The sequence below is a fragment of the Mercenaria mercenaria genome, chromosome 7 (genome assembly GCF_021730395.1).
Source record: "Mercenaria mercenaria strain notata chromosome 7, MADL_Memer_1, whole genome shotgun sequence".
NCBI lineage: Eukaryota > Metazoa > Mollusca > Bivalvia > Venerida > Veneridae > Mercenaria > Mercenaria mercenaria.
Window position 1 is genome coordinate 5,187,385 of NC_069367.1, and position 71,918 is coordinate 5,259,302.

General features: G+C 35.1%; 6 protein-coding genes and 1 non-coding gene across 7 annotated transcripts; 4 read left to right on the top strand and 3 right to left on the bottom strand.

Annotated features, from left to right (window-relative positions):
* Positions 1-3,563: 3,563 nt before the first annotated feature.
* On the bottom strand, positions 3,564-7,334 carry LOC123555094 (transcription factor Sox-14-like). The gene is made up of 2 exons (XM_045345659.2): positions 6,713-7,334; positions 3,564-6,296 (listed from the first exon to the last, which is right to left on the bottom strand). The coding sequence occupies exons 1-2, from the start codon at positions 6,973-6,975 to the stop codon at positions 5,744-5,746; spliced, it is 816 nt and encodes a 271-aa protein (XP_045201594.1). The 5' UTR covers positions 6,976-7,334; the 3' UTR covers positions 3,564-5,743.
* A 25,263-nt stretch (positions 7,335-32,597) lies between these two features.
* On the top strand, positions 32,598-33,990 carry LOC123555665 (uncharacterized). The gene has a single exon (XM_045346258.2). The coding sequence runs from the start codon at positions 32,684-32,686 to the stop codon at positions 33,950-33,952; it is 1,269 nt and encodes a 422-aa protein (XP_045202193.2). The 5' UTR covers positions 32,598-32,683; the 3' UTR covers positions 33,953-33,990.
* A 2,200-nt stretch (positions 33,991-36,190) lies between these two features.
* On the bottom strand, positions 36,191-36,267 carry Trnat-ugu (transfer RNA threonine (anticodon UGU)). Its single transcript has one exon. It is a non-coding gene; the product is annotated as a tRNA-Thr (tRNA).
* A 2,263-nt stretch (positions 36,268-38,530) lies between these two features.
* On the top strand, positions 38,531-40,255 carry LOC123555092 (uncharacterized). The gene has a single exon (XM_053547415.1). The coding sequence runs from the start codon at positions 38,656-38,658 to the stop codon at positions 39,979-39,981; it is 1,326 nt and encodes a 441-aa protein (XP_053403390.1). The 5' UTR covers positions 38,531-38,655; the 3' UTR covers positions 39,982-40,255.
* Positions 40,256-50,128: 9,873 nt separating this feature from the next.
* On the bottom strand, positions 50,129-51,325 carry LOC123555091 (uncharacterized). The gene has a single exon (XM_045345656.2). The coding sequence runs from the start codon at positions 51,323-51,325 to the stop codon at positions 50,129-50,131; it is 1,197 nt and encodes a 398-aa protein (XP_045201591.2).
* Positions 51,326-53,200: 1,875 nt separating this feature from the next.
* On the top strand, positions 53,201-55,015 carry LOC123555664 (uncharacterized). The gene has a single exon (XM_045346257.2). The coding sequence runs from the start codon at positions 53,521-53,523 to the stop codon at positions 54,736-54,738; it is 1,218 nt and encodes a 405-aa protein (XP_045202192.2). The 5' UTR covers positions 53,201-53,520; the 3' UTR covers positions 54,739-55,015.
* Positions 55,016-59,115: 4,100 nt separating this feature from the next.
* On the top strand, positions 59,116-60,315 carry LOC123556100 (uncharacterized). The gene has a single exon (XM_045346698.2). It carries the CDS (start codon positions 59,116-59,118, stop codon positions 60,313-60,315), a length of 1,200 nt encoding a protein of 399 aa, XP_045202633.2.
* Positions 60,316-71,918: the final 11,603 nt, after the last annotated feature.

A 71,918-nucleotide genomic window follows, 5' to 3' on the forward strand; every position in this document is an offset into this window, starting at 1 on the left:
AAATGCAGTATGTTTGTTTTCTCATGGTGCGGTTCAAATGTATTTCTATATCAGTTTTTAAGATTTATATCTGATGAAAATGGAGATAGTGAATAATGAATTGTAAACTTTGTTCGCATTGACTAGAGTAACTGTTTTGTGTACAAAACAAGTTGTATAATACCTAGACATTTTATAGAAGGATGAGTCGTTCACACACCAATACATAACTGTTTTATACAAAGAAAACATCACTGTTTCTTCACCCTTCAGCAACTTGTTACAAATTTTTGACTTGGTTTTTATTTATTTATTTTTTTTTGTATATTCATGCAATGGATCATCTACAGGACAAGTTCTGGGGGTGACAAGGTCTTGAACTCTTATTTGTGTTTAAGGGGAAGTAATGATATGGGTAAAAGTTAAGCAATGGTCCTTCAAATGTTCATCGATACTCTGCTGTCAGTTACAAGTGTTAAATATATATTTTGATATATCAAAAGTTATAGTACTTTTTCTTAATTCTTTCATGATGCTATGTGGTATTTCACGGTAAAATGATAATTTTATCGGCAAACATTTTCTTAAGAATTTATTATTTTAGAAAATTTATTGATAGGGACATATCGCGGACGACACATTATTGACTGATAAGAAATTTCATGAGTCATTTAACGATTCAAATATGTTGTTACCCTTTAAAAGAGTTATCATTATGAACATATAATTTCATTTTTGCTCACCAGATAGCAAAACGTGAGGTATTTTCACATGAAGCCCACAATATCAGAAGAAGAACGTTAACTAGAAATTATTGTAAACATGTTTATCGGATAATTGTCTTATTACACTGTTTCTAAAATTTGGGGTGGCGGAGAAATATATCAGAACATAGCAACATAAGTGGAGTGTTGACCATTGAATTATAAAAAAAAATGTGACCATACACAAACTCGAATACTGTACATAATAGTTTTTTGAGGGTGACGATTTACATTTTTACAGACTGATGCCTAGGTTAACGACTCCTAAATTATAAACTCTTAACTACAGTTACATGATGTATAAATCATTAGAAACGGTTTCGTAAATGTCGCGCCACGGTGTTAACTGCTAAAATATTGTCAACTTTTCTGATATTTAATGTTACATTTCCAAACACTGTATCGGAAATATCTTGACGCGGTGTTACCGCTTGATAATACCGCGTTGAGTCAATTTATTCCTGTGGTAGTGTCCAGCAAACCTTAAATTATTCTATGGAATTGCAAATCGACACTTACCTGCTAAGAATATGTATAAGTGTCTAAACATCTATAGTTTTCATTATGTTTATGGATTATATATACACGCAATTACTGCAAGAATTATTTTCGAAAGCAAATATGTTTGTCTCCTTTAATAAATGATCCACAACTTACAATTACTCATATACAGACGGTGTATATCCATGTTTGTTTGCAGTAAATTAAAAGCATATTTTGATTTTATCGCAGAGAACTACTGTTTCATTTTTTCTATTTCCTAAACATAATCTGTTAATTATTTTTTATAGATTCATGTGTGACGTGGTGTCTATCTGTATGGAAACTTGGTGGTGCCCATTTCGTTATGTGCATATCATATACTATATTTTACTACTTACGGCGATATTAAGAGTAATTTATTACGTAAAGCATAATTACTGTTTTTACTTCACCGTTTGATCTGATAAAAGGTTTTTTTCCCATATGTGCTTCTGCTAATATTTTGCCTTTTATTTTTTGACTAAAGATTATTTTAAGTAGATTTAGATTCTGATACACAGCTTCGTTCTAGTCCTGAGGCTGGGTGCGCACCATAAACCAGTTTAAGCTCCCCCAGTGGTGTTTTTGCCACTGACCGTCCCAAGGCGGGGCCCCACTGTGTTCCTTTATTTGTGTGTTTTGTCCTTGTGTGTTTGCTTTGTATATGAGTGTGTGTGCTGTGAGTTTCGTTTTGGGGAGGCTGCGTTTTTGGAACGTGGCATTTGGAACGTGGCATTACCTATACTGATATGCAGTTTAAATAAAAGTCAATAATGTTTTATTTGTCTTTCGTCATTTCTGAACATTGAATGACTATGTGCATGTTATATATAAATATATATACATGTAGTGTTTATTTATTATGAATGTACATCGATGACATTTGAATAAATAAATAAAATAATACCATTGATTTTGCGATTGAATCTTTATCATATAAAAAAAGAAACAGCATGTTAAATCTGTCATGTGAAAGGATTTGACAAATTTTGTTCGAGAATTCATTCCACATTAACATTGTCAATCTATTGTGGCATTCCCATGTCGATGTATTATTATATATGGCAAATCCACCGAGTTTAATATATTATTTATGTATTAATTCAAGTTAGTTCCGCTTCCGTATTTTTTAAAGTTATTTAAAGCGGCATGACTGCGTAATATTAATAAAAAAAAGTTCGCAAACTGAAACGTGTATGAATAAATAAAAGCATCATTGAGAATTCGAGAAATACTCAAGTTAAAAATACTGCTGTAAATTATAATGTTACATTTTGTATTGTGTCGGTCAAATTGTTCTGTTGTATACAGTTACGTGCGGAATTTAAAATTCACAAAACAATTTTCCTCATAGACTCGCATGCGTCGCCAGCTTTCATTAAATATATAGCTATATCTCTGACTACTGAACTCAAAATGCCACAAAATAACTCAGATTTAAAAGCATGCATGCGAGTCAATTTTGACAATATCTTTGTCTTAATTTTTAAACGGTATTCCTGTAGATTTATATTAAATGTTCGAAGTTTAGAAAATACTTTCATTGGACAATAATTAAAAACGAAAGAACATACTCGGCACTTTTAAAAGTATACGGCACTTGAATAGCATTTTTGCACGTGCATTGCATACATGTAGACTAGGGATCGTGCATATCCAACAGACAAGCAGACAATGACAACTTCTTGTGTGTTTTTTATATCTTTTTTTATTTGTTTTAGCAAATTGAGAAATTAACAAAAAGTTATCGTTAAAACAAATATCAATAAACATTTAAGATGCATCTGAAATAATTCTATATCTTTCAATTTCAATTTCTAACAATTTTTACATTCCTAGACACACGTTGCACATTACACATTTAAGGTAGTGTGTCTACATACACAAATACAAACAGAATACATTTAATACACGCATTTTCGTATTTTCACATCTCCAAAAATGACTAATTTAGGTTGTATTTAAATGCAGAATAAAGGAAAATATTTCAAATAGCGTGCTGGTATATTTTCAAACAAATATTAAGAAGATAAAACTGAAGGAATAAAATGAAACTTTTCGACAATATGTGATACCAGCTCTTTAAATTTACAAAATGGTTTTGTCATGTTAAAAGAAATTAAGCCAGCCATCGCACATAGGGGCCTCCGCGACCGAGTGGTTAAGGTTGCTGACTTCAAATCACTTGTCCCTTCACCGCTGTGGATTCGACACCTTGCGAGGGGTGTAGAATTTCTTTCATGTGAGGAAATTATCCATATTCGGTGGATCTACCCAGGTGCCATTCCGTGTCTGAAATCATGCAGGGAGGGGGCACCTGTGTAGTTCCACCACCGCGTAAAGCTAGAAAGTTGTCATATAATCATGTCGGTGTGGCTTTTAAACCCAACAACAAATACAGACATCGCATAAAACATTGCTTCTCTGAGACTGAAAACCACTTTAACTGTCATAAGTAATCAATACCATGTCAAAATGACATGATTAAAAGAATATTGTATATGAAATGATGTTTCGGGTGTAGAGGCTTGGCAATATAAAAAAAAACAACAAGGAAACGTGAACGCTAGGTTCGGTAGGTGGTTTTGATGAATAGATTATCTGATATATTACCAGATGGCACATTAATTTCCTTACACCACCTAAACATAAACATGCATTGTATAAAACCAATAAAATAAACACCTACATATGAGGTCAAAGTGTTTACGCGCTTTTACAGTTGGGATGGTTAAAATTTCATTGTTTATTCCATTTTATTTATTTCTTCTTCGTTTCGTGGTGTTGGACAATTTTTTTTCACTGGTAACAGGTTAAAAAATAATTTTGATGGATTTTATGCAATTGTTTGATCTAAGGATTATCATTGCACTTCCGATTTGTCGTACCATTTAACAAGACTGCATGTGGTCTATTTTGCACCTATGAACTCGTATTGTTAATTCTATACTTCCACTTGAGTTTTGCACTGAGCAAAAATTTACTTCAGTAAGGTATATGGGACTATTTTTTCCGTTTCAACTGAAAAAAAAATAACGTTTGATTTATGTGACAGAAACCAATTTTCTTTTATATTTCGTGTCCTTTCAATGGTTTCAGCCAACGTTTAACCTTTTTTTTAAGTTCTGTACCTATGAAAAGTATATTTGATACTCCTCGCTGTGAAATTACCAGATGTTAATTCACTCTTAATATTTTCCATTAGTTCGCTGATAAACATGTAATATAATAAACTCAAATCCCTTCCTACACTAACTATCTGTTTATATTTAAAAAAAAAAAAGAGTTTGCACGCTCTGTTAAACAAATGTTTAATTTTATTGGCCTTAACAAAAACACATGAAAAAATGAGTAAATCAATACAGATTCCGAGACATTTCCTGTCCTTCGTTTGAATTATAGAAATATTGATACCAGTGTAATGAACACATTTGGTCGACAAAAACTGTAATGTTAACTAAGTCTTGTATAAACAAAAACTTACCGGTACATTACTGCTTTGAAAAAAAAAAAACGAGAAAAAAAGAACCCCAAAAGAAAACTGCATTACCGATAAAGTAAACACACTGCACAATTTAAATTGATAAAAATTAAATAAGCATTTTTTTCTTTGATATACGATGAAAATTGATTTAAAGTATTTCTAAAGATGTTTTTCATTCTTCAGGTAAGCAAAAACTAATAATTGTCAAGGAAGTACAAATATGTTCCGTGTTTCTGCAGCACAAAATATTGCGTTCGTGGAATCGTTTTGATGTTGTCCCAGTAAAACTCTGTATGTATTTAATGCTATTTTTTGACGTTATGACTGTCCAAGCGTTGTATTTAAATACGGAATACGATTCTTCTTTCCCCAATTGTGATATCACGGAAGACCAACTTCCTTTAACTTTGATGTTTTAGATAAATGCTTCAAACTGCCATGTATCTTGCAGTATACATGTAAATGAATATTTTTTTTTTTTTCACAAAAATATTACGATATTCTTTTTAGACTAGATCTAAATCTTTCTGTGAATGTGTCCTTCCTAATAATTAGAAAAAAATGAAATCATATTCTGGTATTATATGCACTTTAAAACATTTCGAATCATTATATGTTTAAATGAGTTAAATAATATATCCGCCCTATAAAAAGGAGTGTTGATTTTAACAAACTCATATAACGTGTACAAAAGTAAATAATTTCGACATTTATAAACATAATAGATCTCAAATAAAATCAGTTAAATGCGGTCTTTATATTTATGCACCAAATTCTGAATTTATGTAAAATATAACAGATAAACAACACATTTAATATCTTTGACAAATATATAAAACTGTTAAGCACATTTGAAAGTGTTACGTCATCACGCCCATAAAAGCACATCAAAAAGCACATTACTGGAGATCTTAAAAGTAATCTCGTTTTTACTAAATAACATAAAGTACAACAAGATCTGGTACAATGACACTAAAAGAGGATGGTTTGAGCACTATAATACGGCCGGATGCCGGTAATGATCTTCCGGTTTGACCAGAACATACGCTAGAGGTCGATGAACGTCACTGCTAGAAGGAAGATAAGATGGGGGGCAGCATGGCACAATATATTGACCCGGATGTCCTGTATGCGCAGGCGCGGGAAGTGAACCCAAAGCCGCGCTTTGAGCCTGAAGATATTGTGAGTATAACGATGACGTCATTTGTGACGACATATGTTCTGATAAAGATGTCCGCATTGGTAAACTAGAACTGTCAAGTTTGCTGCTATTTTCCAAATGTGAGAGTAATGGATGAGATGATAAACTGGTTGGGATACTGGTTGGTGGTTGAAATGCTCTCATTTTTTCATTAAGAAGTGCCTGATTCATCGCACTCTCCGCCTGGCTGGCAGAGAAAGCTGGGTATGCTGGTGGCAGTCCATTAAATGGGTTGAAACCGGGAACCAGAGGCATTGGAAAAGCATATTTGTCTTTCTTCATTAGTGATTTTGGTTTCCGGCGTGGTCTGTATTTGTAATCGGGATGCTCTTTCATATGCAATGCCCTGTAAAAATGATATTTATATTGCATTAAAATCTCATTGTTGAGTAAATATTATAATAAAGTATATACGCTGTACTTCAGTTACTCATGCAGATTTTAATTTGATTAATTTTCAATACTTGTTAAATAATAACACAACAGGATTAAAGATAACACGTGCAAAATTTGTAATCAAATAATACAAATGTATCTAATAATTGAAAACGAATTTTTTTGTGAAACTTCAAAAATGTTATCTCATACGTTTCAAATTGAAATTCTGATTTTCATTGAACTGAATTGATTTGCATGTATTTAATTATGCAAAAAGCGGTACAAATTGCTTTGCAGGAGTTGATTTACTATTTTCCACAAAGGACATCTGTTTTTCATATGCATACAAATTATTAATGTCTGAAAGATAAAAATGATTCGAACCTGAGTCGTTTAGCCTCGTCGATAAATGGCCGCTTTTCTTCCTCAGTTAAAAGCTTCCAGTCAGCACCAAGGCGTTTACTGATTTCAGAATTGTGCATCTTGGGGTTTTCTTGCGCCATCTTACGTCTCTGGCCCCTTGACCACACCATGAAAGCGTTCATTGGGCGCTTGACGTGGTCACCACAATGTTTAGCCATGTCCGAATCTCTGTCCGAAAGGCTACTTCCTGGAGATAAATCATCCTGCATGTCCATTGAAGTCATCGTGGTTATTTTATAAGCAAATTAATGTTTAAATATTTTTTCTTAAACTAGAGAACACAACTTACACATCAGAATCCATCCGCGCTATTTTGTGCCACCTGTTCCAAATAGTTTATATCTTTATTCAAATAAACAAAATTCTAAACATGCAAGTATCGCCAGAATGTTTCAATATGATTCCGCAAATAATTCTTTATTAGACTTAATGTGTATTCCTTTCCTCAACGATATTTTATTCCAGCTAAAGTTAACCCTTTTTGTTTCGATTCTGCCTCACAAGTGATAGAATAACACTCCGATACCCTTATTAAACCACGTGTAGACCTTTTCATAAAAACATTCTTCCTCAGTTGACAAAACCAATATAATAAGTGTAATACTTTATATTCATTAGACATTAAATCGGAAGCTTGAAACCTCTATGTGTCATTCAAACACACCAGAAGCCAACAAATGACCGTTTATCGACACCCGATACATGCCAACTACTTTATTGGCCCAATAACTAATCTTTAACTCCGCGGTTATTGGTTAACGGAATAGATAGGCGAGTTTAACTCCGCCTGCTTGCGATAATCGAAAATACAGATTTTCCAATGCGCTCAAATTGACACTAAAGCAATTTCGAAGGCGATAGTTTGTTATTTTATTGTTAAAAGGAAATAATTTGGGGCTATTTCGGCTATATTTTATGATGGACAGTACTTAAACGACAAAAAGGAAACTGTACTGTTTTATAAAATGATTTTTCAAGCGGTTATAGACGTATACTTTACTATAATTAAGGTGCTATTTTTCTTTTAAAATCTCCATAGTTAAAAAAAGGAAATAATTTAAATAATCAAAATTTGCTTAAAAGTTGTTATTATAATAATTTCATAAGTGTAAAACTGTTTCAGCAAAACACAACCATTGAAAAGACCAGGAATAATTTAGAATAAAAAATATGAATAATTTTATTATAAATAATTTTAATGGTAAAACCGTTCAGCACAAACAAAACCATTCGCTCCGTATTTGCATGAAAAACTTACGTAAAGTCATTGTATATTATAATATATGGGACATTTAGATCAAATGAACAAATAAAAGCCGCTGTGTCTGTTAAATTCTTTTCAGCCACGTGCTGCTGTTGGTTAAATCGCTGCTCACATTATCTGATCATTTACTCGTGCACAAGACCTTGCAATAGTAACTAATTTGGAAGCTGATGATAAATAAATAGATAAATAAATAAATAACGGCGAATTCTTTACATTTTAGTATAAATATTACAATGAGTGATTAGATAACTCGACGGCTAATTTTTCGGTGCTGGGTTTGTAATTACTGATTTACTAGTATTTAACAAATGAAAATCATAATGAGAAGGAAAAACTAATTCTATAATTAATAATAAATATCATTTTTTTCCGCAGAAAACACTCCTGGACGGGCACCCAGTGGTGAGTTCTATCCCTATACTATGTTGTGGACGAAAGTGCCTGATAGGTGGCATGTTACAATTCCAAATGCTTCCACTGGTTTGTTAAAATACCAAGTGCAAAGCTGGACTAAAAGTGTCGTCCGAAAAAAATGTAACAAATTTTGTTCAGTAGAGCAGGGACTCGAACTCGCAACCAAAGTTTTTTTTTTTTTTTTTTAGTTTTTAGTCCGATATCTTGCCTCTGAGTCCGCGATATGAAAATGGTTGGTTACATTATTTCTTGAAAAGGTCATGTCAAATTACATTAACCTAGTTAAAAAAAAAGCTGATGTGGTTTTTACAAGCTGACGTCCCATTTAAATGCAACATGTTGCTGAAGATCTATTGATGATTATTTTTCATAAAGGTTTCATTTGGAGACAATACTTATGATCTATAAATCATGTTCTGATAACATCTTCTATTTTAATTTAAATATTTGTGTCATTGTAAACAACAGTGATTTTCCAAGCTGTGTCCATTTTCCAGTTGACATGTTAAAATTGATATGGAATCGATTAACTTTCGTCATTTGATAAAACTAAGATTAAAGGAACTTGCTTCAGAAACTAGGGTTAAAGTTTAAAATCATTTGAAAAACGCTGTAGTATTTCTGATAAAATCATCAATCTTTCAGTCGATAATTTGTGTAGTACGGTTTCTGTTGCAGCTAAAGGTTTGTTTTAATTAATTAATTTTCAAAAGCGTGACCGACGATTCTGAGAGTTTTCTATGTATTTTAAGATGCACGCACAGTTTTCTAAACTGGTACTTTCCAAATATCATTGAATCACCTTTTCAGATTTCCGTTACAAATCTCTTCGTATTTAGACCCAAAGTTATTCTGTATTTTCTCTGGTTTCTCTATTATTTTGGAATAATCCAGTTCATTCAATTTCAACTTTTCTGCAATGGAATTTTGCTTAAGGCAGTGTTAGAGGGCGTGAGCAGTGTAACATACTCATTACCTCTCCCCAAAAGGCTCAGTCAGACCGAGTCTGCTATTGATTTCGCTTTGTTGCATTAAATACTCCCAAAGACTCTTTACTGTGAGAGTTATTTTTTTTTATTTACAGTTACTTACAAAATGCTTTATAAATTTCAACAAAAATGGCATAAAACAAATGGTTGTAGTGATTCAAACATTCAATTCATTTTCTCCACGCTCTGCTCTGCTACTTAACAAATTTTTTTTTATCGACAACGCCTTGTTTAAATTTCTTTTTTTTAACGATTCACTGTATTTTGGTTTCTTTTTTTTTATTCAACCTGTCCTGCAGTTTATTTGTATCCAGGCACATTTAAGATTATATGACAGGTACCCGTGCTAATTTATTTTGTTCACTTTTTAATATACCCTTTGATTTTGGACAGTTGTCATCAAAGAAACTTATGAAATGTGGTACTACAGTGGTATTAGCACTAAAGCGGTTTATTTTTAAAGTTTATTTCTTCATTCACGAGAAGGGTGTTTATGTCCCGCTTGGAAAATTTCCTCGACTCAAAGCACTCGGTCTCCGTTATATACCAGTGCCAGTTTGTGCAGATGGCACATTTTATGATCTATAAAATATACGTTGAAAATTTGGCAAGAAAAAATGTCTATTACTAAACCTTACTTTTCACTTACTCCTCCATCAACCGTCACAGGCACTGTTACCATGACAACAATGTAAACAGACAGAAGGCCGCGAATTCCTGATATCGGTAAACTATGGTAAACGGGTTTTAATCAAAGCTTTCAAATGACACTAGCCCGGACTTTCTGTTTTAAGGTCAAAGTTCACACACCTACGTGCCATTACTTTATATAATATGACATTATTTTTGAGACCAAAGCAATTTAAAATGGTTTCAGATTATTCATAACCCTACCTTTCTCCGTTTTCAACATGTAAGCGGGAAGCGTAGTTTATATGTCGTTATGTAATAAAACCATCAATTTACAACTAAAAATGTTTGCACAAAAAAAGTTGTTATATGAAATTCGAATGAAAATGTAGGCGACTTCTAGTGTGTTGAACATTGTTTTTATTTTGTGTTTAACGCCGTTTTGAACAATATTTCAGTAATGTAACGACCGGTAGTTAACGTTCCTGGATTCTGTACCAGTACAAACCTGTTCTTCGCAAGTAACTGCCAACTTCTCCACATGAATCAGAGGTAGAGGACGGAATAAATCAGACACAATGTCTTGTATCCAATCGTGATTTAAAACATACGCACCGCCACGGGATCAAACTTACGGCCTAGCAATCTGCGCTCTCCCTATGTAGCTAAGGGGGCTGACTTTCAGTAAGTTAAAAACATATAATAACGCGTTGGCCCGCCCGCTTATTTCAATAGGGAGAGCGCAGATCTATGGACCTCGGGGTCGTGATTTCGAGCCCTGGGCGAGGCGTATGTTCTCCGTGACGATTTGATAAAAGGCATTGCATCTGAAATCATTCGTCCTCCACCTCTGATTCATGTGGGGAAGTTGGCAGTTACTTGCGGAGAACAGGTTTGTACTGGTAAAGAATTCAGGAACACTGGTTAGGTTAACTGTCCGCCATTACATAACTGAAATACTGTTGAAAAACGGTGTTATTAACCCTACCCCACCCACCCCAATAAAAAAAGCACTTAAGTAATCGACAATATCGATAACTATCGTGATCAGAGGGCATCAGCGGGATCGTCTACACTTAACAAATATTCTAAGGCAAAACTTGAGAATTAACCAATAAGTTAACTAAACCAAAAAAAATAATGTAATTGTGTGAAATTTGGCCTACGTTTAGAATAATATGTAGTTAATAACATATTAAAATTCAATAAAATTAGACAAAACTATTAAATGTTTTGATCCAATTTACTACCTTTACTCAATAATTTTAATAGACCACAAAGATACACTTTTAATCATTTAACATCAATAGAAATTATCCAAAAAAAAGAAAGAATGAAAACATGATAAAAATAAATACTTCTTGTCCATTCATATCTCAGAAACAAATTTTCCTTTGGTTTAATATTTGACTATGTGATAGTGAAATACAATACTCCCCACGTCTGCTTTCTTATAACGAATATGTCATAATTTGGTAAAGAAAACGTATGTTTATGTGTAATTTTCTGCCTTTTCCAACTACGGGTTGAAATTTAAAAATGAATTAAACAATTCTGCTTAAGTCTATATTGTAGAAAAATTGCTAAATATTATTCACAACATTTTTTATCTAAATTTTTGAGAAATTACATAATGTTGATCCTAAGCAAAATGAAAGATCTTGCCAAATTACTGAGCGGTGAGTTAGAAAGTTTATTAAGTGTAGAAGAAAGTAGTGCACGGAATCTCAATTAAGGTTTGCTTGATCATTTTTAACTGGTTGGATGTTCGAGCAGCTCTAAAAGTGAGTGGTAAGGTGTTCGAGTCCAAACGTGAAACGAAGCGAACACTTAAAACATCTTAATCTATCAACTAGTCTACCACACTCCTGAAGGGAAAGGCAATTTAGTCCTCATTTTAAGATGTCTGCTACGATTTCTTAAATCATTTAAAGAAGTGATTTTTTTTTCAAAATCGGCTTAAAAATGAGACAGTTATGAGCATTTAAATATACGATCAAAGTGACGACCATTTTGTTTCTATGGCAACAAAAACAAAATGGCGGATTTGTTAAACTTCTAGAGGTTATAACACACTAAATAGCTGTTGTTCTTTATTCTATATAAAACTGACCTATTTCCAATGGCCGCTGCACACATCAGGACCCATTTTAAATGTCTGTAACCTATATTTTCTTGAAGAATATTGTTAGTGCATGCTAAATAAAAATCAAAAGAAAAGTGAGGGTCATGTTTGACGCAAGAAAAATAATTTCAGTCAAACACACAAACTGCAAAATCAGCTAAAAATGAGACCCCAAATTATACTGGAGGTGTATTATCTAAGTTTCCATGAAAAGTTTTGTCATGTTGCTATTTCATTATGAAAATGCTACCTTCATGTCAAGCATACATCTGTCATGTGATTTTAGCAAAATAAAATGCAAAGAAAATAAGGAAAATAGCTCTACAGAGCAAAAAAAAAGAGGACTATTTGTATCCGCCATTATGCTACTATCATTTTTTTTTTCGCGCCATTTTTCTATTTAGTGTCTGTATGCCTAGATACATATTTGGATTGTATTTACTTATTTTGTAAAATAACTTCTCTACTTTTTCCATCTATTATGAAAGAAACTACCATGTTTTACATCCTATACCCAAGAAACATAATTTATGATATTAACCTATTTAAAAGGTTGTTTGCTAAATAAAGAACTCAGTGTGTAAATGACGTCATAAACACACTAAAATGTCAGCCTCTGTGGTCAGCCATTTTCTTAATTTCAAACTGCCATATCTTTTTCCATAGTGGTCCGATTTTTAAAATTCTTTCAGCGTTATGAAAGGCTTGATGATAGCTTTCATATACAATATTGTCAGGCTTTCCCTTCCCTAAACTACAAAAAAAAAGAACCTAAGAACCAACACTTTATCTTTGTTCGGCACTATATAATAAAAATATGTGAGTGTGTATTTAAACACTTTACTCAGAAATTTGATATAAACGCTGTAACAATCACTTTGTTTGTTATGGAGGATAGGAAAGAATTAAACCTTATTCGAAACTTTATGCTAGGTAATATGCTGTCCCTTTCTTTGTGTCACATTCTTAATATTCATAAACCACGTGGGACTTCACGTTTTTCTCGCGTCAATAGGCATTTCAATAAATAATGTTTCCGCACAATACAGCATAGTTGAAACTCATTAGTCTTAAGTGTTGCTATTGTTTATGATTTTAGTGTTGGTATAATCAAGATTTGTATACAAGCTCTTAAAGACTCAATGCTCCGTATTCAAAGAATTTCTGGGTGTATTGTTTTCTAAAAGAGCCTAATGTGCCTTTAATATTGCGAAGTTCTTTATACAGTTTTCGCGAATAACATATAAAGTTTCGAATTACTTCTCATTTATTTTTTATCTTTGATTGATCTTTGTGGTAGAAAGATGCTAAATAATAGTAATTCTAATGGACATAATTGTGCATAATCGTAGCGTATTTAACGGCTGAGTTTACCGATTGTCACGTTGTTTAAATATAATAATGCACCGGTGAAGCATTAAATGTATCCATCACCATAAATCTGGTGATAATTCACATCCCTCATAATCATATTGTTTTGACAAGAATATTCCCCTCATTTAATCACAGATGCTCTACGACAATGCCTATAGAACACTGTTTTCCAGATATACGAGGCCGTGCTAACAGTCAGATTTTATCCTTGGGTTTCAGTTGATAAGCACTCTTGAAATTTTATCTGTGAAGTGGCTAGGTTGCCTTCAAATACCGTCATTTAGCCCCAATTGCTTCTGAATCCAGCCTTGCCAACAATGAATTCTTTTCTTTTAAAAACCACAGGTCTATATATATATATATATATACACTGGCGCCTACATAAAAATACGTATGAGGCCTTCCTCTACAATTCACGCTGTAGAAGTCCCAACATCATCTTTGTGTTATTGGTGAGGCAATAAAAAAAGAACAGCATCAAAGCGGTTAGATGTGAGTTGTGTATATTTGATGTTGTTGGTTCTGATGCAGCGTTATTTCAGATCCTTCCATCTCTTACAAACACATCAGATAAGCAAGGACAGAAAATATCTACTTGACCAAATGGCCGTCTTGAAAATCTTCCGTAATTACTTTTATAGTATAATATTTACGGTTTTTTCCCGTATGCGTTTCAGCGTTCACCGTGAAATAAAATCTGTGAAAAGATCCTTTGGAAGCATAGAACGCACAAAAGCAACATAACAGTGGACTCCGTCTGACTGAGCCGGTGTTTAGGTCATGTCATTAAGTCATGTGTGCGCACTGAGCTATATTAACATCCGCCAAATGCCGAATTGCCTTACGATACGGTGGTCGTTGGTTCGAGACCCACTGGGGTCACGACCATTGCCTTCTCATATGATATCAGTTCTGGTTTCTCCAAGAAGAGGTCTCGGAAGTACTTTTGAGAACTGCCTAATCAGCTGAATAGTTATGTATCTGAGTCAACTATGCACCAATACATGTATCACTGGCATCTATGTACAGAGTGATTTTCGGTAATTCAAGGGCCATAATTCTGAAGTGTCTGGGCCGATTTAGCTAGTTATCGAACTTGGCCCAGGACTTATTGGCAAACACATTTTGTTAAAGTTTGGTGAAGATCGGATGAGAAATGTTCGACTTAGAGTGCTGACAGGTGTGTATAGAGCGATTTTCGGTCATTCAAGGACCGTAATTCCAAAGTGCCTGGGCCAATATGGCTAGTAATTGAACTTGGCCGATGACTTATTGGCAAACACATTTTGTTCAAGTTTGGTGAAGATCGGATAGGAACTGTTCGGCATAGAGCGGGGACAAGATTTTTGACTGGCAGACACACACACACTGACACACAGACAGGAGAAAATGAATATGTCTCCCACACCACTGTGTGGTGTGAGACATAATAAAGTTGTTGCTTAACGCGAATACATAATCACACGAAAAGTATCATTACAGCTCCAATATCTTAAAGTTTGATATGCTTGAATCTCATAAAAATAATTCCAGATTTACGTGCGTATACACAATCAAAGAAAATTGCAGTTTCTATGTGTCAATAACATATCATTCACACTGTAACCAAAGTAATTTATTTCACAGATTTTAATTTAAATTACATTATAAAATATCTATTTTTTTTCTCGATTTGTTATAAATGAGTATTAAAGCAGGTTCGAAATATGATAAATTGGGATATCTGATAATATTTGCATTAAGATGTTTTGTAAGATTCTGTCATTAAAATTTAATCTTTGCTATCTATATGTCATTTTTACATAATTCATAATAAAAAGATAGTCCACATCGAACTGAATACTGCATTTGTTAATGACATAAGCGTTCAAATTTCTCGCGCGAGAAAAGAACGTCACTCTGTTGTGTAGTGTCATGGTCAAAATCTCATTATCAGACCAAGCGGTAATTACAGTAAGTGGAGAAAAAACATATGCAGATGCCATGAAAGTACAGATATACCTAGATCTAGTTGTTATCACAATTAATAAACGTTTTAAATGTGAAATTAGGGGAGGGGCGAGGGGTGAACTTAGGCTGGGGAAATGGGTTTCTGCCATTTTTTATCAGTATTTCAGTCATGTTACGGCGATAAGTTAATCTAACCAACGTTCTTGGATTCTGTTCCAGTAAATACCTGGTCTCCGGGAGTATTTTTTTCTTCACATTAACCAGAAATGGAGGAATAATTTCAATTCTTTAACATGGCTCAATTTGGTCGTCAAAGAAGGTCATGCTTCGGTATTGTTGAACTGTTGAAGAGCGGACCGGTAAGAGAGCATTATGACGTCAAATTTCCACATGACGCCTGCTTCGTTAATTCTCCGAAAAATGAAGCCTTGCGTAATATTTATCAAAATCAATGAACATCAAAAATGAAATCAATCAAGGACTTCTTGTGGTTTGTTGTTTAATTTATAACAGTTAATAGTTCAGATGCATAGATATTCAAACAATCCGGCTTCAGTTCCCGCGCATCTTTACCCTGAAGCGAAATTTTCCAGGAGATCTTGATTATTTGATAAACAAAATCACAGATATATACACATAGTAAACAATAGACAATATGAACACAACAAACACGTAAACAAACACAGTATGACACCGCCTTTTTACACAACAAACACAGTAGGGCACCGCCTTTTTACACAACAAACACAGTAGGGCACCGTCTATTCAACACAACAAGCGTAAACGAACACAGTAGTGCACCGCCTTTTTACACAGCAAACACGTAAACGAACACAATAGTGCACCGCCTTTTTACACAGCAAACACGTAAACGACCACAGAAGTGCACCGCCTTTTTACACTGCAAACACGTAAACGACCACAATAGTGCACCGCCTTTTTACACTGCAAACACGTAAACGACCACAATAGTGCACCGCCTTTTTACACTGCAAACACGTAAACGAACACAATAGTGCACCGCCTTTTTACACTGCAAACACATAAACGGACACAGTAGTGCACCGCCTATTTACGCAACATACACGTAAACGGACACAGTAGGACACCGCCTTTTTACGCAACAAACGCGTAAACGAACACAGTAGGGCACCGCCTTTTTACACAACAAACGCGTGAACGAACACACTAGGGCACCGCCTTTTTACACTGCAAACACGTAAACGAACACAATAGTGCACCGCCTTTTTACACTGCAAACACGTAAACGAACACAATAGTGCACCTCCTTTTTACACTGCAAACACATAAACGGACACAGTAGTGCACCGCCTATTTACGCAACATACACGTAAACGGACACAGTAGGACACGCCTTTTACGCAACAAACACGTAAACGAACACAGTAGGGCACCGCCTTTTTACACAAACAAACGCGTGAACGAACACACTAGGGCACCGCCTTTTACACTGCAAACACGTAAACGAACACACTAGGGCACCGCCTTTTTACACTGCAAACACGTAAACGAACACAATAGTGCACCGCCTTTTTACACTGCAAACACGTAAACGAACACAATAGTGCACCTCCTTTTTACACTGCAAACACATAAACGGACACAGTAGTGCACCGCCTATTTACGCAACATACACGTAAACGGACACAGTAGGACACCGCCTTTTTACGCAACAAACACGTAAACGAACACAGTAGGGCACCGCCTTTTTACACAACAAACGCGTGAACGAACACACTAGGGCACCGCCTTTTTACACTGCAAACACGTAAACGAACACACTAGGGCACCGCCTTTTTACACTGCAAACACGTAAACGAACACACTAGTGCACCGCCTTTTTACACTGCAAACACGTAAACGAACACAATAGTGCACCGCCTTTTTACACTGCAAACACATAAACGGACACAGTAGTGCACCGCCTATTTACGCAACATACACGTAAACGGACACAGTAGTGCACCGCCTATTTACGCAACATACACATAAACGGACACAGTAGGACACCGCCTTTTTACACAACAAACACGTAAACGAACACAATAGTGCACCGCCTTTTTACCTTGCAAACACAAAAATGGACACAGTAGTGCACCGCCTTTTTACCTTGCAAACACAAAAATGGACACAGTAGGGCACCGCCTTTTTACGCAACAAACACGTAAACGGACACAGTAGGGCACCGCCTTTTGACACAACAAATACATAAACGAACACAGTAGGGCCCCGCCTCCGAAGGGTCAATGACAAAAATAATCATAGACAACACGGAGCTGAATATATATTGTGTGTTTGTCGTTAAATACAACACACTGAATCATTCAATGAAGGATCAATTAACCCAAACTCCAAATGAGTGTAACTTCCCCGTATCGGTATTGCAGATTAACAAGATTCCTGCATGAAGGTTAGATCTTACCCCTTTCACACCAGACCATACATTTCTTTTTTCAGAATGAAGCTGTATTGGGGAAGCTCATTTCAGCAATAGCGGTAGTTAAGCAACCATGCAGCATATATATTATATCAGAGTTAATTATACAAAAACTGCATGCTTACTGCAGTCTAAAAATACGTAATTGGTGTTTCAGTTAAAGAAAATGAAGTACATTGTATACTAATAAGAAGCTTTCCCGGTATTTTTCCTGTCACAGTTAACTATTCCCGACAGAACCTTATTTTGTATTCAGTTTTTCTATGCAGCGAAATTCCTATCAATACAAGGGGTGTGCAATAAGTTCTTTTACTAGTCTTACTATTTTCACGTCATTCCTTCAAAGTTTACCCCTACGCTAAAACACACTTTCAGATTCTTGCACACCATGACCCAAATGCTGCAAACTAGTCTCCCCTTGGAATACTGTTGACATTAAAAATAGCGGGACAAAAATCACATCTTGTGTCGTAGCATTTACCTGCGAGCATTTCTCCAGCAAGGGAAATAGGAAAAAGATCAAAGAGACTAAGGTCAGAAGAATAAGGTAGGTGCTAAACTCCATTTTCTTGTTCTAAGAAAGACTGTACAATTTGACTTCTATGGGCGGACACATTGACAAAAATAAGATGTATGCCTTTCAAAACTTTATTTTGGCGTTTACTTTGACAGCAGTTTATTTTTGTAGAAATTGTCTTTGATAGTTTTACCCTCTTGGCAAGGAATTTTAAAACGGCGTCACTAGAGTTGAAATGACACATAAAACCTTCTCGTTCCCTTTTTGTCCTTTTTTAAAATGACCGACCTTGTCTGACTTTTACTTAGTCATGTTTGTTGTTGATGTGTCGCTGTGTATCAAAATAAACAATGAATAAAAGCTTTATCCCAAGTAAGCAAAATTTCTTGAACACATTTTTCAGCAGTATTTTTGTTGCACAATCTAAACGCTTAGACCTTTGGTCTGGCGTCTACAAGCGGGGACCCATCTAGCAAAAACATTCTTTAATTTCAAAAGGTCAGTCAGAGTATGATAGTTGGTTCCTTTTGAAATGATTATGTATGTGCTGTTTGGGCAAAAAATTAGCCCGCCCGCTTAACTAAGTAGGGAGAACGCAGATCTACGGATCGCGGGGTCGTGAGTTCGATCCCCGGGCGAGACCTATGTTCTTCGTGACGAATTGATAAAAGACATTGTGTCTGAAATCATTCGTTCTTCACCTCTGATTCATGTGGGGAAGTTGGCAGTTACTTGCGGAAACCTGGTTTGTACTGGTAGAATCCAGGAAAACTGCCCGTTGTTACATAATTGAAATACTGTTGAAAAACGGCGTTAAACCCAAAACAAATAAAACAACAAACAAGCAACAACAAGATAATGTCTTGTTGAGAAAGAATTAGGTATATCGTACTTAAAATCAAAGAATAAAATATTACTTTCGGATAGCTCGAGCCAGATGTAATTAGCAGAGTCTGCATCGATGTTCTTCATATCATCTTTGAACGGAGCAGCACGAGTGGGCATATTTCATTCAGGTTAAGATAAGCTGTACCTCATCATAGCAGTCATTAATCTTGTCTCGCTGTTTATAATTTTATTTTCCTTTAACTACTTTGAATTGTAGCAAGTTATTTTTACCCGAAGAAACCCTATACTGATGTTTAAGATTGCAAACTCCAATTACTACCAAATTATCTAAATACGCCATTTATCTTTTGTTGGATGACTACCAACAGTATTAAAATGTCAAAGTATCTGATGGAAATTTGAAAAATGGAGGCTGATTCAAATCTCCATTTCACACTTTACGAATTTTCATAATACCAACTTTGTTAATTTGAAAAGAAACTTGTATAATGAAGAGCGGCCCCATGTGTAATGCTTTTAACATTTCATAAAAGGCAAAGAAAAAGATATTATCGCTCTTAATTTGAAGCTATCATACCTCGGTTTCAAGTTCACTACCATCTAGGGTTTATAATAATACGACGGTATCATCATTTTAATGCAGCAATTACGCGATAAATCTCAATAAAACATGGGAAGTATTAAAACTGAAACCGCGCTGTTCGATGGCATGGAACAATATATTATATTATTTTACTGATATGTACTGTCATTTGCCAGCGAAAAATCTTAAATCTGCATTTTTGTCACATTAATGGCATTTCAATGTTGAAAGTTAAGGAAAATCCGTACGCAGTGTACTTTTAGTTGTGAAACTGTAAAAATGTGTCCAATACATACATGCAGCTTCAATCATGGAGATATTTGCAGTCCACGTTTGTCCAGCGTCTTCATGGTCTTGAATAAACAATAAAATCATTAAAAAGATCCTTTTAAGCATAGAATGCAACCAAGCAAAATAATAGCAGACCCGGTCTGACTGAGTCTGTTCATGAGAGGTAATGGAAGATACAACACCTCTCACGTCCCCTAGCACCGGCTTAAAGCAAATATCCGGATTCATTTTTTTTTACATTTTGTCGTAAAAACTGCTGGCATTGATTACGTTTGTTTGATATGAGAGCGTCATAATGACGTTGCACCGCTTTAGTGGTAGTGACGTTGCCTTAGAAACGATAAACACAAAATTTAATAATGTTCATGTCACGAAGTCTGTTATTTACGTTTTCACATTTAAGATGTTTCTTGGAAGACCTAGATCCTTTGCTCTAATTTGTCGCTTCTTTACAACCAATTTTTCTGTTAGAACACATATATTTAACTGTTTTAAAACAGGGTATTACTATCACCAATGTATTTAGTGCTGGTAATTGTTTCGAAGATATTGCTACATATCATGCTGATGATACGGCTAGCGGAGTTCCCGCTCGTGTCACTTGTAAAATCTTTGCTTGGGTTGGACTCAATGACCCACATGACTCTTGATCCATGCACTCATACTATCGAGATCATCGTGATGTCTCGGCATATTAGAATAAAATCTGGAAAGTAGATCCCTCGGAAGCACCGAGAACAAAGCAAACAGTGAAAATTGCAGACTCGGTTTTATTGAGTCTGTTCATGAGCAGTAATAGAAAATGCAACACTGCCCACGCCCCCTAGCATCGGCTTAAGCAGAATTCAATCTTCAAATCTAAATGAGTGGAAATCAATGATCCCGAAGGACCAGAAAATATAACAACACTGAGATGAAGTCGGGGCGACGTTTTACGGCCGCCACACAGCACTTAACACCCGCTGTTGTGAAGTAAATAAAATCTGGAAAGTAGATCCCTCGGAAGCACCGAGAACAAAGCAAACAGTGAAAATTGCAGACTCGGTTTTATTGAGTCTGTTCATGAGCAGTAATGGAAAATGCAACACTGACCACGCCCCCTAGCACCGGCTTAAGCAGAATTCAATCTTCAAATCTAAATGAGTGGAAATCAATGATCCCGAAGGACCAGAAAATATAACAACACTGAGGACTATACGACTGTATCATCAGCAAACAACCCCACTTTAGACTTTGTTTGCTTGGATGAATCATTTATAAAATGTTTAAAAAAAATGGATTATTGGCCAAAGGACAGACCCCTTGGGTACTCGTAATGTGACCAGGCCTGTGTAAAATGTCTTCCCAAAATCACGCTCTGCATCCGATTGCTTAGAAATGCCTTTATGAAGGTTATTGTTTATCCTATGATTTCATATTAGTAGAGTTTGAGGCGTTAAATTTGATGACTTACCTTGGCCCAATGTGTGTCGTTCATGAACAACTTCCGATGGTGTCCTCAACAAACATGAATCTCTGAGTCTGTCTCTTCCAAACACTTGGATCTGAAACATGTTAATCATCAAGTATAATGTGTCTATGCCAGAAACGTTATTGGAAGAAAGGATATCTCCCAATACGTGACGTTAGAGATATTGGCCGGTAATTGACGGTCTAGCTTTTATAACCGTTTAAGGACCCTGTCTGTGTCAAATAATTGCTGGAATACTTCTGTTTTAGCCGGGGTATGTATCCCTGTCAGCTGATGCAGAGCAAATAGTTATAGTATGTCTGGCCCACGCAAAAGTTTCAGATCCCATACCTAGCAATGACCAGACACGTCTGCCCGAGTTCTTCAGGTTACGGGCACTGTTCTGTGGGAGGTGGTGGGTGTGTGTGTGGGGGGGGGGGGGGGGGTGCAGCTGCATAACTTTATCGGTAAAGTCCTGCATTGCTATTTGAATAAACACACATCTAAATTGCTCTATATAGTAATGGAACAGAGTCAATTGATATGCATTAAACCATGCTGCCTATATAATAATTGTCTGCTTGCTTTCTTCAGTTTCGTACCCGCCATGTGTTTTTGTTTGTTACTGGTTGTCATTACGTTTTGTTTACTGGGTGTGATGCATGAGCACAAAAATTCAGACAGCTGCGTCTTTCCCCGTTACTCGTGTAAGTGACATAGTTATTTATATGTTGAAGGGTTGTCGGTCGGCGATAAAAATATATCAGATATTAGTCGACATTGTGAAAGCGATCTATATCACTGGCAAAGGCATAAAATGCTACAGGTTTTGCTTGAAATTAACATAAAAGCAGTGACACATTAGATTTTATTTTAAATGCTTATTTCAGCCGTAAACTCTGTAACAGATTTTTTTGTGAATAAACCATACTGATTTTGATCTGCAATATGTTTTGCTAAAATCCATGAATGCGATTTGACATTAATAAGAAAGCCCCACATCCGTTTGCATAATAACGTTTTCAAAAAACATATATGAAAAAAGCAATAAATATTTGTTACTTAGTAGATATATCAGTATGCAATACAATGATCTTAATAACGCAGTCACGAACAACAGTATCTACAACAACAGTGTCCCCAACAACGTTGTCGCTAACAAGTGTCCTCAACAGCAGTTTCCTCAACAGTTGTTGTCTTTAACAAAATAGAAAACATGGAAACTCCACAGGTCGCTCAACACGACAAAAATGAAAATGTTGCAGGCTCGGTTTGATTGAGACTGTTCATGGACGGTAGTGGAAATGCATGCTGCCGTCAACGCCCTCTAGCCCCTGGTTGAGCAGAACTCACCATTTACACATGCTACAAGTACAAAAATAATTTACAGACATCCGCAGATGTGTTCATACGGCGGTGCACATGGAAACCTTCGATGGTACACTTGCATGTTATGTTATGAAAAGCGGCGCATGATACTGTCCCCAGCCGACAGTGTCCCCGACAACGTTGTCCCAATAACGTTGTCGCCAACAATGTTGTCCCCAACAATAGTATCCTCAGCAGTTGTCGTCCCCAAACATTTTCACCAATAATATAATATATATCTTTTGATAACTAGGAGTATTTCAAAGAGCCGTTACTATTCTGTTTCATTATAATATAAATATATTAAATACATTTTCCGATATTGATTAAAAGTTCGAATACTGGATAAGTACATTGCAATTAAGTTAAATGAATAACTTTCCCGTGATATATCCAATAGAGCTAAACATACGGATAGTAATTACTATAAATTGGTAATAATAATATAACATTTTACGCTATGATGGTTTTACCCAAATAATAAAATTATAAAATGTTTATTGAATGCTTTGTCGCATTAATGTTACGGCTTTATTACATATAATTGAGACCTTATTGGAATATCTTAATTTGAACGTTCACGTCTGTCTGGTTATATATCCATTTATTGTATATAGGTAGTGAGCTGTATCCAGGGATAGACCATTTTTTGTTATTCTCAAAGCCACAATGGTTAAGGAATTTAGAACATTTCAGAAGTTGGTATTTACTGAAAACTGCAATTTTGTTTGGGTATAGACTGTCAAAACGTCGCTTTGAAGAAAGAAAAATCAACATTAAAGCAATAGTCGTGTTTTTTGATACAGTATTAAGTCAAAAGGGGCTTGAAGAATCGATTTTTACGTCTGAAAACAAAGTCTGTACTAAAGAACAAAAACTCACCCCAACATTCCTTCAGGTGAGCTTATTAACTCAGTCACAATATCACAGCTTTTCAACACACTAATAATAAATTAAGCATATTTAAAACTGGCCTTTTTTTAAACTGGCTGTTTTTCAATGATCAGCTATTATTGCGTCACTTTTAGTTATGAAAGTAGCTCTGTATGCAAACTTAATTTATATATTTTGTAAAGTGAAAGGCAACAGATGAAAATTGTATACTGTAAAATCATTTAATTTCGTGGGCATGAAATTTCGTGGTTTTGGTCAAAACGGCAATTTCGTGGGGATATGAATTCATGGATTTCAACTTTTGAACATAAAATGAATGGGAATTTTACTTGTTCGTTGGGATTAAATTTCGTGGATTGACTCAACCACGAAATCCACGAAAATTGGTCCCCCGCGAATATTAATGATTTCACAGTACATTTGAAGTAAATATCAAAAGATGAAATATTTTAATAGCGAGCTCGAGAATCGAGCTTTACGGTAACGCAAGTATACTTCCACACTTGGTGATGGATTTGAAAAGTTTCGTCGGAAGTTCTTAAAAAGCGCACCCTAACGGATAGGTGCTCACAGGAAGTACTTCTTTCCGGAGTGAATACAGAACTTCATTCAATTGCTAAAAAATATGCATCACTCAACAATAATGAAAGAATGCTTTCCAGTTGTTTGAAAAAAATATTATTATATTCATTTAAAAGATCAAGCATCGGCCAGAAAATGGGAAAAATGTCATTAATAAGCAGAAAGAAACGGGAACGCGGTAATGACGTCACCGTGACACCGGCTTCCATAATTTTTGCAACGTATGATATTCACTGTTACAGGTATGGTGACACTAAATGTAGACTTTTTCAGTGAATAGGTTCTCCTGAATTCTTGTGAGTAGGGAATAGTTTCTTTGTGACAAACAAATGATGCATAATATTTTTAGCTAAATCTGATTTCTTTGAGCTCGCTTTGAGGCTTTGCCTTATTTCACATTAGCGAGCTCGAAGAGCAGGCCCAAAGGGCCTGCTCGAGAATCGAGCTTTACGGTAACGCAAGTATACTTCCACACTTGGTGATGGATTTGAAAAGTTTCGTCGGAAGTTCTTAAAAAGCGCACCCTAACGGATAGGTGCTCACAGGAAGTACTTCTTTCCGGAGCGAATACAGAACTTCATTAAATTGCTAAAAAATATTCATCACTCAACAATAATGAAAGAATGCTTTCCAGTTGTTTGAAAAAAATATTATTTTCATTTAAAAGATCAAGCATCGGCCAGAAAATGGGAAAAATGTCATTAATAGGAATGCGGTAATGACGTCACCGTGACACCGGCTTCCCATAATTTTTGCAACGTATGATATTCACTGTTACAGGTATGGTGACACTAGATGTAGACTTTTTCAAGTGAATAGGTTCTCCTGAATTCTTGTGAGTAGGGAATAGTTTCTTTGTGACAAATAAATGATGCATAATATTTTTAGCTAAATCCGATTTCTTTGAGCTCGCTTTGAGGCTTTGCCTTATTTCATATTAATTAAAACCAAATTTAAGGGGTGACGTAATCCCGTTTAGAGTTGACGTCACACTTAATTAATGTTAAATGCATATGTTACTATTAACATTAAAAAAAATACTGGCTGTTTTTTTTTAATGCGTGACATTTTATTATGAACGTAGCTCTGTATGCAAACTTAATTTATATATTTTGTAAAGTGAAAGGCAACAGATGAAAATTGTATACATTTGAAGTAAATATCAAAAGATAAAATATTTTAGTGAAAGATGCTCATTGGATATCTTTAATAAAGTTCGAAGTCATCACAAGGGAACATCTGGTTTTGAGAAGAAAGCAGATAAAAATCCACCCGGAAAACCCACGTTCGGAGAAAAGCAGGTTCACCAAACCTCCGCCTGTCAATCAGTGCTTGTACGTGCATATAACTAACAAACACTAAATTATACACAGTAAAACACGAAGTAGCACACACAGAACGATGATGAAACGAACAAATAAAGGAAACACAGTGGTGCACCGCCGGCAATACTATACTGGGGAGTTTAAACCCGTTTATAGTGAGTTAAGGTCATGAAACATGCTAGATATGGTTTTGATTTAAATAGCTTAAGCCCTTAAACATATAAATTAAGTTGTGTATTCATATTCTTAGTTTGTTGTAATGCATGTTACTGCCCATGACCTCTAGGGTTGAACAGAACCTTGGCCTCTTCACATTTTAAACATGGCGCATGTACTTCACACCCAAATATTTATCATCTAAACCGCGATTTATCTCGAAAATGATAATGAAATGGCATAAAAAATGAAACACACTTTCTAAAACATGTATACAAATACAATGGCTACGTTTCAATTCAGGTTCTGTAAAACATATATTGATATCAATACAAGAGAAAATAAGATGTTAACCTTTAAATACCGGTGCAATATTTATAGATATAGTTCAAATAATATTACTAATATCACAAAAAAACCTACAACCCACGATACATAAATTATAGCGAACAAATTAGGGATATTTGTTATTATCGGAAATCATCAAAACAGTATGAGTGTTTTTGAGTATCTTTCAATAACATTAAACATTAATATTTGTGTATAATGTGATTTATCGTAGCTTTGATATAACCATTAAGATATAATTAAAGTCAATAACAATTTATGGCTTTCAAATCAGCTTTTCCTTTTTCACGGAGAAGTATTTGCAATAAATGATTAAGATAACTTATCATTGCGTATCCTTAAGGTTATAAGTAACCTCACAAGACGAGGCTAGCCAACACGCTCCATTTCCCCTATCTTTTTTTTAAACTTATATTATTGCATACATTAAAGTCCAGTCAGTTCAAGTTACTACATAATTAAATTTAATATTTATTTAAGGTAAGTATTTTACAACATGTTGAGGCTCTTAAGTAAACTTTAAGACGTCCAACGAAATAATATGACAAGTTACTGTAAAATCGGAAATTTGGCGAGTGATTTATTTTCGCCATACTCGCAATTCGTCCATTTTCTCGAAAATGTGTTGTTGTTTTCCTATATGTTGCCAACAAGTTGCCCATATGTCGCGGATATTCATTGCCTCTCAGCAGACTGTCAAAGCGGGACTGCTATTAAATGTCATAGTTATGTTCTATGCTCCCAACGACCCTTTTACATATTTCATCATTATAACAAGAGCACATTAAGTACAATGTTGTGGCTGTAACAAATCTCCCCTTAGGGATCACGGAATCCATTCAGTTATGCTATGATAACCAGGAGGTGTCAGTTGTGTTGCACATTTCATTACCTCTCATGAAAAATCTACGAGGTATTGGACATCGTCACTTGATCGTTGGCGTCGGTGTTGGTTAAGATTATTGTTTAGGTTTACTGTTTCTTATAAATTACGAGTTATAGGATTGAAACTTTGCGAACTTTTTGTATCGTCATTAGAAGAGTAACAAGCCAAGAGTCACTACTTTCACTTGTATTTTCCTTTTATTCTTCGAAAATTGAAATTTCTTGGTTAAGGTCTATTTTTCTGAATACTAAGAGAGTTATAGCTTTGAAACTTTAAAAACTTGTTTATCATCATCAAGTATTAAAGTATGTTGACATAAAACCATAACTCTGATATGCATTTTGTCTTTAGCAAATGTTCCTTTATGTATTTTGAAAGGAAAAGGTATTTCTTGGTTTAATTTGTCTTTAGGTCCACTTTTCAAAATAACTTTGTGAGCTTTGGCTTAGAAACATTGACTACTTGTTTAACATCATCAGGTAAATATGTTGGCTAAGAGCCATAACTCTGATATGCATTTTATTAGAATTATGACTCTTTTTGTACTTGAAATTGGAATTTCTTGGTTCAAGTTTTTGTTAAAGTCCAATTTGAATACTATAAAAGCAATAACTTTGAAACTTTAAAACCGTTTATCATTATTAGATGAGTATGTAGGTCGAAACCATGGCTCGAGGGCCTCCATGGCCGAGTGGATAAGGTCTCTGACTTTAAATCACTTGCCCCTCACCGATGTGGGTCCGAGCTTCACTCGGGGCGTTGAATTCTTCATGCGCGGAAGACACCCGCCTGGCTTACCGAAGGTCGGTGGTTCTACCCAGGTGCCCGCCTGTGATGAAATAATTTACGGAAGGGCATCTGGGGTCTTCCTCCACCATTAGCTATTAGTGACAAATATCCCCGAAGTGTACCCAAGCACAATGCTACAGTTGTCTGCGCAAAAATTGCCAGAATAGTTTAGGCATGAATGATTTTGTAACCAGACAAAAAAATGGTCTCCAAAGGTAAAGTTTACCTTGGAGCTAAGGGTCTTAGTCCTGCGCGTGACACATCGACTCATCACAGGAAACACTTGTGCCAAGTAATTTTAAAATCCCTTGATGAATGGCAGAGTGATTGACTGGACAAGAAACAGACCCATTTAACCTTTAACTTCTAAGTGTGATAATGACCTTGGAGCTAGGAACTGGAACTTGCGCATGTCAGTCATTTCAATATAGGGAACATTTATGCAAAGTAATTTTAAAATCCCATCACCGATGGCAGAGTTATGGACCGGACAAGAAACAGAACCTGTTAACCTTTAACCTCTAAGTGTGACCTTGACCTTAGTGCTAGGGGCCTGGGTCTTTCGCATGACACATTGTCTCATTATTGGGAACACTTATGCCAAGTAATTTTAAAATTCCTTGATGAAGGGTAGAGTTATGAACTGGACACCTGTTAACATTTGACTAAGAGCTCTGGGTCTTAGGCGTAACACATTGTCTCATTATGGTAAACATTTATGCCAAGATATTTCAAAATCCCTTCATGGATGGCAGAGTTATGGACCGGACACGAAAAAGATCCTGTTAACCTTTGGCCTCTGTGACCTTGACCTTGGGGCTAGGGGTCTGGGTCTTGCTCATGACACATCGTCTTATTATGGTGAACATTTGTGCCAAGTTATTTTAAAATCCCTTTATGGATGACAGAGTTTCAGCCCAAACAAGAATTTACACGGACGGACGCACGCACGCACGTACGCAAGCATGGACTTACGGACGGACGGACAGTGCGATTTTACTATGCCTGCCTTCAGGGACATAAAAACATAGCTCTGATATGCATTTTGTCAGAATTATATCTCTTTCTACAGTCAGAAAATTGAAATTTCTTGAATCAATATTGTTTAGTGCTTAGATTAGTAGTACGTCTAGAAATATAACTCTATTATACATGATTTTGAATTATGGCCCTTTTTAACTTAGAAATTGGTATCTGTTGGTTATTTGTTGTTTAGGCTCACTCTTCTTGAAAACACTAGCTTTTGGAATTTTATATATTTTTGTCATCAATATGTGTAAAAACGTTAAGAACCATATCTTGTATATTGCCTTATATATTACGTCAAACATTAAAGACGAAAGCTGGCACCCGCAGTTTACTGAGTTGGGATGTGTAAAATACATTTGTCATACTGCAAAAAAAAATCCACAAGCCTTCACGGTTAGCTTATTCGGTGGCCTCGTATTGACACTGTCGCGCTCTTGTGTGTCAGCAAGTTCGCGTATAACGCAATGAAGCGTCTAATAGCATCGTTCTAGAGTTGTGGGTGCTTATCAGACTGGCAGTTTGTGTGTTAGGTCTTTTCATATAAGATAACACTTGGAGCTGTTTTGTTTTCCGAATTCATCTATAGTTTCCATTGGTTCAGTTGCCACACTGTTGTCCGTGTTTCCATTTCTTCAAAAGAATACATGCATTATGATTCTCTAGCGTAAGCTTGCTGTTTAGCAAATACTTGAGTTGCTAACTCCTAAACATAGTGAACCCGTAATGGCAATCGTCCAATTACATATTCTCCGTATGCAAGTTCGGCAATTTCCGTATCAAACTACGTTACATCCGAAGAATGCCGAATTGCCTAACGATAAAAAGTAAATCACACGGAAATTGGCGAGAGTCATCACGAGTCCACTACCTAATGATAAAGAGTATAAGTTCAAGGACGTTTCAGACCCAGCAACGCTGTCTATTTATAAAATCGCATGTATTATTTATTATCAACACCACTATGTTAATTTACAGTTTTACAGGCAATAACATACATGTATATATATATATGATGATGTATTTTGCATAAGACAAAATAAAACGTATGTTCTATTCTGATCTGTCAGGAATTAAAGTTCCATATGGCTTTTAATTTTAAGCAAAAAGCATATCAAGAATCTGTCTATTTAAATGTTATGCATAATTTACATGGTTAGAAAAGCACTACTGTCAATATACTGTTAGAGCCATAAAGAGACGCAATCAAAAACAGTACATTCAATAATATTTCCTACTACGTTAATTGATATTCAGACCTTTGGCAAAGGTATGAGGGAGCAATTATCGAAGATAGAATTTAACAAGAAATAGACATATTTATTGTCATTACAAAAAATGTGACTGCTACTTATAAACAAAGGCATTATGAGCCTTTAAAGGCTGGTATAATAACGTTTAAAAAAGAAGTTTAACAGAAAATATGCGTAGAAAAGCGCACTGTTCCTGTCAGAAACACCGAAATTTGAAACTAGGTCACAAGTATAGAGTTAGCGTAAAAATGCCCAAATTTGAAACTAGGTCACAAGGGTACAGTTATTGCCAAAAACACATAATTCATATCTAGGTCCCAGAGTTACAGTTACTATTAAAACACCGAAATTTGAAACTAGGTCACAAGAGTACAGTAATCACCAAACACGTAGTTTGAATTTAGGTCTCAGAATAAGAGTTACTGTCAAAACACTGAAATTTGAAAATAGGTCACAAAAGTACAGTAACCGCCATAAACACCGAAATTTAAAACTAGGTCACAAGAGTACAGACTGCCAAAATCACATCATTTGAATCTAGGTCTCAGAGTTACTGTCGTAAACACCAAAATTTGAAATTAGGTCATAAAAGTACAGTTATTGCCAAAACACATAACTTGAATCTAGGTCTCAGAGTTACTGTCGTAAACACCAAAATTTGAAATTAGGTCATAAAAGTACAGTTATTGCCAAAACACATAACTTGAATCTAGGTCTCAGAGTTACAGTTACTGTCAAACACACTGAACTCTGAAACTAGATCACATAAGTACATTTACTTTATGAGAAATGTGCATGTTACAATTCGATCAGTTGGAAGCGATCATGTATTAAGGAACGCCACAGATGACTTAAGTTGAGATATTTCATGTTATGTTATCATACCGAAGTGTGATATTAACTTGGCCATATACTGTATTTTATGTTAAAAAGCTTTGTTATCTTGTTAAATTGTCATGTTGTCTAGCTTATCCATATTATATCACTCTCTATAAACAAAATCACATCGTACTTTAACAAGATAATGCAGCTTTTTTAACATTACAGCTTGCTCCGTAGATAAGATAATTCAACATTTTAACAGGATAATATTGGTTTTATAACATAATGACAAGCCCTGTAAACAAGATCACGCGGTACTTTAATAAAATAATAAAGCTTTTAACATAACAAGACACTATTTGACAAATTTACACCCATCTCGAGATGATAACAGGGCTGATTGTCATAGTAAGACACTGTTTTGACATGTTAGCAAAACAAATTAACACACATCTCGACATGATAACATGGCTGGTCGTCCGATTGATTGTTTTGACATGTTAACGCCGCATTTCGACAAGATAACATAGCTTTTTAACATAATAGCACCGTAGACAAGGTCTCACAATACTTTAACAAGATCACAAAACTTTTTAATATAATAACACGATCTGAAGACAAGATTACATTTTAACATGATAACATTGCTAGTTAACATTACAGGTCACCCTTTGGATAAGTGAAGATCATACATTGACATGATAACATTATACACTTATTGACTCTAGAGCCATTGGATATGATGTGATATTTACCGGAAGAGGGCAATATTGACCTAGGCTATTGACCGAGGCGATAGCCGTTGTCAATATTGCCCTCTTCCGGTGAATATCACATCATATCCAATGGCTCAACAGTCAATATCTGTTTTATTATATGGGATCATGTTTACGAATAAGTAACACATATTTTTTGCTTGAAAGTAAGAATAAATGACCTCCATTCTAGTTTTAGAAAATCATGTTTAATTGCGTAAACCCACTGACCATTAAACAAATGAAATATATTTTAAAAGATGATGAGCGGTTTCGGCCAATGAAATTAAGGTTATTTTTAGAACATATAATAAAGCTTTTTAGCGTAGTAGGATAGTATACCGTTTTGACATCTTAACAACATCACCCTTTGACACGACAACATGGCAACATGTTTACATAATAAGACACCGTTTAGACAAGTTAACACCACACTTTGACATGATAACAATAAAACACTGTTTTGACAGGTCAACAGCACCCTTTGACATGATAACATAAAATGTCCCGGCATAAGACAGATTCGGCGTTCCATAACGTTATTATTGTTCTGATTTTCCCCTTGTTTTAATAATAGGTGTTTTAGTTCTACATTTAGACTTAAAGTTCAAATATCTGACATCAAATCTGAATACTTCAAATGAAATTTGAGAAGTTATTTTTCGATCAATGCATTATTTAAAATGCATACATTCTATTGAACTAGGTAGAATTCAATAGAATTTCGAAATATACACTTAAGAAACGAGGAACTCCTTTATGAAACGCTCTTAATCAGTTTTAAAAGCTGAAAAAAGGTTTTATTAAAATACTAATAGTTAAACTCATTTAATGATGAAACGGAGAACTTACTTAAAGGCGTTTGTGTTTATGTCGTGTTGTTTAAGTTTTATTAACATTTTAGTAACTTTACAAGCATTCAGGGGCCTAGAAAACAATGATAAAGTTGTGGATTTACTAATATCACAAAAACTTGTGAACGCTTTAAATAATGGTACACTAAATAGCCGGAATAAAATAGAATCGGCACGTCAACATACTTCGGAAACCGGAAATGCAAATACGGTAAGAAGGAATAATTCTACAAAATCTGAAATTGATTCAGTGAATATTGAGAAGAATAACAATAATACAAAGCAGATTCAGCCAGAAAATGAGAAGAAAAAACGTTATGGCTCAATGTACAGACCGTTAAATTTTGTACCTAATACTACACATGACAAATCGCATATGGTACCGTATTTAAGTAATGATATTATGAAGAAGTACCTGGCATTACCTGAATCAAATTATACCCAAAGAGTAATGATTTTAACGCCAATTAGAAATGCCGAAAGAACTTTGGACACATTTAAAACTCAGCTTGCGAGTTTGAGCTATCCACACCACCTTTTATCCGTGTATTTCGGAGAATCTGGAAGCACTGACAAGACATTTGAGAAGGCACAGATGATTTCACAAGATTTGAAAAGTCTTCAAAATTTTACGGATTCTAGAGTTATAAATTTAAAGATGGCCGGTGGAATTCACGGAAATGACAATTTCAGACATAAGAAAGAATTTCAGAAGTACAGACGCTCATTTCTAGCAAATGCCCGAAATCGCCTTGTACGATACGCTTTCAAGCATGGAGGAGTTTTTGACCACGTGTTATGGATAGACAGTGACGTACAGGAATTTCCGAGCGACTTGGTACAGCACTTGTTGTTTGCGAGATCGGATGTAGTTGCAACATCATGTCTTGTGAAGTCGCATGAATTTAAGGGGATTTATGACTGCAATTCCTGGAGAGAAACTGCACTTTCACTAAAACATCAGTCACAAATGCCCCAAGACGAACTTGTGTTAGAATGTTATGCAGAAACTGAAAGAATATTTTTGCCATATCTTAAAATTGAGGGTCGTATCGTCAAACTAGATGGCGTCGGTGGATGTGCTCTGATGGTAAAGGCCGATTGTTTCCGAAGCGGTCTTCTGTTTCCGGAAGTTGTTTATAAGCGTCATATTGAAACAGAGGGACTGGCTAAAATGGCGCTTGATATGGGGTATAGTGTTGTCGGGCTTCCTTTTGTAGAAGTTTTTCATAAAAAACGTAGTTAGTGAATTATTTATCAAATAAAAATCTGCATACTCTTCAATGTTTTATGTGTAGTCTCTATGTCCCGTACTAAAAATAAAACGTTTTGAATAAACATGGTAACGATGAATTTAAGTGACGTTTCGACGGAGTAAGCGGTCTGAAATTAAGTTTTATATCCATATGGATTTGTTTTCAAATAAAGTGCACATGACCCATCATTGGATGCGCACTTATAAGTCTTGTGTTTGACAGTTTTCTCATGATCTTTTCACAACCGAATAACACTACATAAAAGTCGTCTGCAATAATGAATAACATTTTCTTTTTTAAACATATCGCTTTTGTGTCAATACAGTATTAAAGTCACGGATAAAAAGGTACGTGATATACGATCAATAGTCAACCTGATCTTTAAAGACTGTGACTCAATGCAGACTTGGAGCGCCGGTATAAATTAGTCTCCGGTACATACCGGATTAACTAAATTTGAACGAAAATATCTTAAATGTATATATTTTGTAACCATGGTGATACTAACTCTAACCTTTAGTCAGTATTTTATGCATATTGTACACTAAATGCATGCGGACATGCAAAAATATGCATATTTTTGCCGTGCGCTACAATTGATAATCACTTTCGGGCATGCGCAGAAGACCGCTCCAAGTCTGCAATGAGTTACATCGATCTTTAAAAAATGCTGAATATTCTCATTTGTATGGTGGCATATTTCTGCCACCAGATAGCTAGGTAGCTATCGCGATATTTAAAAAATTTGTCTTGATAAAGTGAAGTATTCTGAAGAGATTATCTCAATAGTCGAAGGTTTCCTGGAAATATTATTGCGATAATTTACATAACTATCTCGATATTCTTTGCATAAGTGCCCACAGTTGCCATTTATTAGCATGATAGCTATCTCGATACTTTCAGCGATTATCTTGATATTTCGAACTTTTCTGAAAACTTTATCTAAACAGCGTAAAGTTCCGTGGAAATAAAAAGCATATCTCGATAACAATAATCAACTGCGATAATGTTTGCAGAAAAATGCACAACTTTTCTGGAAAGTTTTAAATATTATCGTAATAGCTACCAAGTGTAGCCCGTGGCAGTTTCAATTATTTACGCGAAATTTTGTGCTAAAATGTTTTCAAGAAACAATTAAAATATCTATAAAAGATAATGTATGCTGAAATATTTTCAGAAAACAGCACAAATTTCATGGAAAGTTTACAATATTATCGTGATAGTTATCTAGCTATCTCGTGGCAGAAATATGCCACCATACTATTGATTATGGCCTAGTTCGGTTACCTACTATAGTAACGATGGTACTTGAAATGATTATGGCCTCGGACTGCCTCCATCAGTAGATCACGCTCGATCATGCGCATGTGCAGACACACTCCATAATTATATCAAGGGTATACAATTGTAGGTGACCGAGCTAGGCCAAAGTCATGTAGGACAGCCACTTGAGAAGACCGTTGTGCCATGCTGAACCCTAAAAGTTTAACCGCATATTACTTATTAAGAACTCAACACACGGTGGATACATAGTTATGCACTGTGTAATGACATTTCGATATGAGCATTTACTTTTTAACAATATTCATTTTGCAGATATCGTTTAATGTACTAAAACAGAAGGTTTACACTGCCCCAAAACTGTCCTTAAACTGGAAGTCTTTAAATTAGGTAAACTTCCTTCCATAAAAAAGCTAATGTTCTATGAAACTGTATTGTAATGTCTGACATAGAGACACATTTAGCGCCAATGGTATGTGAAACCGTCTTTTTTTGTATTTTTAGCCAAATCCTATCCATAACTATATTAGTGTTTAGCCTTAAAATGTAGGTACCTGATATTTAGGACATACCGTAAACATAAACGAACATACCGTTTTTCTTTTGTAACATGTGTACCGATAAAACTGTTCAAATAAATTGCAAAAAAGGCGTGGAAATCAACACGAATTTTAATAAAATGGTGAAGTATACGTTATTTACCACATGTGCATAGCGGTACGCCCATTGTGAGGCTTATTTCTCGAAAGCTGCTGAATATATGTCACAGGGTGACACAGGTTCTCCCCTTACGTGACCAAGTCCGTACCGTGACATACACCCCCACAAATTGGAAATTCGTCCTCGAATTCCGGAGATACAGAATATTGCAAGGCGTCGTAAGACTGACCAAGCATGCATGCCAAGGTCCCATGTTGGGCGCCAAATGTTACAGGGTGAGAAAAATGTGCAGTCAGTCCGGGGCTCGAACCCGGGACCTCTCGCTTACAGGGCGAGTGCTCTACCGACTGAGCTAACCGGCAGCCTGGCACATATTCTCCCCTTATGTGACCAAGTCCGTACCGTGACACATATTTATCATATTCTTATTCATCCGATATTCTTATTCATCCGAATAAGTGATGTGCTTCGGCTCCGTAAGTTTCATTCGCGAAATATAGGTCAGAGATAATCAATTACAATTCTTAAACAAAATAACCCTTTTCTTTCAAAATATTAATTCAGATTAAAAGATAAACAATTTGATAGAACAATTATTATCATTTTGAAAATTTTCCTTATCGTGTAGTCATACTTAGCAGCTGATATGTTGATGGCCGAGTTCGATTACTTAGGATAGGAGCATAACTTTCAGTTTAACCGACTAAGAGTTTTTTCGACTAAAAGGTTGTAAAGATCGATAGCCAGACATTAATTTTAGGTTGGTTTTTTTTTTTTTGGCTGTGACTAAAAACAGATCTGGTGCGCCTGTGATATATTACAGACTCCGGTATATACCGGATTAACTAAATTTGAAAGAAAAATATCCTAAATGTATATATTTTGTAACCATGGTGATACTAACCCTAACCTTTAGTCAGTATATTATGCATATTATACACTAAATGCGTGCGGACATGCAAACAATATCGTAATTTGCCGTGCACTCCTATTGATAATAATTCCGGGCATGCGCAGAACGGCTGCACCAGCTCTGTAATGAGAAACATCGGGTTTTTTTTCAGTACATATTATACTGTTACGACTACCGTATTGAAAGACATTTCACACACGCCTACAGTGTCATGACGGAAGATGTGAACGTTCAGTTACTGTAATTCTTGACTGTTTACGCATGCGAAAAAAGCACTTGCAAAAACGACGGCTTTAATTAAACCTTCGGTAAAACTGATAATGCTGCTTTGGCCATATTACGCCTATGACAAATTTAGTGATCACTGTAAGTTTTATGGAACAACGGCGTGTGCCACTTGGGCCGTATTACGCCAATGATCACTGTAAGTCAATAAACACGGATTTATACTTTTTTATATATTAATAGAAAATTTAAAAAAATACATATTTTGTTTATTCTCAAACGTTGCCTTTTCTTGTATTGTCATTTATCAAAATGAGACGGCTCATTGGATTCCCTCCTTTAGTTTTAAAGACCTGCTCCCGTCCTACCTTTTAACCTTAAATTGTCTCTGAAAAAGCATGAAAATCCTGACTATGAACAGTGACGCCTGTCAAAATAAGTCTATTTTATATAAAATTCTATATAAAATACCTGTGGTTTTGCGTGCATAAGTGTGGCGCTTGGCCGTTAACTGTTACCTATTGTAATCATGGGTTGCATACACACAACAGAATTTGAATAGCCGCGGAGCAGGGCTTTAATGTAAGTGTTGGACAACATGCTGATACATTAAATACAAAACAGAGCTGATAGACTGATATTTATGCTCCGTATTTTCTCTCTTTGCTTTCATGCTTTATTAGTTAAAACACATTTATTCCCAAATAGTAAACATATACACTGATACTTTGTCATACATTGAATATAAGAACTCGGGAAAGGATAAGAATGGAAGACAAGTCTTATAGAATTCTTCTCCTTCGCGGACAATTAACTTGTAGACATATTATAAGTTTATAGCTAAAATGGGACTAGAAAAAAACAATGTCATCTGAAAACAAATGTGCACAGATTGTCAATTCAGTATTTATTGTTAAAGAAAAATAGACGAAAAAGGGTTTAATACAAGAAGTTTAAGGTGTTGAATGGTGAAGTAATTATTTGGTAATGATATCTATTGCGTGATAGTCTTTACTATAAAGATAGAAGCGTTGAAGTTTGTCTTAAACGAAGGGGTCATTTGACTTATAAGAATCTCTTGCTGTCCGATATGAAAGACTGTACGTTTCATTACAATCCCTTCTTTGACGTCATGTATATGAGAACTTAAACCAATACATAGAAATTACCAGTAGAGTTATGGGACTTAGTCGACATTCATTCCGCCAGGTTTTATACAATTCCCTTTTACCTTTAGCCTGCAGGCGGCAAGCGATTCTGTCTTTGCGACCAGTGCTGACCAGGATCAATCTGCACATCCGTGCGGGCTAAACTTGGTCTGCACTGTTCGATATTCTGTCAATAAATTTTTACTGAACACCCCTTTGAATAGTAAATGGTACAGCCCAAATTGCAGGATGGACCAGTTCATTTTAAAAATTTAGCAGGGTAACGATTAAAAAATGTAACTGTCCAGAGTGAACACGCCACGTGTTGTAACTGATGAAGTGATTAACAGTCTGTTACATGCGAGAAACATCAACGGAAAACAATTTTCTTTTCAATGCTTAACATATTGTAGTTTCACCTAGTTTCTTTACCTTTTGTTCAAATCAATATGATCTAGACATAAAAATGAAACGGAAATATAAACATATCTTAGGTAAAATATATCTTGTAGGGATATTCTGGATTTTACTGACTATATTAGTTAAACAAATTATACAATATGATGGAAATGAAGTACAAGCAAACATTGCTCCAAGACGTTTGGATCAACATACTATACAACAGAACGGAACAATATCAAAGCTTGTTTCTGTGCAAACAAACGCCACATCAGCGAAAAAACAAGACAGTACAGTTAAACCAACAACAAAGCTTGTTTATGTGAAAACAAATGCCACAGCAGCGAAGCAACAGAGTGTAATTAAACCAACAACAAAGTCTGTTTCTGTAAAAACAAACGTCTTACCAGCAAAGATACTCGATACAGTTAAACCGAAGAAAGAGCATGATGAAAATGATGTGTCCTTCTGGAAACAACCGTTGGATTATGTTCCCGATTTATCTGAGACACAAAATAGTGACAAGGTGCCATATCTTTCGCATAAAGTAGCAAGCAAGTATCTGGAATTACCAAACATTGAATATAAAGATAAAATAGCTATTTTGACTCCACTACGAAATGCAGAATACGCTCTTGAACAATACGCAAAACAAATTGTGAATCTGACGTACCCTCATGCTTTAATCTCGATATATTTTGGAGAGGATGGAAGTAATGACAAAACATTTGAAAAAGGAAATCAAATAGTGCAACAACTTAAGAGACGAAACAACTTTGCTGAAGTTGCAGCTTTAAAATTAAACATATCCGGCGGCATACATGAACTAGTTCAAGTACGACATCTGAAAGAAAGTCAACAATATAGAAGAGAACATATTGCTTTGGCAAGAAATCGTCTACTCCGCTTTGCTCTAAAGCAAAACAAATTCGATTATATTCTGTGGATAGATAGTGACGTTGCAGAAATTCCGCCTGACCTCGTGCAGCAAATGCTCTTCGCGAAATCTGATGTCGTGGCAACAAGTTGTTTGATGAGAAGTCTTGGATATAAAATGAAATATGACAGGAATTCTTGGAGGGAGACGAATGCTTCCATAAAACAGCAGTCAGAACTTGAACCGGATTATCTTGTAGTGGAAGGTTTCGGCAGATCTCTAAGAATTGCTCTTCCAGATCTTAAAAGTGAAGGTCGTGTAGTTCCTTTGGATGGAGTAGGTGGTTGTGCACTTATGATCAAAGCCGACTGTCACCGAAGTGGTTTGCAGTTTCCGGAAGTTGTCTACAAACATCATATTGAAACAGAAGGTCTCGCAAAAATGGCACGTGACATGGGATATAGTGTTGTAGGTCTTCCCTTCGTAGAAGTTTTTCATGAGTCAACAGAAAAATAACGTTTATTCTCTCTTTTGCGGAAACATACATATTTAAATATAAGAAATTAAACACTGCTTCTTAGAATCAAAGAACATTTTCTATGCAAACTTTCAAATTTCACAGGACGCACCGTCACAGATATCAAAATCATAGTTGCTGCTAAATCAAAGAAGAGTAAACCAGTGTCTAAACTGAGAAGACAATTAATTAGTGACTTAAACAAAAGAAAATACATTTAAACGGCTTTCGTTTTTAACATAGACCAATATACTCAATACATATTTGATGCTACACGTTTTTAACACTTTTTTTTAATTTGTTAAATACACTCAGAACTGTACAAAGCAGCCGTCAGTGGGAGCGATGTAATCTGCCTACTTTACCCTTTCCCTACTAAATTTCTAAAATGGACTGGTCCCTCATTCAATTTGGACAGTACAATTTATTATCAATAGGGGTGTTTACTGAAAATTTACTGACTGAATAGCGAACAGTGCATACGATGATCAGCCTGCATGGATGTGCAGGCTGATATCTTGGTCTGCACTCTGCACGGATGTGCAAGCTGATCTTGGTCTGCACTCTGCATGGATGTGCAAGTTGATCTTGGTCTGCACTCTGCACGGATGTGCAGGCTGATCTTGTCTGCACTGATCGCAAATGCAGAATCACTTGCCGGCAGCAGGATAAAGGTTAAGATAGGTGACAGTTTAAGAATTTAAGACATCAAAAGTCACTTCGGGAAGTAAGACGACGGGCTACTTAAGGCAAGTGGCTGCTTAACACAACTGACCTCTAATGCAGGTTTAATAGTACTGCAAACAGTTTAAATTCGTAACAATGCTGTTCGGAAAATATAACTAAATCTACACTGAAAATAGATTTAAAAAATCAACAATGCATAAGTTTATATAGTGTACAAAATTGATTCCCACCAAAGATCAAGTCACAGCTGCGACAGTCTACATGAATTCATATGTGCAACGCTAACTTAATCAAAGCTTTGTCGATTTTAGTTATTCTTCCTTTTCTGAATGAATTCATATCGACAATCGTCAATTTCCGTTTTTCTCCGTATTCTCCATACACGATTTCGGCATGTATTACGAAAATGGCCGAAGCATAGCGAAATCGCATTCGGAAGATACGTCATCGCACGGAAACTGCCGATTGTCGTTACGAAAGATATTTACAGCTGTTGTAGATTTCCATTCAAATTATGTCAAGTTCATAAGGCAAATGTTCACAATTACTTTCCGTTTGCTATTGTGTTAAACGTGTTTAACGTGTGCCTACCTAAAATTGAAATTTGATGATAAAAACCATCTTATATCGTAATTGTCATGTAGCACATATTTGTTGGTCAGAAGTAAGTTGCAGCATTTAACAAGCCAGAATATTTTTCTATCAATAACGACAATATAACTCTGACTTGTTTTGACAAAGCTAGTTCCCTTTTTCGCTTGGAAAATGTATTGAAACTGATACTTCCTCCAATATTTCTGAAACCTGTATATGCGTTTGATTCATGCTTCACACATCGTTGGTAACATAATGCAAGTTTTTTCATACCTAGTGCCACAACTCTGACGTATATTATGGCAAAATTAGTCAAATGAAACTTCAGAACTGCACGTACCATGGCCGTAATTCATCAACGTTTATCAAAATTTAAGTCTTAAATTAAGTCAAAAAATTACACTTGAATTCAAAAAATGTTAACTGTTTGTTTTGTTTTGCTTTGTCATTGTAAACTATGCTTAGACATGTAAGAAATAAAATATGTATGAATATTCTTTGAAAGCAATATATCAACAGGTCAACAGGTAGATCTTGACTGAATCTGTTCATGAGAAGTAATGAACTTTGCAGAAAACGTCACGTCCTCTAGCGTCTCTATGTTACAGATACATTATATCCCAAAGCCACAGAAAATGTAACAACACCGAGTCCAAATACGAGATGATTTTTGTTACAATGGAATAGAAACCTTAGCAGTAAAGGACTGAAATGATGAATAACTTGGCCTTACTTCATAAGATAAACATTAACATTATAAAAATTTAAGTCCGTTCTCTTGAATATGATTGAAGAATCCCTGACAACGGCTCTTGTGTTCAAAGTTTTGTCTAAATTTGGAATTGGGTTGAAACCTTATATTGAACCAGTACGATGGATAAACTAAAGTGTAGTTTGAGCATGGGGTTGCAAAACATTCACGAGTGATGACAACTAATCTTTTATTGTAGTATTATTTTGGATATTATAGAAACTGAATCGTATTTTGGTTTGACTGTCAAATTGCTAAGTAAGGAAAGCTGATTGATTGGTGAAATTAAATTGTATAAAACTTGACCAACTCGAAGAAATTATGGACCTTTATCTTTGTTTACACAGTATAACAAATTTTAGGGCGAGGTTTATACTGTGTTTCAGTATTATCACGGGACGTGATTAGTGTTCATTTTCTATGTAACGTGTGCAAAATAACTTGGAAAGCTGTAAAAAAGCGACCCGCAATGTTCTGTTGGTAACTAATTTGTAACAAACATTGTTAGTGTTCATTTTCTATGTAACGTGTGCAAAATAACTTAGACAGCTGTATAAAAGGGACCCAAAATGTTCTGTTGGTAACTTATTTGTAACAAACATTGTTAGTGTTAATTTTTGTCTTACTTTCAGGTAAGTGATTCCTTTATATGAAATATTTACAAATTTCTAAAGATTGTGTTCTGGTGATACTATTCTGTTTTCATTTAGTTGTTCATTTGAATAAGATTAGATGAAGTTAAATAGTTATTTTATACATGACGAATTAAGTATAATTAAAAATAATTTAAATAAGAAAATTATACTGGTTATATTGTAGGGATAACGCATGTTTTTTTCGTGTTATAACATCTGCAGAATCCTGAGGGATTGGTTGGTGCCCGAGCCCGTTAGGGTTATTAGGGTTATTCTAGCATAAAACGCGTAAAAAACTGATAAATGAATACATTGTCACTCAACGTCATTAAATTTCCACGAAATGCGCGGGAATGTCTGTGTTGTTTTTTACGTTGACGTCATTTCGTTTTGAATTATCCGTTTTGGGGCCGAATGGCGTTTACGCTTTGCCACGGAACGCACATATATAAAAAGGTGTTATAACAGCACGCGAGCGCGAGAATCTCCTTGTTTACACACGTTTTCTCTCCTGTTAAAACACCCCCGAAAAGAGACAATAACAGCAGTTTTATTCTAGAATTAATAGAAAGTTACAAAGAGTCGCAAATTTGTATCATATGTACAATTTATCTGTAGACATAATTGAATCAAGTTTTTAATGTTATTATTTTATATTGTATTATAGAACTGATATTTAACAAATATTGCTAGTGTCAATTTTTGGATTACTTTCAGTAAAGGTTGAAACAGCACTTTTTATTTCTCTTTTTTTGTCGAGCTATCTTTCCTCGGGTACGAAATATTTCACAACTTATTTTGTGATTGTGAAATAATTTCAAATTATTAACCTATCCCTAAAGTGGGAATAATTGCAGGGATTATAGGAAGGTAATATTTTACAGCCGCCACAAGGAACTTAAAAACTACTGTATGTGTCCGGAAACTGGTCCTGTCCGGATACAGGTTTCAAACCAGTAGTGGTAAGAATGTTCTTTGTTAACCTGTAACTCAACAAAATAGACTAATAGCTGAGTCTGGTTAAGATAATGTACAATATGCGTTATGCCTCTTGAACCGACATAATTGGAACTCATTTATACAAATACAATTACTAGTATCCCAAAAGGAACAGAAAATATAACAACTGTTACACTGGTTTAAGAACGGATAGGCACATTTTATGTCTGCCACACGAAACTTACAGATTGTTGTTGCAATATCTAGTAGAAGTTTGGAAACATGGAACGCAACAAAACAAAATGATAGAGGTCTCTCCTTCGGCCGCGTCGCTCCTAGACAAGCAAAGAAATGCGCAACACCTCTTGCTCCTCCTAGAACCGGCTGATTGTGAACGAATGCGTCTATTGCAGCTACTCAGTTATATTAGTTTATATTAAAAACTTTGGGAAAATTGAATATTTGACGTTCTGAAGCCTAAGTGTAATTGTACATTTATACAGACAAGTACTATAAGTACTGACTGTCTGACTTTTGTTTCGATTTTTTTCCCTTTTCCGCAAAATTTCTCTTAAGGTATTAACAGAGAACCTCCTTTTTGAAGAGTATTCAATTCCTACGATAAACCTACTTTTATTGCAATTCTTAGGGAGGCGTAGGTTCAAGCCCTATTGGGACCAAATTTTTTTTCCTTATTTTCCTTTTTTGCAGTAAGTTTTTACTTCTTTCAAGAATTATTATTGATTTCTTGTACAGAAATGGAAAAAGATAAATCTTATAAGCGATTTCTTGGTGTTCAAAGTGAATTTACTTCTTACACAGAAGGGGAAGAGTTACACATTTTTAAAAATATTGAGTTACACGCGGTGAAAGTTCTCTATTTTTCTTTCACTCCTAGATTATATATTGAGGAAGAAATTTAGGCAGGTTTTACGTCTGCCGTAAGGTTATTTTTAAATTGAGTAAGCAAAATTCAAAACAGAAACACAGCATTCGACCTTATTTTTTCAATGTCGAAGTATGAATTCTGTCTCATTAAATCCGTTTCCTTGAGGCACCATAGAAAAAAATGATATTGACATTTTTATTTTGTGTTTTATAATTGTTTACCAATAGTATGATGTTTCTTTTATCAAAATTAATGGTAAAAAGAGTTCTCTGCAAACGTTTTGGATAGTGGCTATCACTTTTAAATTTGTCTCTACTTGAGCTTGAGGAGATACCATAAGTTATACAAAATTTATAAAAAACGGCACGGTAAAAGTTGTTTAAAAATTGCAAAATAGTGCAAAACACGGTTACCTTTCAGAATATACCAAGCAAAGGCCATTTTGTAAACATTACTATTAGTGACCTAATACCTTAACAAGACTGCTACTTTCATATTTCAGAAAATTATGTTTGCATTGAACTTAAACTTGGACAATTTAAGAGCAGGACCAAAGATCCAATAGTAAAAGCAACGTTTCAAATGTCAGCTTACCCGAAAATCTACAATGACTTGATTGGTAGGACTACCTTCTACGGGGGCTACATGGAAATTACATATAAAGCTTAGAAAAGTGCTTAAGAATTACTATATTTAGGCTTTATTACTGTATTTGGTCTTAAATGTTATATTTTTGCTCTAATTGTTAGTTCTTTAACCGTTTTTCATAATATAAAACGGTATGTACTATCCCTACCATAAAGCGGCGTTATAATGGATGTGTACATGATTGGCATTTACACAAAGTAATAGACAAAATATAACACTTAGACATGAAGGATGAAACAAACAAAATCTTTAAGAAGGCCCCTTGAAAGCATAGAATGCAACCAGTTGGACTGGGTCTGTTAATGAGAGATAATGAAATGTGCAACAACTCTCACACCCCCTAGCATCGGCTTGAGAGGGATTCTAATACAAATGAACACAGTGGAGAACCGCTGTGAAACGGTCAAAAACATTACCCAATTTTGGAGTTTAAACTGAATTCTGGTGCGCAGCAAACCTCACTTTTACCCCTTTGGTTTTCTATGCAAGTTTATACGTGCATTTCCATAACTGCCTTTTACGGTTCCCTTTAGGACATACAACTAGTAGGATTTTTCGTTTGTAATAGCTCTAGAACCTATGAAAAACTATATACTAGAACGTCACATAAACATTTCAGTGTTTTACTAATACCGGACAGCGTATATACTGATACAGCATCATGAGAGCTAACACTGCATCATACTTGCATACTCGTGAGGGTGATTCAGTAAATCCTGTAAATGGTGTTCGTTTGTCTAAATTATCAATCAGATCAAAAAAGTTTTCACATGATCCCTTCCAAGTATTCTCCCTGCACAGAAACACAATTTTGGAGTCTTTCTGTCCGTGACATAAAAACTTCCAAGTAGTCTCCACTTATAACACTGTTGGACACTGAAAAATTGCAGAATAAAGAGCATTTCTAGTGACAAAGAATTCTATTTAGCAAAGGGAAATAGGATCAAATCCTGACGTAGGTCAGGAGGATGCTCAGCCTTAATTACTTTTTACATTCTAAGACACACTGTGCAGTCTGACAATCATGATTGGGTACATCGTCGTGAATAAGCTGTATGGTGTTGAAACGTTTCCTTAGGCGTTTATTTTGATGGAATATTTTGACAGCTGTAGTTCTTTATTTTTGTACAATTTGACTGTGATAGTTTTATCCTCTTTGCAAAACTTTTGTATAACGGAGCCACCAGACTGGAAGAAAATGGCATATAAAACCAGCTCAGTACTTTTGGTCATTTTGGCAATGACCGGTCTCTATGCTTGACTTATTCAGCTAGTATTTTTTATTAAATTTTTTACTGGAGCTAAAACTAGTCCTCCCAGTGAGCAGCTAAGAAAATATTTCGAAATTGCAATTTTTATATTTTTAGCAGTCTTTTGGCGCTAAATAAACACTTTGACTTTAAGTCTGGTATCAACAAATGGTAGCACATCTAGCACAAACCTTAAATTTCAAATGGTCAGTCAGGTGAAGTTAGACTTTCCATTCTGAAATGCCTTCAGTTTAACTTATCTTTTTGTACCATACCCCTAATGTCAGCAACGTTTTTTTTCTTGGTTACTGCAACAATAGGCCTACCAGGATGATGACAGTACTACTTTAACCCCCTAAAATGTTTAACGCAACGAAACACTGTCCTTAATGTAACTAAAGAACTACCATGTTTATGACACATTCGTAACAATATCTCTTTTGGAGCTTTAATGTAAAGGCCTGTTTTCAAGTTTATCAAGACGTTTCGTTATAGCATTGAAATGTAGCCACTCTATATAAGTGTGAACAATTGAACAATTGACGATCAAATCGATATTTCATAGGTATGTTATTAAACAACCGTTTTCAAGTACATAAAACTTCCCGTGGAGGTGTTACGTACAATGATTTCTACGAGAAATCAAGAGTGACAGAATTTACTGAATCACCCTCGTATTACATTGAAAGTGTGCCTGTTGATGCATATCCGAAGTATCATTGTAACACAAGAGTCTGTGACCAAGTCTTTGTAAGACCATTGTTGAGCAGCACATACGAATATAAATGGAAATACTCAATATAAGTACCAAGTAGTCGAAGAGAACAACATAAATTGTGTGTAAAAAATTGGTAAGATTCAGGCAGCCCATGATGTACGTGAATTCCGTAACATGGTTTTTAAAAAGCTTGAATACAAAAGTAAATGTCCCGAGTGTATGATGATACACCGCATGTTTGATGTTCAGCTGTTTCACAGTTGGCCGCTGCACAGGTAAACAGCGGTTCCTAATGGTGTGTCATAAGGAAGAACGGAATTCTGTTGAGGTAAGTGCCAGTCTAGGCGACCTAGAATATTTCGTAAATTGAGTACGACATTACTGTTGCTATGACTTATCGCAATGTCAGCTTGTCGTATTACATCGTTATGTCGTATTTTCGTAATATCGTGTCGTATTGATATAACGTCTTGTCGTAATTTTGTGTCGCACTGTCGAAAGATTTTCGTTAATACGATAACGCGATCAGGCATAATGACTATGCGAAAAAGACATTTCGGCTATACCACATTGGAATGAGACACCACTTTACACCAGTGCAATACAAAAACGACAATGCGACACGACTTATGCAATACAACAATATGATGCGACTATCGATATTCCATCACGACAATATATTTTGCGACATACGAAGCGGAACTGCGATAGTACTGTTATGTCATGCCGTGACGTCTTATCGTCTTGCCGTTTTGTTGTGCGTCGTGTCATGTGGCACAATCGGTATTTCATTACAGATTGCCATTATGCTGCAATGTAATGACGTTTAATTACATGTTTGATGGCGAGGTAGTGTAATAAAGCCATTACATGATACACTAGTGATGATACACTATATAATGTAATAAAGCTTTGACGTCGACGTCGTTTACAATATTGAATCCACTGTAACAACAAAACCAAGGAAAAACAACAATGAACTTGAATTCTTTTATAGAATTTTAATGGAAAAGTATAAAATGCAAACATGAACTGGTTTCTAAAAATGAATAAGGAACCGTTTGCTATAAATAAACAATACAAAACAAAAATGTTACATACAAATCAGAAAAATATAGAATATAAATAAAACTGTATCATATATCACCAGTTACTTCATACAAAAAGCTTATATAATACAAATGAAACAATTAACATACTATTAGTAAAGCAAGATTTACCAATTAAAGACAAATGTGAAATTAGAACTTATCACATGTTTGACGTCGCGGGAGTGTAATAAAGCCATTAAATAAAAATGATAATACACTAGCGTAATAAAGCTTTGACGTCGACGTCATTTATAGCGTTGGAGACGTTGGTCAAATTGAATTGTTTATATGGTAAAAGAAAGTAGAATGTATGAGTTTTCGACAGGAAAAGCTAACATGTGATAAAAAGAATATTACATTTGTAACTTTCCACATTGAATTTATTAAACTCGTTGAATAAAATCGATAAAATGCTCGGCAGAGCCTCGCATTTTATTATTTTATTCAACTCATTTAATAAATTCAATATGAAAAGACACTCGTGTAATATCCTCTATATATTACGATTAAGCGTACAAATGTAAAGAATATTGAATAACACACCATATGTTTAACTATATAGCACACACAGTAGATGATATAACCTGCTTGTCTTACGCTTAAAACGATTTAATTTAAGTGAAAAACTCGTTCTATATTTTACAAAAACTGACATCCGTTTTAATTTGTAATCGATAGTTTTGTTGAAAAGCGATATGTAATTCATTAAGACTGTGTTACAGTGACGTTTTCTTTTCCAAACTACAGGAGATACGCCGCCTACCATTTTCTGACTGTTAACAGGCCTCCGAAGCCGAGTGGTTAAGGTCACTGACTTCGAATTACTTTCCCCTTATCGATGTTGGCTCGAGCCTCACTTAGGGCGTTGAATTCTTCATGTGAGAAAGACACCCGGCTGGCTAATGGAAGGTTGATGGTTCCACCTAGGTGCCCGCCCATTATTAAATAATGCACGCGGGATCTTCCTGCAGAATATCAAAGCTATGACCTCTGATTTTGGTGATGTAAATAAATAATTATTTTCTGTCTGTTAATAATTGAGGCATGGGTATGACTTTGTAGAAATGCCATATTAATTCCTTAAAGTATGGATGCCTAACTAAAGAGGTATTCGCATCGGTGTTACAACAAATTCTAACACGATCCGATTCATTTTCCTATTAAACAAAGAAGGCAGAAAACAATGAATTATTATACAACAAATCACTGTTCTGACGTCACAATTATTACGTCATGGCGTCAAACGGCATGGCGGCCCGCTGGAAAAGAAACCGATTGAACACGGGCAAATATTCATTGAATGTCGTCAAGAATGTACTTAAAAATCCTTGATAACGTGTTAGAATCGAAATAATTTATCTCATTTAGTGATTTGCTCTTGAATAAATCATTGTTTGTCGTTCAGATGTGTATTATTATATCACTCGGGCTGTTCAGATGCGTATTATTATATCACTCGGGCTGCGCCCTCGTGATACAATTCCTTCGCATCTGAACTCCAAACAATGATTTATTCAATGACAAATCACTGGATGAGATGTATTATTTCTTAAACATAACACATGCATTTTTAACACAGCAGGTTTTTTTACATCGAAAAAGACCTTCTATCTATTTAGAAATTCAAGGTAAGGGACCCGTAATGATACCCGGCTAGTTCCGTACAAAGTTTAGCAAAATAAAATTTCCTAAGCATTATACCCCACTTTAAGTGTGTCTGGCACACCTTCTAAATAAATTCAAATGTACGTACTGATTTTCTCCACAACAGTTATGGTCCTGTAACCTCATATGGACATTTGTGAAAGTGCTCTGTCTAAGCTGAAAGTATTTGACGAAACACAGCACAATATAGCTATTATCAAAAGTCAACATTTTATCTAAATGCTACGAAATATTGTCAAAAGGCATACATTTAGATATGCATGTTTGAAAGTCTTTATTTTACTCATGAAAAACTTCTACGAAAGGAAGACCTACAACACTATAACCCATGTCACGTGCCATTTTTGCAAGACCTTCTGTTTCAATATGATGTTTGTATACAACTTCCGGAAACTGCAAACCACTTCGGTGACATTTGGATTTTATCAGAAGTGCACAACCACCTACTCCGTCCAAAGGAACTACACGACCTTCACTTTTAAGATCTGGAAGACTAATTCTCAGGGTTTTACTATAACCTTCTAGTACAAGATAATCTGGTTCGAGGTTAGACTGTTTAATTATAGAATCGTTTGTCTCTCTCCAAGAATTCCTATCATATTTAAATTTATTTCCAACACTTCTCATCAAACAACATGTCGCTACGACATCAGATTTCGCGAAGAGCATTTGCTGCACGAGGTCAGCCGGAAGTTCTGCAAGGTCACTATCTACCCACAGAATGAAGTCGAACTTGTTTTGACGCAGAGCAAAGCGAAGTAGACGATTTCTTGCCAAAGCCATATGTGCTCTCCTATTTTGCTGAACATTTTCCTCATGTCGCACATTAACATCTCCGTGAAGACCACCTGAAATATTTAACTTCACAACATCAGCCGCGTTGAACTTATATTGTGTTTTAAGTCGATGTGCAGTTATATTTGATTCTTCAAGTGTGTTGTCTGTACTTCCATCCTCTCCGAAAAACATCGATATCAATTCATGGGGATATGTCAGTTTGCCAACTTGTTCACCAAATCGTTCTAGAGCGCGTTCAGCGTTACGTACAGGCGTCAAAATTGCTACTTTTTCTTGATATGTGATGTTTGGTAACTTCAGAAACTTCCGTGTAATATTATCTGAAAGATTTGGTACTTTGTCACTTTTTGCAGCTTCAGACACATCCGGTATATACTCCAGTTGATTATGCAAATAAGGTTTGTGGTTTTCCACTTTTTCTTTTTTCGTTTTACTCTCTATTTCCGTGTTATCTTCACTATGTTGTTTTCCGGAGGCATGGTGTGTATTAACCGTGAAAGATCTGGTTGATTTTACATCCTTGTTTACATTATGTAAATCAAACTGTTTATACACTCGTACTCTTCTTGTTTTGCTTTTATCATAGCGTGTTAACTGTATTCCAAAGGTGAAGATCACAATTAGAAAAATCACTGTAAGACTTAATTTTCCAAGCACCACTTTATACCTTCGATTCATCTTAATACATGGATGCAGTACATATAGATTTAAGACGAAAACGGCATACGGATTAAAACACACACGTATTACGTTTTAAGTAGGATGCATTAAAAAACGAACTCAGTAACCATGACTTTAGATTGTTGTGTATGTAAATATGACGTACCCTCTGGCATATACATCCGGCTGCTAATTGTTTTAAATTTTCAATTGGGAATATTGTCCATCATTAGCAACAAACGTTTCTGACTTATATTTAAAGCTTTTCAAACATTTAATTCTATGTATATGAATAGGCTTGAGGCATTTAGTAAATGTCTATATCGTTGTAAAATGAGTTTGTTTTATTTATAATAAGTCAGTAGAGAGAGAGAGAGAGAGAGAGAGAGATGTTGTGTGCAAAATTCTAACAATGTGTTTTTAGTAATTGTTGAAAAATACCAAACGGTGTGTTAGCCATTTTATGCAGTGTATTATAAATGAATACAAAAGTTGAAAAATAATGAATATTGCAAGCTAACTGTGTCATAAACCCTATGTTATCGCATAAAAATATCTAACTATATCATACAAGCGGAAAAAATCATCTATAACTCTCAAACGTTTCCGTTTTCATATGTTATTGACATATTAGTCACTGATCTAGATTTTATTACTGCGAGCTAATATTTTGCCAGTATTCAGGGCCTGTATTCATAAACGTTTTAAGTCTTAAACTAAGATTTTACTACGCTAAATTTTCATTTTGGTTTGGCAATTTCTTGTGATATATGTATAGGTTGCAACGAAGCTTTGCAGGAAGCTTTAGACTGTAGTTAATGATAACTCAGCACAATGACAGCTGTATGAATGTTCTATTGACAAAATAAGGCGCACTGAAGAGTTGCCGTTCCTAAGTGTCAGTTCAAGAATTCCATTAACCTTTAGCTTGCTAAATTTCTAAAATATGCTGGTCTATCATTCAATTTGGGCAGTACCATTTATTATTCAAAGGGGTGTTCATTGAAAATTTATTGATTAAATAGCGAACACTGCAGACCATTATCAGCGTGCACGGATGTGAAGGCTGATCTTAGTCTGCACTGGTCGCAAAGGCAGAATCTTCTGCCGCCAGCAGGCTAAAGGTTAATACGCACTAAGGATCCACACCGATCTTCAATACCGTTTCTTTCCGAAAATAGTTTACACTTCAGTGTGACGTTAAAGAAATTTTGTTGTCAGATCATTTTCCCAGAATTTGAATAACATAATAAAGATGTTTCTTCGTAGTGTTATTACAAGTCATGACGCTTGCAAATTTAATACATCAGGTTTTGAAAAGACCTGAACCCTTATATATTATGAAATTACGTTTGAAGTCTGAAACTTGGAAAAACGATATAAAGTTTCCCATATCTTTTTTGTAGCAAAAATGCACTGACAAAATTATGTTACGTTCGCCACTTGGTTTCAATATAATCTGTGTTAATTTAACATTGACAGAGAAAAAATAGCATTTTAAAGTACCTTAATATCCGACTTGAAACGTTAATGAACACTGGTTCTGTCTTTGGCAAGACGTAGAAGTAATAAACATGACTGGTCATGCTGGACAAAATTTACAGTTAACGGCTAGGTCCATGTAAAACACGTATATTACTCTCCAGAACGATTGCCAATTTACTGCTATATGCATTGAATTCCAACAAAAGGGCTGCATAAAGGGGCCATACGTTTGGACAATTCCGCGCCTTTAAAACTCACCGCTTTCAAAGAACTGTCGCATATCTTTGTTTTGATGCGTTTGCTTAAATTTTAAATAACTTAATTTAACGTAGTTTACAGCAATTGTTCATTTTTAGTCCTTTACAAATGACATTCATTTTCAAAGGATGGGGGTGGGTTGGGGTGAGGTGACTTTTTCAGAATAGTGTAAGTATTCAGTCATACGAGACAGTAGAGTACTACATAAATTGGACAGGAAGATTTTCTGTAAAAGATGCTGTTCGTTTACCAAATATTTCTGTGGATTGGTGATATACTGCTTAACCCCAAGAACTATTGTTTAAAACCTTTGAAATCTATGTATACTGTACATTTACACTCGAGTAGACATGCCAGGGGGATGCAACTTTACATAAAAAATATTAGTTAAAGTTATTGAGTATATTAAACAACAATACATCATATCATTAAACATACGTTTGTTTCAATAAGAGTTTCATTTATTATTTATGATGGGTCTAAGATATCCACGCATACTAGGAAAACAAATTCTTAAATTAATTTTTCTGATTTTGTTGTTCATTTGTGGAGTACAATTTACACGATATGACAGAAACAAATCAAGAGAAATAAGTGCGCAGAAAGATTTTGATCATCGTAGCGTACGGAAGGATTTAAACTCAAATAAATCATCTCGTAATATAAGGAAGTACATCAAACTAACCAAATTAGCTAAATCAAATATACATCGTGCTTTCGGAGGACTAGACAGTAATGGTAGTCCTATAATAGACAGAAAATTCAAGTACGACCGTGCTAAACAATTGGATTACATACCTAGTGTGTTTGAAGCTGTAAATCATCACGAAGTACCATATATTTCAGAAAATATTACGAAAATGTTCCTTGTATTGCCAAACATCAAATATGAAGAAAAAGTAGCAATTTTGACACCTGTACGTAACGCAGTACGCGCATTAAAGCGATTTGGTGAGCAAGTTGGGAAACTGACATATCCCCACGAATTGATGTCGTTGTATTTCGGGGAGGATGGAAGTATAGACAACACAATTGAAATAGCAAATATTACTGCGCATCAACTTGAAACACAACGGAAGTTTCACACGGCTGATGTTGTGAGGCTCAACATTTCAGGTGGATTCCATGGAAGTGATTATGTAAGGCACAAGCCAGAGGTTCAGCGAACTAGGAGAGCACATATGGCTTTGGCAAGAAATCGTCTACTTCGCTTTGCTCAAGATCAAAACAAATTTGACCATATTCTATGGATTGATAGCGACGTTGCAGAACTTCCGGCTGACCTCGTGCAACAAATGCTTTTCACGAACTCTGATGTTGTTGCAACATGTTGTTTGACAAAAACTCGTGGACATAAAATGAAATATGATATGAATTCTTGGAGAGAGACAAACAATTCAATAAATAAACTGTCTAAGCTCGAACCAGATTATCTGGTACTAGAAGGTTATAGGAAATCCCTTAGAATTTATCTTCCAGATCTTAAAAGTGAAGGCCGTGTTGTTCCTTTGGACGGGGTAGGTGGTTGTGCACTTATGGTCAAAGCCAAATGTCACCGAAGTGGTTTGCAGTTTCCGGAAGTTGTCTACAAACATCATATTGAAACAGAAGGTCTTGCAAAAATGGCGCGTGATATGGGATATAGTGTTGTAGGTCTTCCCTTCGTAGAAGTTTTTCATGAAGTTTAAAAACAATAACATCAGTTTATAATATTAAGAACGGATAAAGTTTTAACACCCGAAAATGTTGCCCTCAATTAAGGTTGTGCTACTTTGACTTAAGTGTGATTTTACATTAGTATCTTTTCATATCGAACTATCTTTCGACCATTTTATCAGTTTTATCGATGAGTTTATCGTGAGATCCGATCTGGCGAAATCCACTTGAGTCCAATACAGCATCCCAGATCGCACAACTATTATAAAACCCCTATTACCTTGTATTAAAGAACTAATATTCAACAAATATTGTTAGTGTCAATGTTTGGTTTACTTTCAGATAAGGTGGAAAGAGCATCTTTTTTATTTCTCCTTTTACGAGCTATTTTCCCCAGGTTCGAAATATTTTACAACCTTTAGGCTTATTATTTGGTTGTAAACTAATTTAAAGTTACTGATCTATCCTTTAAGTGGAGATAATTCCAGGGATGAAAGGACGGTAATATTTTCACAGCCGCCACATGGAACATTTTCGCGAACATTTTACAGGCGGTACGGAATATCGAAGCTCTGCTTTTGCAAGTCCGGGCAAACGCGTATTACATTCAGAGAGACAGAACATGAAATCAACTGTCATGCGTTTTGGGCGTGTCACGCATTAGATTTACGCTTTCAACTCAGTTAGAATATGACACAGAGCGTTGCTCTACGTATATGACACTTCTGGTTTCCGGTGCAGTATGTATATGGAAGGCGTCACGTATTAGAGATAGGTGACTTGTCTGTGTCACGTATCTAAGGGCGGTGCGGACTGCTCGCGTCTTTTACGTCCAAGACAGCCACACTAACGTCAACGTGAACTGTCCACTTGATGTATCTGAGTCCTCCGAGGAGTTCGAGTCGGAAAGTGAACGCTGTTACATAATTGTGTTGGAGTACAGATCGGCTGTTGGATGTCACGCATCTAAAGACGGTACGGAAAATCAAAGCTCTGCTTTTGCATGTCAACCACTTTCGATGCACCGGCACACGCGTATTACATTCACTGCGACTGTCCAGAAAGATAGAACACGAAATCAATCGGAAATTTAACTATGCCATGCGTTTAGGGTGTGTCACATATTGGAGGTGGACCTATTTCTTTACTCTTTCCCAATACCCGACAACCTACCTAGACTGGTTATCAATTAAACGTACCTGTTTCTTCACTCTTTCCCCAAACTTGGTCACCTACCTACACTGGTTATCCATTATACATACCTCTTTCTTCAACCCTTCCGTATACCTGGCCACTTACCTACACTAGTTATCCATTAAACATAGGTATTTCTGCACTCCTTCCTAATACTTTGCCACATACATACACTGGTTATCCATTTAACATACCTATTGCATCAACTTTTACGTATATATGGCCACCTGCCTACACTTAGTCTAGTTATCCATTAAACATAGGTATTTCTGCACTCCTTCCTAATACTTTGCCACCTGCATACACTGGTTATCCAGTTAGCATACCTATTTCTCAACCCTTCCGTATACATTCACCTACCTACATTTAGTCTAGTTATCCATTAAACATAGGTATTTCTGCACTCCTTCCTAATACTTTGTCACCTACCTACATGTATCCATTAAACATACATATTTGTTCAACCCATGCTAATACGTGGCCGCCTACCTACGCTTGTTATACGGTAAAGATATCTATTTCTTCACTCTATGCTAGAACTCGGCCAGCTATCTTCCCTTGTTAACCTTTAAGAATACCTATTTAATAACTCCATGCCAAAACTTGATCACCTACTGTACCTAAACTATTTATCCATATAATATAGCTATTTCATCACTCCTTCCCAAGACATTCTGTGTTGAAAGTCATTAAGGATGTTATGTCTGGCAAGTGAAAAAGTGGTTAGATAAGACAATATGCTCAAGTACAATAATTAAATTGGCATATAATTTGCTGGGTCGCTAAATAATTGTCTTCCTAGACAGTGATGCCACATTGCTTTTGGCCCAAACCGAAGGAAGAGAACCAGTGGATGTGGACTTCTGGAGATAAGACAGACAACGTCAGCAATTTCTTCCCTCAGTTCTCGTAAGACAAAAGGTTTGATGAGATCAGGACCAGCAGTTTTATGTTTTATCTTGAAATTTGTGAGAACACTATGCTCCTTGGAAATCTACCCTTACCTTTAAATCTTTATGCATAGTTCTATGACTAGAAGGAAAATCCAGTAGCTAACTATAATGAATACCTGGGCCGTTTCATGAGAAAACCTGTATAAGAAACCAAAATGAAATCAAATTTGAGATAACACAATATTCATTAAGAACATTCTTTTACATTGACACAATTTTGTTTGGCTTTTTGAATTGTCATTTTTTTGTTGTTGTTTCTGTTTTCTTTTCTTTTTTTAATTCAGAATGAATTAACGATCATTCTTGCATAAAAACTACTTTTTTCACTGGATCCACCCATGTATTAACGGGAGAAAAATCGTGTGCAAACAAGGCAATTCTCGTGCTGTTAATACCCGATTTTTATTTTTGAAATGCTTTGCCAGGGATATATGTATGTATTTTTACGCACATTGATATTTGGCATCTGCGTCTTGTTTCTTCCTTAACAACCTCATCTTGTAGCATTATAAATACAATGTAATCCATAGTATGTTTAGCTGTATCTGTTTCCAACCCCAAACGTACTGCCCCCATCAATGTACGCCCTAGCTTCTCTTAGAGTTCACTCCCTTTACAAAGCGTCTGTTCAGTTATTGTAAATAACTGTGAATAAATAAGTATCGCGTGTAACTTGTGCTATTGTTCGTTTTTAGGTATTTTATTTATGATTTTGGTGAGTGTCAGTCGGTATGTTTTTATCTAATTTCTCGAAGAATTTATATAAACACCTTGCAAACTTGACACTACGTTCGTACTTATCCGTACTCCAACTGCGTGTCCGTACTCAATTTCGAATGCAAAGTTATTATTCTTGAAATTGTGATCGAGTCCACCAAATTGTGAAATGATATGAACAATTATTGGTAATTTTATGTTTGTAATAATGAGAGATAAAAAATCGCTTAAAAACCTTCAGGAGATGTTTTTGATAGCGTTGTTTATTTCCGGGCCCTGGATACGGATATTTAAAACATGTTTACCGTTTCCAAGAACAACTGGAATGGTAAATAAAAAATGTACCGGAATCGTCAAGTCATCACGTATGAAAACAATACATAAATCGCCGTGAAATATACTTTTATGCAAGAATAGCGACAATACACGTTTGTTTTGTGTATTAACATCTGCAGAAGCCCTTGGGATATGTTTGTGACCTCGACCTTCGGTCTCGGTCACAAACAATCCCGCGGGCTTCTGCAGACGTTAATACACAAAAAAACGTGTATTATCCCTACAATAACGCACCCTTGATTTTATGTATCAATATTTCACATAAATTATTCCATTCTATTCATTCGGTATTATTCAACACTCTCAATATGTAAGTGCAGTTTATAGTATACTATATGACCCATGCAAACTCAGACCTAATGAACTTGTCCATCTTTCAATTTGGACAGTACCATTAACTATAAAAGCAGCGCACGGATGTGCAGGCTGATCTTGACCTGCACTGGTCGCAAAGGCAGAATCAATCGTGTCCAGCATGATAAAGGTTAAAGACTTTTAAAGTAAGGAAAATGATTGGTCACGCTGGACAATATTCACAGTTATCGGCTAGGTCCATGTTTTGAAAAATAAGTCAAACAACACTAAATCAAAGAAAGAAAGAGTTGTTTTGCATAAAAATTGGACCGTATGTAAAACACGTACATTACTCTACATAACGATTGTAAATTTACTGATATATGGTTGCATAACGGGACCATACCTTTGGACAATTCAGCGTCTTTAAAAACTCGCCATTGTCAAAGAACTGCCACAAATCTTTTTTTTTGATGCATTTGCTGAAATAACTAGGTTTAATGTATTTTTCAGCGATTGTTTACTTTTAGTCCTTTACAAATGACATCCATTTTCAAAGGGGGGTGGGTGGGAGGTACTTTTTCACAATAGTTTTAGTATCCAGTCATGCTGGACAGTTGAGTACTGCATATATTGGACAGGTATATTTTTGGTAAAGATATTGTTCGTTTACCAAATATTTCTGTGGTTTGGTAATATTCTGCTAAGCCTAAAAATTTTGTTTTAACACTGTTAAAACTATGTCTACTCGCATACTGTATATTTACACTCGAGTAGATATGCCAGGGGGGAATGCATATTTATATATAAAACAGTGAACGTTAAAGTTATTAATTGTGTATATTAAACAACAATACATCCTATCATTAAACATATGTTTGTTTCAATAAGAGTTTCATTTACAATATATTTATGATGAGTTTAAGACATCAACGCATACTAGGAAAAATAACTCTTAAAGTCATTTTTCTGGTTCTGTTGTTCATTTTTGGAATTCAATTTACACGATATGACAGAAACAAAACAAGTGAAACCCGTCCGCAGAAACATTTTGATCATCATATAGTACGGAAGGATGTAAACTTAACTAAATCATCTCATAATATAAGGAAAGATATAAAGCTAACCAAATTAACTAAATCAAATAAACATCGTTTCGGAAAACTAGACAGTAATGGTAGTTGGAAAATCAAGTACGACCGGAATAAGCCGTTGGATTACATACCTAGTGTGTCTGAAGCTGTAAATAATCACGAAGTACCATATATTACAGAAAATATTACGAAAAGGTTCCTGATATTACCAAACGTCAAATATCAAGAAAAAGTAGCAATTTTGACACCAATACGTAACGCAGCACGCGCATTAAAGCGATTTGGTGAGCAAGTTGGCAAACTGACATATCCCCATGAATTGATGTCGTTGTATTTCGGAGAGGATGGAAGTATAGACAACACAATTGAAATAGCAAGTATTACTGCACATCAACTTGGAACGCAAAGTCAGTTTTACACGGCTGATGTTGTAAGGCTTAACATTTCAGGTGGCCTCCACGGAGGTGTTTATGTACGGCACAAAGAAGAGGTTCAGCGAACTAGGAGAGCACATATGGCTTTGGCAAGAAATCGTCTACTTCGCTTTGCTCAACATCAAAACAAATTTGACCATATTCTATGGATTGATAGCGACGTTGCAGAACTTCCGGTTGACCTCGTGCAACAAATGCTCTTCGCGAAATCTGATGTTGTTGCGACATGTTGCTTGATAAAAAGTCGTGGAAAAAAGATGAAATATGATCTGAATTCTTGGAGAGAGACAAATGATTCAATAAACAGTCAGTCTCAGCTCGAACCAGACGATCTTGTACTAGAAGGTTATAGCAAATCCCTTAGAATTCGTCTTTCAGATCTCAAAAGCGAAGGTCGTGTAGTTCCTTTGGACGGGGTAGGTGGTTGTGCACTTATGGTCAGAGCCGAATGTCACCGAAGTGGTTTGCAGTTTCCGGAAGTTGTCTACAAACATCATATTGAAACAGAAGGTCTTGCAAAAATGGCGCGTGACATGGGATATAATGTTGTAGGTCTTCCATTTGTAGAAATTATACATGAATTATAAAAGAATAACATCAGTTTATAATATTAAAAAAGGAGAACGTTTTAATTCACGATAATGTTGGTTGCCCTTAAATAAGATTGTGCTACTTTGACTAAAGTGCCAAAATCACGTAGAGGATTTTACGTAAGTATCTATTCATTTAGAATTATCTGTCAAGTGTTTTATCAGTTTTACTCAACGAGTTTAATAAATTTAAAATGGAAAGACACAAATGTAATATATCTGTTAACACATGAAAGCTTTTCCAATTGAAACATCAAAATTTCTTCTTTCTTTAGTTATTATAGACTCAGTCAATTCGACCAACGTCTCCTGTACTTAATTAAAACGACGTCAACGTCAAAACATTATTACGCTAATGTTATACCGAAATTATGTAATTCTATGACGTCGAATATGTGATAAATTGTAATCTATGTTTAATACATGTAATAAAAAATGATCTAGCCTTAACATGCAAAGTCAAACTTGTCAAAATGAAAAGAAAAGATGAACTTTTTATAATAGTCAAATAGCTTCTAATAGTAGTAGAATTTCATTCATACAAATAAATACTAGAATTAAAAAATTCAGTGGCTTTAAAAAAAATTATTTCACTAAAATAGTTAATATTTATAGGTTATTAGATTTGTATCGAGAAATATGCATGGGTTCTGCAGCGGACTTCTAAATTTATTACATACTCATTTAAAAGCTCCGTTAAGTTTCAATGGACGTTCAAATTTCATATCGGGTGTGTGACGTCATTTGTGACGTCAGTTTCTTGTATTCGTCGCGTTTAAAAGCTCTTTAACGACCAAATTTCTATTTTCACTGAGGCTTAGTAACAGATTTGCATCATTTATATGATAATATTTAAGTGTAGATGCGTATGCAATAAAAAGATTATTAGATCTCCTAAAGTCGCGCAATATTTCCGCTGCAGAACCCATGCATAATTCTCGATACAAATCTAATAACCTATAATTACTTACTTCAAATATAGAAATTCCTCATCAGAGATATATTTTACTATACTAAATACATAAATTAATTGTGTTCATAATTAAACTTCTTGCAGTAACAGTTGATTGTTTAGAAAAACTTCCAGTTTTTTTATGGTAGTACACATTTATACTATGTTCAACCACACGTGAATACTGTGTGTACTATTTTTAACTTAATGCTTACTATAAGTACTGTTAATACACATAAACTTGTTAATAATATGTTTACATGTATATAGTACCTGTTCATGTTTTCAAACATGAAATTTGGGTCTAGTATACCTTTATTAATACTTTGTCTATTAAACGAAAGATATTTAGAAAAGTACAAAACCCACACTTGATCGAGTTGATTTGTATCCATACATTCAAATATTTGGTCCTTCGGCACTTTCACTTAACATGCAAATAAAGAGGCTTTATTGATAACATCAATTGCTTTACTACAACAAAATGTTGGTAATGTCGATCTCTTTTTATATGTAGTGAAACAATGTTTCTCAAAATGTACTTGACCTAGAATCATAAGACATTAGAGGATTGCTTTATAGCATGTGAAGTTGTGTACCTGGTCTTCTCTTTGAGATTTAACTCAGCTAGACCAGAGTACTTAACGTATTGAAAAAATGCACAGAAAGTGCTTAAAAGTTTGTGTTACACATATATAAAAAATATATCACCTAGAGTCTTGAAACCTTGTACAGTGACAGGAAGTAGGGGCACCAGTGTCCTATGGACACATGTAGTTTGGGGAAAAAACAACATTATGACATTACCTTTGGTAGAAGTACACTGTTGTAGCTTCCTTAAAAATGATATTTTTGACATTGTTAACTTCACAATCCTGTTAAATTTCCATCGAAATAGTTGCTTCCTATACGTTTTGTACGTGTAATGTCTGTCTTCCCATATAAAATCAGTTATTTTAACACGACCCCGATTCATTTTCCTATTAATTGTGTGTTATTATACATTCTAACATGGCTCGATTTGATTTCCAGTTAAACAAAGAAGAAAACCAAGCTCTGTATATTTAAGAAATAATTTATAGCAAACGAGTGCTTTAACACTATTTATGCACGATGGGTGGTTATACGTCGGGCGTAATAATTTCACGAGGGCGCACCAGAGTGTATAAATAGTGTTAAAATACGCTTGTGCTATAAATTATTTCGATTCTTATATGCCCTTAATCTAAAACAGTAGATAAACTATAGAAGCGCTGTTTCTCGGTCGCAACAAAAACTTTGACGTCACCGCACGTTAATGTGACGTCATTCTAGCATAAGAGTGTTTTAACAGAGGCAAGCATATTAGAATCTGCGATAAACAACGGTTGACGCGCGGACCGGTACGCTAATAATGACGTCCGATAAATTACTCCTTTGGTAAATGAAGTCCAGCATAATATTTATTAAAATATGTCAATGAGCATGTCAGAATGAAAACAATCAAGGTCTTCTTGTGGTTTATCGTCTAACTTACCACGGTTCATCGTTCAGATTCTTCAGTATTTATACCAATACCAATTCCTAAGCATCTGAACTCTGAACCGTTGTAAATTAGACGATAAACCACTCGAAGGCCTTGATTATTTGTTAAACATTACATTTCTGACGTTACAATTATTACATCATAGCGTCAAACGGCATGTAGTCGCGTCAAGCATTTCTAGATGTAAATGTTACAATGTCATTTAATTAACAGTATATTTTTTACATTTATTTTGTTGATGAATCTCCTAATGTACCTCGTATACTATAGTTGTATTGTCATACTGCTTTCGGAATATATATCATTCTGTATACAATATTCAGATCACAAATTGTAGCTTTATCGTGGCATTTTCTTGCTAAAGATATGTTTAATTCGTTCAAACCAGCCCTAGACCTATTTTGGCATTGTTCTTTCTTTCATTTGAGTAAGTATTTCCATGTGTTCATGCTATATCATAAAACGCGCAGTTCGGTAAATGGGCACTGTGCATATTGACCAAGTGGTTATTTATCTTCCGCCGAAGATTTGAAACGGCGGGCTTAACCACTGGCTCCAGACCTGAACGAAAATGCTACTGTACATGTTAAACCCTACCCGTAGGTATACTATAAGAACCATAGTCATGAACAGGAAAATATACTAATCCATTTCAATCGAGAATTTCACACCTAAAACGCGCTATTAGGTAAATAAATTTCTAAGATGACATTCATTCATCATTTCTCGTTATATTGTATACCTTTGAATATTTTATATATTCTGTGTTTGTGTGTTTACATTTCGCCTAACATGTGCACACAGCCGTGTCGTCTAGACCGGATGTATAGTTGGGAAGTTCATCCTAGTTTTTTTTCTGTAACGTTAACGAAAACATAAATTATGCAGAATATCTCTGCGGTATGAAATATTGAGATAATATGACTGGTGCACGGTGGAAGATAAATTATTACTTGTTCAATATGCAAAGTATTTACCGAACTGCGCATTTTAGCTTAGAAATGCGCGGTATTTTAGCTTAGAAATGCGCGGTATTTTAGCTTAGAAATGCGCGGTTGAAATTGGTTAGTATATTTCATGAGCATGGTTCTTATGTATACCTAGGGGTAGGGTTTAACATGTAAAGTGGCATTTTGTTTCTGGTCAGGTGCCAGTGGTTTAGCTCTCCGTATCAAATTTTCCATTTGTGTCTAGTTACATGTATTTTTCAATTTGTGCATGCAAATCATGTATAATTACCATCATGGGAACACAGAAGAATAAAGTTATTCTGTATTGGGCCTTAAAGTGTTACATGCAGCAGGTACTTCTGCAATAATCTACTGAAATAAAATACTCCTGTCAATTGTTGAATTAAATATCATCAATATATGCTGTTCAATTTCAACCAACCCGTTTGTCTGGATAACTTGCCCCTGAACTGCTACATAGTGGGTCGTTCCATAGAATAAACGCTGGGCTACCAAGGCCTAAAAAGTCTTTGTTTCCGGTAATATGCTAGGTAGGTCGGAAATTTGTTTTTACGGGGGGAGGGGGGCGGGTTTATTAGGTGAGACTTTTTGGAAATAATTTTTGTGTCAAAAAATGAATACAAATAAGGGGGTTATGCCTTTAGAGCATCAGTAAGTTGATTTCTAACATCACTGACCATGTTTAAAGCATAAAAAGTGCAGTTTTTCAACTTTTTGTTGAAAAGTTGAAAAACATATTCTCCAAGGCCATAAAACATTTAGGATCGGGCCAAAAATTTAGAGTAGGTCGGGATACCGGAAACAAACAATTTTTACGCCCAATCCACGTACCAATAACAAACTAAATAAAACGGTACTTAAAGTGGTTGTGTGTAAAAAAGTCGGTTTAAATTCTCTGGTAATCACGGTAATATTGTTGTAACAAATCATTCTAACGTTGCCCCACTGCGTTTCTTGATTTGTATATTTTGTCCTTAATGGCTATATTTTACATTGCATATTCATTCTATCGTCAACATGCCAACACATCCATACATACACTTGTGCAGGGTTTAGTTAAGGGGAGGCTTGTCTGTTCCTACACGACATTCTCGTTTTCATTTTTTCTGCATCAATATTTTTTATGTTTATGTTACAGATTACTTATTGACATTCTAATGAAATTAAGATTTGCAGTAACGGAGCGCAGCAAGTATTACTTCAATCATTAGAAAAAACAATTAGTGATCTAGCACCTATTGTTGTAGTTAAACAAGAAGGTAACCATTAGCAACCCATATATTCGCCAATCATAGGTACTGAGTTAACTGGCAAAATAAATTAGTAAGTCAAAACTCTGAAAACCTCTGAATGTTGATTAGATGTTTGGATTAGTTAAACTATAATTTGTGTTTTGGTTTGTACAAGTGACTACACACTGTAAGGATGACGGAAAACAAACTTGACCAAAAGTATCAAGAATATTCAAAATCAAATGTTCATTATTCACCTACCTAATTTCATTGGATGACAGTTACATTAGATACAGACTGTTACAGTGTTACCAAGTTATAACGGTAGACCAAGAAAGATAGAAGTGCTCGTTCTAATAGATAGACTGAAAATAGGAGAAAATAATGTAACGAAACGCTGCCATTGCGATGCACGGCGTTTAAACTTTTAGAAAATATATATTGCTTGTTCAATAATATTTTACATGGTTTATTTACATTTATGTTGAAACAGATTGAGATTGTTAAATAAATAGTGATAATAACAACTTTGTGGAGATTTTATGCAGTTATAACAACATATTTTCTAAAGTGTGCAAAAATGAGTTTTCAGTCATTTTAAAAGATAAGTGTATATATTTGCGTTAGTGTTTTACCATAAGAATATCGAACATACAATAAGAATAACGACATATACAATAACAATGGTAAGACTTAGAATATGAATGACACGACATTGAATAACAATAACAAACATACAATAATAATAACATACATATATAATTTAGCAGCGTTTGACATGCCATAAGGGACATCCATAGCAGAGTGGTAAAGGTCGCTGGCTTCAAATAGTTTGTCCCTCACCTATATGGGTTCGAAACCTCACTTAAGGATAGAATTCTTTTTCATGTGAAGAAGCCATCCAACAGTCTAATGGAAGGTCGTCGGTTCTATCCAGATGCCCACTCATTCCTGAAATAATGTCCATAAGGGCACCAGGGGTCTTCCGCCGTCATCAAAAGCAGGAAAAGTCGACATATGAGCTAAACTGTGCTGGTAAGATGCAATTCTAAACCCAGCAAAAAGATTTTTATGAAAACTACAACGCGTAATTTTCATACCATTATCGGGTTCATATGAAAGGTATTGTTTCAACAAAAAGACACTCAAACAAGTCACAGATACATCATAGTCACAATAAAATTGATAAAATTCATAAATATGTAATTCATTTCCTTTGTGAGAATTTTATTTCAGACGCAGTGTACTGTATCATAAACAAGAATAATTATACCTGAATCCACATTGTAAACATACATAAAATAAAAGTTGTCTCCATAAATAAAACACCAGTACCAAACGTATCCATTGCTTCGGCTCTCGTTTCGCATACTTGACTCATATTTCACAAGTTCTGAATTAACCCGTGCGAGATTGAAAGTTTATCTCTTTTAACGCACTTTTGAGATAACAAATGAACAAAAGAGCGTAGAGTTAGGGTCAAATTCCTGATGGGGTGTATTGTTATACGAACAATAGGCCCAATCCTCCAGTGAACACTTACAGCTGTCTTGAGGCATCCATGATGGCCGTTCCGACATAATAGCAACAAAAGAAATTTACATTTAATGTGGAAAGGTATAATGCGCATATTCGGTTACAGAATGTGAATGTGACAGGTTTATTGTGCGGAGTTTAGTATATTCTACGGTTCCTTTTTTTAATGTATTGTTCGCCGTATAATTGATATTATGCCGCAAGAGATATCGGAGACTGGAGTTGATTTATTTTGTTGAAAATAAATATAAATGTTATTTTTGTTATTCATTGAATGTAATGTGAGTCCGCCATAAAATGCGGTTCATGTCACTTGTCGGAAAAATGTTTGTAGGTAAAAATTGTAACTAACTTGGCTTCATATGATGACATTCACAATGGCTACGGCTTTGAATTGAGGGAATAAAATTCTGTATAATATATATAAAAAAAACTTTGAATTTGCAAAAATGGTGCCAACTCTGTTTCACCTCGGACACGGAATTAAAATATACATAAATAACCTTGATTTTCTGGTTTACAATATATATATACAGATATTATAAAAAGGAATGCTATTTTAAAATGACACCCTCAATTCAAATCTAGTTACGAATTTTAGAGATGTTGCACACCATTTCAATGTAAAGTAGAGAGTCACACTGTTTATCTCATGTGCACTTCCGTCTGAAAGAAAATGTTCTTCAATGACGGAGTTAATAAACTGCAATCAATGAAAGAACGGGGATTTACAAAATCAAGAAACCAAAGTAATTCCAATAAAATAATACTGGAAATTCCCTGTTAAACCCGTGGTGAAGCATGCAAAGGCATTCAAGCTGTCAAAGACTCGGACTAAGAAACCAATGAACCATTCTACAGGAGTATTTTCACAAATTGTCGGGACCATTCACAGTAATTGAAAACATTGATTCCACAGTGTTACAAGAATAGGGCGCCTAACATAAGATCATTACGCTAGGACTTTTTGTACAACCATGCGGAAATATGCTCGATTTTGAATAGAGATAATGAACTCTTGAATCAAATATCGAAAACTGTGAACCATTGCATTTTCAACAGCTTTTGATTCTCTTGTCTTTTTTTATAAAGTCATATTGCAAAGTAACTTATCGAGTATGTTTTTATTGAAGATGCTTTGTATTATGTTAGATTACATTCATCTCTAGTGAGGTTTTCTTTATCGTAATTTACGGAACCGTTTTCTACTGTCATTGCCAAATTGTTTCGAGGATTTTGTAATTAATATGCACAAGAGTATAATTACGACAAATAAACCAAAACTCTATAAAATGTAGACCATGGTCCTTGGCAAAATTATTTGACCCACAAAACAGTTATTAATCTAAACATTTAAAACTTTACAGACAAAAACACCGACATATAATTGCACATATGCAGCACTATTACTTACAATAAGCAGCAGAGCGTGGGTGCTGCGGAAGCGGAGAGAACAGTAGTTTTAACGGTTGTTTCGACTTGTCTGTAGAACCCACGAACACAGCCTCATTTAGAAGAATGCACAAAACCAGAATCGAAACTAGGTCGGAAGACAGACCACTGGAAATAAGGATTGGTCTTTTGCAGTGATAAACACAGCCTGCAACTACTTTCTTCATATGACCGAAAAACAAGAAGAATCCGAATAGAATAACAACCGTAAATTAAAACTTTAACATTACGGAATAAATAGGAATTGCTACATGGAAACAATTGTGGTAGAAATATGGACTACAATAAACAAAAAAATTAATACAACTTGAAATATCAAATACGAACTAAGATTGGAACAGTTACCTCATTATTTAAACTCAGTGTTGTTACGTTTTCTGGTCTTCTAGGATCGCCATGATCATGACCATGTATATTCAATATTTCTATATTTCAGAAATCCTTTTCATCTGGTACAAATGAGCTAAAGCGTGGGTGTTGCTGCAAATTGCATTACCTCTCATGAACAGACGCACTAAAACCGAGTCTATTATTATTATCAAAGGATCATTTGTAGATTTTACTAAATAACCATATGAGATGGCCAAATCCTGAAATAGAAACTTGGGTAACACACTTCTGAAACAAAAGACAAGAACACTTCGCACATGTATGTACTTACACTATAGTAAAAGATTTCAAAAGGTTGGTAAAACTTAGAACTACAGACACGGTCTTTATTAAGTAAGTGGATTAAAGAATCCGTCTCAAAACAATACAGTAAGTAAGAAAATGACGAATCAATAAGTACAGTGTACACATGGTTTCATGAAATGATATATAATCAAAATGCACTTTGTATATTGGGGTTCATAATTATTCATAAGACTGACTAATTGTTGCGTAAGAAAAGGATAAAAAGATACTTTTATGACAAGAATGGAAATTTACCACGTAATTTCATTTACTGAAGTATCTAAAATTTCATTCTTGGCTGAATTTATTATCATGTTTAATAAAACTTCCAATAAACTTTTGCCTTCAAAAGACACCAATTACTCGTTGAAACGTAAATTACAAACAGAGGTTATAAAAGTCCCAATAAACAACCAATCAATCAAACTATCTTTCTACCAAAATATGATACAGAAAATATTATCATAATAAATGTTTTGTCAACCATCAAGGGATGAAGTAGTAAAAGTTATTCAAATGATAGAATACCATTACTCGGCTACAAAAGCTACGCTTTTAAAAGCTATAAAGAAGTGGCGAACTGACATGAATGCCGTAGATGAGGACTTTTTATCAATTTTACGCATCATTGGACCGGGAAATAACGACAAAAGATGTTTGCTCCTCGTTTTCAAACATGCTTTATAGAGACAATCAAATCATGAATATTTTATGGGAAACTTGTATTAAATAGTTCGAACGCTGAAAGTGTTCACACCTGTCTGTTTTATGAACCCGGTGTTTAATTGAACATTTTTTAATGTTTTATGTGTAATTTTATCATTGGCGATATTGTTCAAGCGAAAACTTTTTAAAAAAAAGACTTTACAAAAAGAGTTGTATAAACGTTCTAAAATGGTACTGTCAGGTGTCAAGTGTAAAACTAGCGTTACTTAAAAAAATTAAAACAATTACACGAAGAACGATGCAAAAATTATTCTAAGAACTTAATAAACTTTGATGAAACCTTTCATATTTAAATGGCGTCAAATAAATTTATGGTATATTAGATTACATAAATAATTCATAAAATAAACAGAAAAGGGCCCTGAATAATAAATATGCGTGAAATATTTCCTAAATTTGTGTAGACAACTATATCCTGCAAACACAATTTCAGCTTGTTTCTAAAATCGAATTTTAACCTTTAGCCAGCTGGCGGCAAGTGATTCTGCCTCAGCGACCAGTTTAGACCAAGATCAGCCTGCACGATATTGGTCTGCACTGTTCGCTATTGTCAGCAAAGTTTCAGTAAAAAACTCTTTGAATAATAAGTGGCACTTGCCAAATTGAATGATGAACCAGTCTATTTTAGAAAATAGCAGGATAAATGTTAAAAAGAAAAATGCAATTATAAGTACATAAACTACCTCTTCCCGATATGGAAATAAGGTTTATTCCTGAGACATTTGATTCAGTGCTAACTAAGACCTTGAATAAACTTTAATTAGAAAACTGTTTTGCAATTCAAGTATGCGAGCAAAGTATTTGGAATATATTCCAGTGGGACAAAAAGAAATCAAGCGGGAAAATGTCACACGGGAAAATCCGATGGACGGCTTTACAATGTGAGGACTAAATACTGTTGTATCAGCATTCTGCCTTAATATAACACATTCACAGCCTTTAAATAGTTGACAAATACAATTGGAAAATGGTCGCAATATATCCCATTGGAGCTTTAAGAAATCCCATGGGAAGCTGTATAAATTACGAACAAACGACATCTTTATCATTTTATAATGAGCGTATAAATTTAAAATCTCGTTTCCGTTTATAATTAGTAAGTAACTCTCCAGAGGTTCTGGATTCGCAATATATATCTCCTGGTGAAATCATTCGATTTGTGTTAGTTTTCGCCACTTTTTTTGCATTTAAAGCTTTAAATACAAGTACGTTTTCGTCGATTTATAATATAAAAGTTTCTTTAAGATATTAGAAAGTATTTCTTTGCGAAAATGTAAACATAACCTTGATCTTTTTCGTATCAAACATATGCATTAGACATTAAAAAACAACTTTTATCACAAAGCAAACTTGCCTTTACAAAATGGCGATACAGTTTATCCAGTTCATATATAATCATAATTTACCTGAATGACTCCTGCATTATCCATCTTTCTATTCGTTTTCCTTAAATCTTAATATGGCTGTTGTTCTATAGGTTTGTTATGTGACCTGTAACACTTCCTCCCTTTTAATTTTAATTTAATTTGACTATCCTGTTTCTTCTTAAGTAATATATAAGGCAATGCATCTGTTACGATGCGTGTTCGATATGGAATGCTTGTTGGTGTCAAAATTAAATGAATAAGTGTGTCATTCCTGCCAAGTGTATACGTCTTCGTAAAGATTAGTCTGAAGGTTCATTTCTTGCGCGTGTCGCTGTAGTTGTGTTTAGGTTTTCAGCGAGTACACAAGTTCCAGTCTGGAGCGATAATGATCAACAGATTAGGAGATTATGAGTGAAAGGGTAAAACTATAAGCATTTCATATCTATAATACTTTACTATATAACAGGTGTGTGCTATGGATTTGTCATAGAGAAGTATGTTTCAAAGTCAGTCTTAGGGCGTCTTGTAACCTGTTATTATTTCAGTTTCTGCAGTACAATATCACAATATACTTAACTTCTTTGTCGCTTTCCCCATTTTAACAGGATATGAATTAAAATACTATTGCAAGGAAAGACATCCTTATGTTTGACTAAGTCATGGACCATAGCTCTGGTCTGGCTGTTTGAGATCCAAACTAAAATCCCTGATGTACAATTTTCCGTGCTGATTACAATCCTGTGAGGTTTGATGATTTTAGGTCAAATACTTTATGAGATACTAACGACAAAAATTCGGACCGACAAGGACAAAGTCCACCCCACGCACCCACCCGAGAGAATAGGGAGCACAAAATAGATCTTACTAGTGTCTTTAACACAGTGTTCAATAACTGTGATACGCAAAGTGTCAAATTTCCCAATATTTCGTGATATTCGCCAGTACAGCTCAGTGGTATATTTCTCTGTTACAGATGCATTCGTGGGTGGCTCGTTTTTTGCGGTATGTGGTTGTTTACTTTTGATGTGCTCATTACTTGAATGCCCATACTGTATTGGATACAATATTAGAAACGAGTATCACTTACGTCGATTGTTCCGAGCTCATGCTGTCTGTGCACAGATGTTCGATAGGTAAAGCTTGTTCGCAATTCAGCCTTCATAC

Bases quoted from the DNA above. Each gene is read 5' to 3' on its own strand.
- LOC123555094 (XM_045345659.2), bottom strand. From the start codon at position 6,975: ATGACTTCAATGGACATGCAGGATGATTTATCTCCAGGAAGTAGCCTT. The intron at 6,297-6,712 runs GTTCGAATCATT...TCATTTTTACAG, and splicing joins GACGAGGCTAAACGACTCAG to GGCATTGCATATGAAAGAGC.
- LOC123555665 (XM_045346258.2), top strand. From the start codon at position 32,684: ATGATGAAACGGAGAACTTACTTAAAGGCGTTTGTGTTTATGTCGTGT.
- LOC123555092 (XM_053547415.1), top strand. From the start codon at position 38,656: ATGAAACGGAAATATAAACATATCTTAGGTAAAATATATCTTGTAGGG.
- LOC123555091 (XM_045345656.2), bottom strand. From the start codon at position 51,325: ATGAATCGAAGGTATAAAGTGGTGCTTGGAAAATTAAGTCTTACAGTG.
- LOC123555664 (XM_045346257.2), top strand. From the start codon at position 53,521: ATGATGGGTCTAAGATATCCACGCATACTAGGAAAACAAATTCTTAAA.
- LOC123556100 (XM_045346698.2), top strand. From the start codon at position 59,116: ATGAGTTTAAGACATCAACGCATACTAGGAAAAATAACTCTTAAAGTC.